This window comes from Phragmites australis, chromosome 20 (assembly GCF_958298935.1).
Source record: "Phragmites australis chromosome 20, lpPhrAust1.1, whole genome shotgun sequence".
Lineage (NCBI taxonomy): Eukaryota > Viridiplantae > Streptophyta > Magnoliopsida > Poales > Poaceae > Phragmites > Phragmites australis.
The window spans coordinates 8,871,293-8,943,381 of record NC_084940.1 but is presented as its reverse complement, the minus strand read 5'-3'; the positions used below and the strand labels follow the sequence as shown (position 1 = coordinate 8,943,381).

Genomic DNA, 72,089 nt, shown 5'->3' with positions numbered 1-72,089 from the left:
CTCTGTGCATATGATACCTGTTTGGCCGATTTCTAGATAACTAAGAGACTTAGAAGCTCTGACAATTAATTGATCTCTGCTCATTCAGAATTCTTTTAGTATGCCTTGATTATTTAATCAAGCTGATTCAATCATTTACTTTTGTTTTCAGTATACTGATTCTGTGAGTGGTAGATGATCTTGCAAAATATATCTAATTAATAATTTCTTTTGAGATAGGCTACTATAAAACTATATGTATATGATACATGTATGACCAATTTCTAGGAGGGGCATTTGCAAATACCTCCCTGGTTTTTTTATTTTTTGCAAGGATGTCACTCGAATGACGGTTTTAATGGTATTTTTGCAATTTTCTAGTGGTAAGCTTGCAATAACACCAGGAGTAGTGGTTTCTTTGCAATTGTCCCTTTCTAGAACTAGTAGACCTAATGGAACATCTTTCGGTAGCGAATGGCTATTAATTAGCCTTCTGCTAGACATATAAATATTATTGGAAATTTAAATTATTGTTGTTATTGTTAAAAAAACCTTGATCTTACTAGTGCAATTAATCACCAGTACACTAAAGAAGTCAATTTATGCCGCATTCTCTGCTGTTACTTGATCGTATATGGCCTGATCATGCTGATGCCTGTTCAGGTTAGTTGGCAGCCTTAATAAATTCTATCTCAGGCTAGTTGGCAGCCTTAGATAGATTCTATCTTTTTTAGGACGATAAGTTCTGCCAAATGAATTATGTTGTGTCGTGATTGATTTGATTACTTGAACATGTTGCTTTTTAATTGCATCCTGAGGTATTCCATCAGCAGCGTCCATAATGAATTTGTGGTTAAGGTAGTACTTGAAATCTACGAAATGTTTGGGGTAATAGGGAGTATTAGGCATACATCATTTAGTGCATCAGAGGTGCCCTATAAGCAATCTCTCATCTTATATCAATTGGTCAGGTGCATTCTTTCACCTGCTTGAAGTTGCGGATGCAGTATTTCCAAGTTTCCGGCATCATTTCATGAAGTATGACCTCAGCGAACTAGATATTACTGCAGAGTTCAGTGCAGCTGTGCATGCAACCCAGTTATCTGTCCTGGCATACAATATGAGAGCTATTCCATTTCTGTAAGGCTATTACTCAACTTGCTTCTCAATTTTCGTCTTCTCTATTGCATGCCTAGCTCGGTGTGCTTTGTTTTGAAAGTTAATCACAGAAATGAGGAAAATAAAAATTATATTATTTTATCTGAGAGAAGCTTTCCACTGATCTAAGTATGAGCCGAAGCTAGGTTTGTTCCCAGTGAAGCCTAGGACAATCGGTGTGCTTAATATTTCTGAAGTGGTGATGAATCTACACTGAGACTTGTCGTGAACTGATGATTTAGGTTTGAAACCACGCTATCTTGTTCTCAGGGGTTTAATTTCCGTTTTTGGGAATTCTGGCTACCCACTAGGACGTTGGTAACTGATTGGTTTCAGTTTCTCTTATGGATAAGCCAATTTCTTTTCCTTTGACAAGTTCAGCTGTGTCCTCAACTTGATATAGTAGCACTGGCCTCTAAATTCTTTTGAGATAGTGCACTCAGATACTCTAGCTAGAACTGACCGGTTTTAATTTTGAATCCAGAAATCTGCCGGTATTTCTGGTTACTGTTTTTACAACCCTAGTACTGGTGATCACCTTGATTATCTTTGTTGCAGATTCTGCAGGTAATATACTTGTAGTCAAGGTGGTTTCTGTGTCTCATACAAGTGCCAGGTATATGGCATACAAGTAAAACTAGCTATGTATCAATTACATATTGAAAACAGTCACTTGTGTTTTTTGCTTGTTGCAAATATCTTTTGTTATTAAACAAAATTGACAGAAGAACCTGTGACATAATTTTTGTCCTTGCTAACTTCATACTATACAATTCCCAAGTCAGATCATTCCAGTATGCAGGTACTCAATTTTCATTGTGTCATCTAATAGTGAAACGGTCAAGCAAAAGTTCCTAGTAATGTCCTATAACCGAATCAGTTTGTGCTTGTATAGCTTTGGGTCCAACCAAGCAATTGCTCTTTGAAGAACTGATGTAAAGCGGGGCATCCCCCGCCCCCCCCCCCCCCCCCAAGAACGCGTGAAGCTTGCGTGTCTTGATAGAAGCAAGAAAATGGAGAAGCACACCGCATGTTGTCACTGGTACTGCTTGCTTACCATGTATAGATTGTCTTCTCCATTGTACTGTACGTTCTTCTGTCGAAGCCGTCATGTAAATTTCTGGGGCTGTTTTCACAAAGGGATAAAGGTATACTGTCACAGAAATCACAGAAACAGCAAAAGCAAAGTGTCACAGATGTTTTCTTATGACCCGTCATTGTCAAAATAGTCACATATGGTTACTAAGGTATACATGTCTATAACATGACCGTCATCTGGGTGTGTCAAGAGGCACAAATAATTTTTTTAAATCCGCCCGTGTCTCTATGATACCTGTCTGTAACATTGTCACAAACGGTTTCTTCTAAAATCCATCTGTATCTCTTTGGTAGACACAGACAAATGAAAATAATAAACCGTATGTACTTAAAGACCATCTTCACGAAGGTGAATATATAGACGGATCATTCTAATAATCGTCCATGTCATGCAATTATTGGTCTTAAGATAGCCTTTTGGCACAAGTTTTTCAGACATAGTCGCACGTGAGTCTTCAGACAGCGGGTTGAGCTTTCTCTACGGGGACGATTTCTTTGCAACGCGAGCTTGCTCTGTTCAAATACCTAGAGGTTAGTATTTACCTTCTTAATTTAGCTCCATATTGGTAGCTAGATTCACCGAACCATTGCGTTCAAATATTTGACATTCTATTCAACTATACAGCGCAAATATTTGACATTCTATTCAGCTATACAGCGCAAGCCTCCTTTGCGCGAGCTCCCTCTGTTGGAATTTGTAAAGGTTAAAATTTACTTTCTTTAGCTCCGAATTGGTAGGTTGATAGAACCATAACTTAAAAATATTTGAGCTTGTGTTCGAGCTTCTGTTAAAAAAATACACCTGCTATCTTTTTCTAGTTCAGGACTATTATATTGACTCTAAAATTTGCACTTAAAACAATTCCTTAAGTTTAAAATTCAATAACTGTTAACTTTTGAAAATTACAAATGGCTGACCGAAGTTGGATGTATATAGAGAATCGTACTTGTGTTGTTCCTTTAATGGTATATCTGGATTTATGCGTGTTGTTGAGACAAATATGTTGAATAAGAATGACACCGAACTATTTTTTGTAGAGAGGTTGCGAAATGAGTGTCTGGTGGAGATGTACATGCCGGATGATCCATTGGTGGCCTTTAACCTTAGAAGTTCAAGCACCTAATGCAATATTGTAAACTCCTTATCACAGTCATTCGATTCCTCATACAAAAGATCCTTTGATGCCTTCTGTAACGTCTCAAAATTATCTAAATCTCTCATGTCCCTTAAAATATGCGATTCTGCATGGCGCAACATTTACTCCAGATCAAAATCAGTATCATCATTTATCATAACATCAGTGTCGCCTTTGACTACCTCATCATCACCATCCCCTTAATCAGCAGCGATATCGTCGTTTGGTTCGCTTGCACGTTGTTCACCGTGATTGGACCAACATGTGTAATCCTCAACAAAACCTCTCAAGATCAAGTGTGATTTGATTATACTTGATTTATCTCATAATTTCTGGTTCTTACTGTCAGAATATGGAAAATATATTTCCTTTGTCTTCTTAGTCAAAGCGTCTGTCTCGGTGGCTTCAATAAAAGCAGAGAGTCCTTTGATATATATTTCTCCATATTTTGGCGCATCATACATCCATGCTATGTCCATTTTTAACTTCAATCACAAAATTAGATACATAAATTAATTAATTAATAAGAAAATCATAATTAAAAAAATTAAAAAAGGGGGAAAATAGACATGTTATGATTATAATATGTCTACGCAATTGAATCAACATTGACGCAAATTTATGGCTCAAAACAATGTGATTTCATCACTCTATCCCTCTACATCTAGATCTAGATCTAGATAAAAAAAATCTCCATTCATGATAAAACCTCCTAGAGGCTAAAAAAACATCAAATTGATGCTATATTTTTGAAATATAATGCTAGAATCATGTGAATCTACACAATTGAATAAACATTGCCATAAATTTAAGCTAATTCGAGGATCTAAATAGCTAGAACCACAAGCATCTCTAGAACCTACTCAAACCCTAAATAAGCCATAAATTTAAATCTAGACTTCAAAAAGATGTTAGCTAAGGATGAGATACTCTTACCTTAGATGTCTCCTCCAAGGAATTGAAAAACAAAACATTCCCCTTTGTTTTCAAATTTTACGACCGCCTTTTGAGCTCTACTGTTCAAACAAAAGTGAGCTCGATCTGAATAGAGCTCCCCGCGGATAGGAACTATTTATGGAGATATTATCACAGACAGTTCATATAATGAACCGCCTGTGGGTTCATTTCCACATACGGTTCCTTATGTGAATCGCCTGTGATAATGGAGCTATTTTCACACTGTGGAAACAAGTTTTCACAGGCGGCCCGAAACCGCATGGGCCCCTAGCCTACTACTTAGATGGTTTGTCATATGAACCGCCAGTAAAATGAACCCTAGGTGTCTCGAAAAATAGCTTTTGTAGTAGTGTGGGTCTGGTGGAGATGAGAGTTGGCGTCACGAGATGAATGAACTGAAGCGAGAAGTAGCTGAATTAAAGATTCTGAGTTCCGATCTATCTGAGATCAAAAGATTACTGCTGAGCCAAAATGATCTGGAGACAGGAACTAGTCGAAATCCAGAAGATCATAACAGGAATTCCCAAGCTGGTGATTATATGGTTCAGGTGATCAATAACATTCCCACTACACCCACTTCTCGGTTTACATCTTTAGGATATCCAATAGGACTTGATCAGGCTGCAGTCATCCCACCTCATCTGTCGTGCTCTACTCATTTGCAATATACACTGCATCTTTGGTATCAACTGTGAAACCTTCAGGAGAGGGAAGATACCCTTGTCTTCCTCAATGCAATCTGTATGGTCTAGGGAATTCTCCAAATGGTTGTGGTAGTGTAGTGCCAAGAGGGCAAGTACAACCAATGGGAGTTCATATCTTGGGAGAGAATAGAGGGAATCCAATACACCATTATGTAGAAGCAACTCTGAAGGGACCTAGACTAGAGATTTCACTTTTTTATGGAGAAAATCCAGCTGGGTGGTTGAGGCACTGTGAGCGTGTTTTTTACCACACTGGAACCCCATATGAACAATGGGTTAATGTAGCCATCGCCCATTTCACTAGGACGGCAGAGAGCTGGTTCACTGGTCTTGGTGTTCTATGGCAATTGATTACATGGGATCAAGTGAGTAGAATGGTGCAGGATAGATTCTCAGTGATGGGGGTTCATGAATCTGTAGCTAGATTTCAAAACCTCAAACAAGAAGGAAGCGTGGCTCAGTATATAGACAAATTCGAAGAGTGTGTGGCTAGATTGAAAAGAGAACATCCATATATTTAGGAGACATTCTTTTTTAGTTGTTTTGTTGGGGGCTTGACTAATCATATACAGCATCAAGTGACTTGTCATCAACCTGGAAATCTGTTAGAGGCTTTTTGTATGCAAAACACCTAGAGCAAGCTGGTATATATAAGAAGAGTGTGCCTATTACTAGACCAGCCATGATTTCTAGCTGGCAGAACAAGCAACATTTGCTGAAAGGGAAGAACAACTAACCTGGCAAGAATCCTAGGGAAAAAAGGGGATATGCTGGTAATGTAATGAGCCATGGAGCCCTCAACACAAATGCAGAGTTAGGGGGAGAATACATGCTATGCTAATGATTGGGGAGCAAGAAAATGCCTCTTGTGAAGGTAGTGAAGATAGCACTCAGATAGACTGAAAACTGTACCAGATAGCCCAAATCTCATAGAAGCACCAGTGTTACCGACTTGGATTTGGGTGTCTGATTCGGCAAAGAAAATTTGGACACACGATAAACAATTTGGAATCTGACTTGGATTTGGGGTGTTTGATTCGGAAAAAAAAAATTAGAAATGGGTGTCCAGATAACACTGAGAAGAACCCAAGTTGATTGAAAATAGGGGAGCAAGTTATGTTGATCTCAGCTCATGTTGTCTCATGTACTGTGGGGCCTAGTATTTTCTCAATGGTAACATATCTCAATGAAAAAAGAGATGTGGCTTTGGTAGATAGTGGTAGCACCAATTCATTCCTAGATTCTGAATTTGCTAGTCAACAAAACTGCAACTAGACTAATACACCAAGCAAAAGGGTATGGCCTAGGCTTAGGTTGCCTCCGCGCGAGCCTGCACATTAGTGATGGGTGTTTCTTAATACTCGTCACTAATGACTTTTATATTAGTAACAAGTGTTTTTATTACTCATCACTAATGACCAGTGTCGTCACAACACATCACTAATGACTATGTCATTGGTAACGGCTTGTAAAGTGATCCGACACTGTTATCATTAGTGACAGATCTGATACAGGTCCCAGCCCATGGTGATATTAGTGACAAGTTCTAGTCGGCCATCACTAATGTGATGTCACTAATGTTAGTTTCTTATGTAGTGATACTTGAAGCTCTTAAATGGTGGAGACATTATTTATGGGCAGCAAAGTGATAATTAGAACTGATCAACATAGCCTCAAATACATAACATCCTAGAAGTTGATTGATGGCTTTCAACATAAATTGCTATTGAAACTGTTGGAATATGAATTTTTCTATAGAATATAAGAAAGGGAAGGAGAATGTGGTGGCAAATGCACTATCTAGAAAGACTGGTCATATGGAACCAAATGACCTAGAACTCAATGCTATATGCTGTGTGGAGCTCAATTTGGTGGAGGATATCAAACAAACTTATTTGGAGGATAAAAAATGTCAGGAAATAATGGACTAGATTCAAGACCAACCTAACAGCTGCAAATACTATACAACTAAAGTTGGACTTCTTTACTATAAGGGCATGATATATGTTGGTCCAAATAGTGACTTGAAGAACCAGCTGATAGATAGTTTCCATGCATCTATGTTTGGTGGTCATTCAGGTATGAGAGCCACTTATCACAGGATAAAGATATTGTTTTATTGGCCTCATATGAAAAAGGGGGTGGAACAATTTCTATCAGAATGCCATGTGTTCCAAGTGACCAAGGCTGAGCACATAACAAATCTAGGTTTGTTGGATCCCATAGAAACACCAAATATGGCTTGGGCACATTTGAGCATGGGTTTCATTTAATGACTTCCAAAATCAAAAGGGAAGGATATAATTATGATAGTAGTGGATAGGTTTACTAAATATGCCCATTTCATAGCTTTGATACATCCTTATACAGTACATCAAGTTGTGCAACTATTCATGGATCATATTTTCATATTGCACAGGATGCCTATTTCTATCATAACTGATAGAAACAGAATCTTTACTAGCAAATTATGTACTGAGATTTTCAAACAATGGAGGTTTCTTTTAAATTCAGTACTTCATATCATCCCTAATCTGGTGGACAGACAAAGAGGGTGAATCAGTGCATAGAGTCCTATTTGAGGAGTATGGTATTTCTAGACCCAAAGAATGGTATACATGGTTACCTACTATTGAGTGGTGGTATAACATCACCTACCACACATCACTCAAGGTATCTCCTTTCCAGGCTCTCTATGGATACCCACCCCCACAAATTGGTAAATTATCTTTGCCTTGTAGCATTTCCTGAAGAAGCTAGGAGTGGTATAACATCACCTACCACATGTCACTCTTGGTATCTCCTTCCAAGGGTCACTATGGATACCCATCCATTCGTCTGCCCCATCAGTAGGTTCAATCGGAATGGCTAGTGATTGCCCAACATCTGGTTCTTCAACCTCTTCTTCGACTACCTCATCACCCGCCTCTTCCTCCAGATACCTTCCACCCTGAATCTCCTTAACTCCCTCCTTATTCTTCCATGCACAGCAATATACATCCTATAGGTACCTTCTCCAAACCTGATTTTTCATAAGCGGGTACACCTCCCAATAGACACCCTAAAATCCTATAGTTGCCCATAATACAAATAGTCATCACTTGAACCTCATAGTCTATTTTGAAACCCCGCGTTAACCAGTCGTACAAATGGCTGACACTCTTATGCATCAGTATGGATATACCCTTCTTCATTGATTCAAACACAGACACCACTACCTCTTTTAGACCATAAAAAATGTCATTGTCCCCATAAAAATTTTTAAAACTGCCACTTTTTCTCCACTTGTAGCATGAGCTTTGCCATCTTGGAATCAATCTCTTCATCACTTAAGGTGTTTTGATCATCTTTTTCTTCGCTCTCTTCATCTTGATCTTCATCATCTTCACTTGAGCTTGACTCTTACCCTTGTCTCCTCATCTTCACCTTCATGTGTGAACATGATGCTTGCTTGCTTGCGAGGGCAAGTTTACTGGAGTCGGATGAGGTAGAAGCTTCAACCCCTATGTTTATGATCATCTCATGGGCGGTGATCTAGCCTAAAACTTGGCTTGAAGTCATCTTGCTTATGTCGTGGTTGTCATAGATGATGGAGACAATTAGCTTGTATTTTGGAAGAAGAGCTTGGAGTATTCTTCTCACCGCTTGAACATCTTCAATCTTTGTCAAACCTATCCCATTAATCTCATTGACAAGAATATTCATACGAGAGTACATGCTATTAGCATTTTCATGGGCAAGTTGTTTGATGCTATTAAGTTTAGTCACAAGAATATGATATTTCTCATTGCACATATCCTTTGTGCCTTTATGTATTTCAATGAGACTATTCCAAATATCATGTGCATTGGTGAGATAATATACTCTATTGAATACATCAACACATAAAGATGATAAAAGGATACTCTTTGCTAAAGCATCAAATTATTTCTCTGCTTTGGTGCTACGTTCTTTCATCCCCTCTTCAGTGACCCTCCAAACATCTAAACCTTTTGCTTCCAAATAACATGTCATAAGAATTTTCCATCGGGAGAAATTTGTGCTGTCAAAGTGTGGAGCACTACCAATATCCAGCCCTAACATCGGACGTCACAACTCTAGGTGGTTACGCCCCATTGAAGAGCACGAGGCTTTGAAGAGGATCAAGGACGTCCTAAGAGGGGGGCGACTTAGGACACTTAAAATTATTGGCTCCAAAATTTTATAAGATAATCCTATATCAATTTATATCTAAATATGCTTTAGGCTTATCTAGTGTGTCTACTCTACCGCTTAAGAGAATTGCAAGGTAAATTGCAAGTAAGTAAATGCGGAAACGTAAATGAGGTAGAGAGACAAACTCGGCACGAGGGATTTTTATCCCGTGGTATTGGTGGCACACAAACCACCCCTGATCCACGTTGGAGCTCCACAAAGGATATGCTCCCGGTCGCCAAGTCTCTTCCGGTCATAGCTCTTGAGATACCAAGTCACCAAGACAAGGCCTCAAGCACAATGAGTCACCAAGCCACCAAGGCGAGGTCTCACCACTAACCTTTCTTCTGGTCACTTGTACATCATCTTCACTCCAGAGCTTTAGTCACAAAGACAAGGGTCTTCACGTCCCCGTAAAATCCTCTTGTCGTCGCTCCACACCAAGTCGGAGGGTCAACAAGTTACCAGTGAGTCACAAAGACTCCAAGACGCTAGCGTACCTTTCGGTACACTTTTGGATCACTCCTTGATCCACACTCTAAGTTGCAGCACTTAGCAACTCTTCTCTCTAGGCAACCAAACTTTGTCCCAGCTGCGGTGGCTTCTTCATGTATTGGATCCATGAGACCTACCAACATATATTCTTGACAAACATGTTAGTCCATTTCTCTATTTGCTTTGTAAATTCAGTTGTTATCCCATAGAGTAAAGTCGATTGGTGTTCATCAATGCTAGATTGAATTTAAACGTGCAATGCATCATCTACTGCATGCAACTTATTCAAATATGAGGATGTGCTGCAATTGAGCCATGCAAAGCAGCATGGATTGAAACAAATGAATGTAACCTAATCTTTTTAATTCAGAACAATATTGAGTCATAGAATTTTACTACAAGGCACCACATCAATCTAGTGCATAAATAGGATTAGAACAATATTGCATGGATGATGCATCTAATAGTGCAGCCTTAATAGAATTAAAACATCAGATTAATCATACTGAACAAATTTAATATCATGGCAAAGATATATAAACAGGTAAATCATTGTCAAACAGTATCTTCTTACATCTCTTATTGTTTCTTAAATTTCTTTGTGGCTATAGCATTTCAATCAAACATTTGAAGAGCAGAGAGAGCTGAAATTATGCTTAATAGCTTAGGACTGGCCTAGCTCATTAGGAATTTATGTTTTTCACCTGCAGGTCGACACCACATAGAGTAATGTTGATTGGTGTTCATGAATGCTAGATTGAATTTATAAATCTGGATCAATTATACTTCATGTACAATTGTTATATATATTACTCTTTGGATAAATATGGCTCTTGTGTTATTTCTACCATCCTCATATATTAAGGCGGATGCTGGTATACTATTTCATACATGCACTCAACCCAATCAAGTAGCTAGGTAGATAAAATATCATGATTTTAGTTTTAATTATTGTTGGTAATGATACCGCTGATTTTTAAGACTTCTGAACCACCTACAATCATTTTTAGATACTTCTGTACTGTGCTAACCTCTTATATACTTGAGTAATATAGTTTGGGCAACATTTTTAGCTGAAAGCGCTAGAATGTTCAACCTCAATGAGTTAGAGTTTGATGAAAGTGAGAAATTGATGGTCTGTTATCTTACAACTATGCCACAGAACTAACCTTTTGTTTCATTAATCAGTCAGCTACAAATATGATATGAACCATGCTTTGTTCTGAACAGAAAATTGAACACACTGGATGGTCTGGTGTTCAAAATATTTCATGCCGAAGGGTTTTGACTTAGAAGAGAATTCATTGTAACACCGGATGGTTCGGCGATGATCTCCAGTAAACGTCGGATTATTTGTTTCAGAGAAAGAGCTTTTGTACACATCGGATGGTCCGGTGTGTACACTGAAGCTTTCACTGAAGCATTTATTCCAGAGAGGTTGCAAAATGGTTTTTGGTGGAGTTGTACTCGCCGGATGGTCCGGTGATAAGCAGTGTGAACACCAGAGGCTTCACCGGCCAAATTTTTCCAGAAAGGACACAAAATAGCTTGTCTGGTGATGTACACGCTGGAGAGTCCGGCGATGAGGAATTGGCAATGACGGAACATCTGACGTTCACGATTTGGCTGAGATGAGCTTTTTGACTGATGATTTTGATTTTGATTCATCTATAATCGAATTGGAGATACATTTGTGCTTGTCTTATGATGTTCAGGTGATGGATGCAACTTGGCGACCGACGACGGGATGATTAGGGCTAAGTGGGATACTTGGTGCCAGACAATTGAGGAGGTTGGGTAGAGTCAATGGTGATCCTTGCAATACACATGGAGGGCAAGTAGAGCGTGAGAAGATGAACGAAGATGATATGTTGACAAAGTCAAACAAAATTTGATGCTGATGCAAGTGACAAGGGAACCGAGGGATCAGGAGCAAGAGAGACTTGCCAGTAGTCAATATCGTAAGACGGAATACACGTGTTGATATCGGAGTGCTTGCTTATGGTGTAAACAAGTGGCAGTGGGTCTCTCTTTGAAAAGCGTGCAAAATGGTTTAATGGTTTGGCCTCAAAACCATAGATGAATGGAGTGCATGTGGCATTGTCGCAAAGCTTGCGTCGAGGCAAAGGTAAGTCGTGAAGGCACCACGGCAGTTCGATGGACAGAACAAAAAATAGACCAAAATATCACGATGGTATGTAGGAGTGCATTAGAAAAAAGGGGTATTCCGGGAATAAGGAAGCTTAAGAGATAAATAAGCTTACTAGACCTATAAATAGAGATGTAGGATTGTAAGAGATGGGTGAGCCAACTATTTTAGTTTGAGTGCTAGGTTTTTATAGGAGACGGAGGAGATAGCTTAGTCTATATATTAAGTGAGAGCTTTTTGTGAGTAAAATTTTTTGTAATCCATTGAAAATATGGTTGACCTTTGCAACCAATGAAGTTTATATTTCCTCCTATGTATGTGTTCATCTTCTTCTAGTTTCTCTCTATTGGCTCACTTGTTTTGATTATGAATTTTTATGTTTTCGTTGCGGCTTTCGTTTTTGGTTATTGAGCTGATATTCTTCCAACTTGTGAAGTTATTCTTCTTTTTGCTAAAGGTATAAAATTCGCATACGGAGTTGGTCTTGAATTCCCTTGCCTCTAGATTATCAATTTAGAGAGGTTATTCACCCGGTATTTTCTTCATTGGTTCTAAGGTTTCTTCCTTCAAATTGCTATCTTTTTGTTGTGATGACTCTAAAACGAGTTGTAACAAAACCTAGGACTCACTTACATCCATGAGAACTATGATTCTCTTGTGATTTTGATCACAACTTGTTTCTCTTTAGTTTTTGCTTTCGCTCGCTGTTTTGAGTCGCTTTGAGAGAGAAAATAGGAAAAGATCATCCGTTTCGAAAGAAATTAATGATACACTTACTCATCCCCTCTCTAGTCATCATTCTCGGTCAAAAAAAAATCAAGATTCCAGTTATTTCACGCAGGACGGGACAAAAATACCCTCTAACAATTTCCACTGGGGACTGAAAGTCTGAAACTGCTAAGTATTCAACAATAAATTGTTGGGGTTAAAATTGGAAAATATTTGGAATGGATAACTGTAGAAGAAGGTAGCAAGGAAATAGAAGAATTCATGCATTAATTGTCGATGAAATTCTATCACTAACACGCTTTCAAATACTGACGTAATACTGCCATGGCCTCTTTCGTGGAATCTAATGCCACGTATGATAGAATCCGATATGGTTTAAAAACTACGGAATGTTCAAAGCCGTTTGTCGATGGTTTTCACAGGAAATAAGACGTGGAGGAAAATATTTCTCCCGGAGAGAGTGGAGAGATAACGAGAATGCATTTGGATTTCCTCAAAAGAAAAAAAGAAATTAGGGAGGAACTAGAATTCAGTCGACTGAAAAACAACAACTTTATAGCTGATATATCCTGGCCGTACAATCGTCATCCGACACACCACGTCTTTTCTTCAACCTCTCACTATTTCCTTCTCTTTCTTCTCCTCCGACGTGTTCTATCTCAGCGCTGCGCCTCGCTCCCTCGCCTCGCCCGCCTCCTCTCATCTCCAGCGACATTCTTGTCACTGGATCCATACCTGTCATCACACTAATCACTCTATTTTTTTATCTCCCTTTGTGTTAACATTGCCCACCGACAATCATCTGCCACCCACAGCCCACGAAGCCCCACCTTACCGCCCGCACAGCCTTCTACCACCACCACTGATCCGACTGTCGACCCACAGCCAGCGAAGCCCCACCTTACCGTCCACGCAGCCTTCTACCACCACCACTGATCCGGTCGTCACCTTAGGCCTCCCTCTAAGCCTAGCAACCTCAGTAACTCCCGAAACCTGAAACCCCCTTCATGAACCTCACCATAGATGCGTCCATTGTAACGAGCTTCATTTTTAGTCGATTGTTCTGTAGGAAACGAGAAGAAATTAACGTTATGTTTGAGTTCATGTTTAATTCGTCCATAGCAATTTGATAATTCCATCTAGATGTTTCAATCAATCCCTGCAGGAAAACAAAAAACTAAGAACTAAGATACTCCAAAATTCCTACGAAGATCTTGCGACTAGAGGGTAGAGGCCCTCAGCCCCAGGGCTCGATCATAGCCATCCACAGTACGCATTATTTGTCGAGTTTTTTTATTTTCAGATTTTTTCAATTAAAAATTTAAATTAGATTCCTCGTGAAAAAAATTGCAAAACTAGACGTCTGCAGCCCCTTGAGATGGCGGTTACGGCTCCTTGCCGCCCTCTGAGGGGTGGTAAGGTGGCTGCCCGCCCGCCTCCCCCCTCCCCCCTCTTCTATAAAAAGGCAAAAAATGAGGTGAAATCCTCATTTTAATCTAAAAAAAAAGAAAGCTTTGAAGAGGGAGGAGAGGAGAAGAGAGGAGAGGAGAGGAAGAGAGCGCGGCGAAATCCTGCTGCATTTGATCCGTGGATTTGAAGATCACTTAACGGTAAGTTCTTCTGTACTTTTATTATTGTTAATTAGTACAATAGCACTATATGACATAGGTTTTAGACATTTATGACTTAGGGTTTAGAAAATATTGTATTTAGTAGAAAATTGTCAATTTTACTTACGATATGGTAGGATAGCAATGAAATACAGAATATTATTTGTATTATGTTAGTTTTGAATATGTAGATTGCATAGAGTAATAATTGTAGAGTAGTATTGTGTGACATAGGAATTAGCACTGTATGATAATGGTATGACCTAGGATGTAGCGTTTAAAAAATGGCAGTATACTGTGAATATTAATTCCGACATGGTAGGATAGCTATTAAATGTAGATTGTATAGAGTAATATTTGTAGGAAAGTTTGGGTAGGGGTATTATTGAAGAACCTATTGTTATGTATGAATCAATGTCGGTAAATTTTTTTATTTCCGATACTGAGAAATATAGTTTGTTGGTCTTAACATTGGTTATATTTGCGGATGTTTCCAGGAATAGCAGCTAAATTAATTTTTCAGATATATTATGGTGAGGGTGAAATTAGGTACGGTCCTAATGGTGTAGATCTGTCTGGATTTCGTCATGTCATGAAGGGTCTTAGTAAAGCTAATGAGAGGACCATTGCGGGTGTGTGTAAGTGGCTCATGCGGTTTTTCCAACTGGATCCACAGCAACATGATCTTAAGCTGAAAGTTGTCCTCAGCCGTGCTAGTCATGGATACTTTGGTGAGCTGGTTCCGATCAAAACCACATCAACTTGGAGGCAGTATATAGATATATCTCGTGAACATGGCATGCCTCTGATTTTGTTAGTTGAGGCGTACCTGAAAGATCAAACGGAGGTGAACTCTGCGGAAGCAGTAGTGGGACCAAGTGAGGCAGTGGAAGATGAATCAGACCCGGTAAATGTCGGGACCAGGGCAGATGTTGGGGATATTTCTGAGATGCAACCGATGGGTGTAGCCGATGTGGGGGAGCATATCCCTAGCATAATTGAAGAGATGGAGTTGGAGGATCAAGAGCTGGAGGAAACCGTTGCCGATGGGGATTCATCTAACGAGGAGGGTAATGCTCCAATGCCTGCACAGTGGAGAGATCATGAATTTTCAAAACTGGTGGTTAGCGAGACTGATCGGACACCGTGGCAGTATCATGAGAATGAGGTGTCTCAGTGTGCTATGTACCCTACGAAGGAGGTTGTTATTGATGCAGTTAAATTCTAGTCGTTGTCTCTTCGAAGGTAGTTCAAGGTTGTTAAATTCAGTAAAAGGGAGTATGATGTGAAGTGTTTGGTGCCTCAATGTCCTTGGCGGGTGCACGCATTCAGAGGGGAATAGACAGACTACTAGCAATGCTCAATAGTCAATGAACATAATTGTCACATTGAGGAAATAAAGTTCGCCTACCGGAACCTGTCATCTGCCTTTATTGCTAATGTTATGTACGGGGAGATTGTGGACAACCTAAGGTATGAGCCACGATCAATAATCCGTGCTATTGAGCAAAGGTTCCAGTACACAATAAACTATGTGAAGGCATGGAGGGCGAAACAGAAGGCTATTGAGATGAGTTTCGGAACATATGAAGATTCATATCACAATCTACCTCATCAATTAGCCACAATATGGGGAAGGAACCCAGGCAGTTACTATGATATCAAGCATTACTCCTCCACTGATGCGGAGTACAGCGAGAAACGAGTATTACATCGTGCTTTCTTTGCATTTGCTGCAACCATCAAAGCATTTTGGTACTATTGACACATCATTTGCCTGGATGGAATATTCCTGACTGGGAAGTACAAAGGACAGATATTATCTGCAATTGGGGTCGACGGTAACATCCAAGTCCTGCCACTGGGGTTTGCTTTCGTGGAGAGTGAGAACGGGGACAACTGATATTGGTTCCTTAAGCAGGTGAAACATGATATTATTCTTGACCGGCCAGATATGTGTCTGATTCATGATACACATGTAGGGTTGTTGCAGGCTTTGCTGGATGCAACATTGTAGTGTTCGACGGGGTGTAGTAGCACAGTGGCCCGACCTGAAGAGCAGGTGGTGCATGTGCCATATGGGTGCGAACTTCTATAGATAGTTCAAAAACAAAGAGTTAAAGCTTTTCAAAAATTTGTGCAGTCAAAACCAGCAACGGAAGTTCAATGTCCTATGGGCAAGACTGGACGAACTAACTCTGAAATAGACAGTGGAGGCTGCACCCACTGGTGATGAACTGATAGCTCTTGGACCTCTCCCAACAGATACTCTGCAGATAGTAAGGAGGTCAGGGTCAGCTATTAGGAGCTTTTCATAGTGGATACGTAATGAGCCAAATGAAAAATGGGCTTTGCTGTACGACAAATGGTGGGGCAAGGTATGGAGTAATGACAACAAATCTTGCTGAGGTTTATAACTGGGTCATGCGAGGAATGAGGTCCCTCCCACTTGTTGGAATTGTAGAAGACATTTTGCATGGGACTTATAAGTACTGTATTGATCGGTACACAGCTGCTAAAAATATATTGGAGGATAATCGTATGCTCTATGGATGGATGCTATGTGAGTATATGGAGAAGGCCACAAAGAAGGCTCACATGCATTGTGCAAATCAAGAGGGGACTACGAAGCACATGTTCAGTATCTTGTGCCAGGATAAGGATCGGAGGGGTGGAAGACGTGAGCGGCATGTGCAAGAGTGCATTCTTAGGAGTGGGACATGCATTTGTACTTGCCAGAAGCCACAATTACTCCACAAACCTTGTACACATGTCATAGCTGCGTGTGCGGAGCACAATATGCTTCCTAGGCAATATGTTTCAAAGTATTTCATGAAGGATCAAATATTGAACACCTGGAATCATGAGCTGTATGGTTACGGCATTGTTGACACTTTTACAAGTAATCCAGGGCATTCATGAATCTATGTGCCTGATTTGGAAAAGATGAAGAACGCACCTTGCCGCCGACAATCTCGCTGGATTCGCAACGATATGGATGAATCCAAGGCGGGTCCTAGACTCAAGCGATGCAGTCAGTGCAATGAAACAGGTCACACATCCAAGTATTGTCCTAAAAATACACCTGTTGTGTAGGTGAGTATTATGACGTGTTCTAGTGTGATTGTATTTAGCGTAGCTTGCTGTCTTAATTGTACTTCGCTGTCTAGCATTTGAACCTTTCATTTGTAAGTACATGTCGCAATATATTCATGTTGCATATAGTTGTAAAGTGAATTTGCATTCAATATATATTGTTCCTGTCTACATGTTGCAATGTATTAATGTACATGTCGTTCAAATGCAGATATGGCGGACCCTGCGACCCCTGAGCTTCTCGACCCTACAATGGACAAGAGGCACCGCAACTTCTTGTCCGCCGAGCACCAGACGGAGTTAGGAGTGTTCCGACCACGTGGCCCTGGAGAGCTACTTATGATCGACGATCGGTGGAAGCACAGGTACTTCGATACTTTCATACGAATTGCCATATTATTGATGTATTGCATTCCCTAGTTTATTTATATTCCTAATTGTTCAGGTTGGCAGCAGCGGGACTCCTACCTCTTTGCCGTTTGGTTAAGGCCCGATCAACAAAAACCCTGAGGCAGCGGCACGTTGTTTCTATTTTGACTGCTCGCTGATAGCAACACTGGTTGACCGATGGAGGCCGCCGACACATATGTTCCACCTCCCCTGTGGCGAGATGACCCCGACCTTCCAAGACGTAGCCTACCTCTCAGGCTTACCTTATGCGGGAGCTATGGTTGGGGTCATCGATATGGATGCTGACTGGATCAACGTCATGCATCAGCGCTTTTGCCCGATTGAGCGGACGGCCGACGCACCACCGTACGTGCCTGAGTTCTTGTCCGATGCACGAGGGCCAACGAAGAAGTGGATCCTACAGTTCAAGGTATCGTACAATACAACCTCTTATTTACTATTTGAATATCTACTTATGATCCTTGTTGGCACCTGTCATACTTGCAGCCGACGTACATGCACCCGCAGGCCAACACAAACTCAGTTTCCAGGCATTTGGAGGTCTATCTGCTTTGGCTGTTTGGGTGGGTTATGTTCACCAGTGGCCAAGGCCACCTGGTTGCGAGCACCCTTGTGTCGTACGCCAGGTTGGTAGCGGATGCTGATGGCGAGGAGGTATTGTAGTTCAGTTGGGCATCTGCTGTCCTTGCTGCGATGTATCGGGTGTTGTGCGACACGTGCACGAAGAAGGAGCCACTTGCCACTTTTGTTGGGTGCCCACTTTTTCTGCAGCTGTGGTCCTACGAGCGGTTCGCCATAGGCCGGCCAGTGGTGGATCGCTCCCCGTACCCTGAGGAATAGTACGGCGAGCCCGAGGAGGACGCGCCTACCATGCCTCGCTTTGGTGTCGTCATCGGGTACGTACTTTTTGTTAACATTTTAATTGGCACATGTTATTTCTAATGAATTCTAACGATGTTTGTTACACAGCCACACTGGGCGCATGAGCAGCCTCGCAGCGCTTATGAGTATTTTCGGTCGCAGTTCAACAGGCTGCGTCCGGACTACGTGGTCTGGCAGCCATACAGCTTCTTGGCCGTCCAAGGCCGTGCGGGTTTGGGTCTGTCGCCGTTGTGTACCCGAGACGAGGACTACTGGCTTACGAAGACACTGCTTGTCTTTGACATCTAAGTCAAGGAGTACTCACCGCACCACGTCATGCGGTAGTTTGGCCGCAACCAGGCATTACCTCTCGTCCACATTCGCATTGTTCCCGTGCACGTCCACAGGTACATATGAAGAATTAAATATTTCGTAACATTCGTCTTACTATGAATTATATTTAACATGGTTCACTTGCAGGTACACACGCAAAGGACAGCCGGTTGGCAACCTCTGGGCAGATCGCTTGGCCCCGTACGTCTCAGCATGGGCCCAAGTGCTTCAGGATGACGTGGAGGAGGCGCGTCCCTTCGACGAGCGGAGCTTCAACGACTACCTAGGGTGGTACGTTCCACGTACATGCACACGGGTCACATACACCCCAGAGTGTGTCCTGCCCCACGTTGCGTCGACTATTGGGACGAGGACGCTGCATTGGCGGTATGTGTAACTTACAAGTCAGTACTCCATACTCGAGGAACCATGACTGTAGATTTAAATTGTTTTTTCTTGTTTGTATCCACAGGCCGATATCATTTATGATATCCATAGGGACACAGCTAGTACCATGGACTGCCTCAGGTAAGGGGTGCACCTCAGTGCGTCGGATGTCGCGGGCTTCGTCAAGCGGGTTTTCAACAAGACCGTGCGGGCCTTTAAGCTTACCTCATGCCATTCCACCATAGACGTAGCTGGAGCGCCTCCCAGGTCTAGTGGGGTCCATGCAGAGTTGTCTTGGAGGCCAGATGTGCACCACCGTTCATCGATGTCGGCATCCACACGACCCCTTTTACTACGTCATGCAGGCTCGGAGCAAATAGGTACGAATTTTTAATTTGCATGGCATTGAAATATATTCATTTCTTACTGTTGCAATGATTTTTAAACAAATATTATGTGCACCTACACATGCCTCAACGCAACCACGTAGACCGAGCCCTGTGCCTCCACCCTCAGGTATTGGGCACCACTACATCCCTGTATTCAATATATTCAGCAATACATCTAATATCGTCCACAGGTTATTTCGGTGATGAGGCCGGCCCGTCTTCAGCTGCCCCGCACCCGATCCCACTAGCAACATTCGAGCCCTACTATAGCACGCCTGCCTGGCCATCTTCTGCTACACCGGCATACCACGCAGGTACAATTGTGCATTTTGTACTACTACTTTCATTTCCATATTTTCCATATGTAATATAATTATTTGTTCGTAGGCCCCTCCAGCCCACACCAGACTATGACGTCCTCCAGCGATCCCAGGTACCCAGTGCTCCACTTCGGACATAGCCCACGCAGGACTAGGCCTACCAGGCAGGTCGGTCCACCCGACCCCCTCACCTACTCCAGGGGCCACGTGAGGGTCAAACAGCGGCAGCGACAGCGGGACCATGATGGGGGGAACGGCCGACGGCAGCGAGGGAGATAGCAGTAGGATTTTACATTTGTTTTTGTAATTTACATATGCATATTCGATTCGCGATGTACTCTTACGTATTCGGACGCGTGTAATCTTTATGGTCCACGTAGCATGTCGTAACTGCATTTCTTACTCCAATGTGATGGCACGCTAGTTGTATTTCTTAATCCAGCATGACCACACGCTACTTTCTATCGTCCTCACACATGTACGGTTCAAGATAGACCTAGAAAAGTATATCTTACAAAGTTACTAATACACGAAATGAACGCTCGATAACTCTGTCGGGAGTCTAACTTTATACCACACTACTGAACTTCAACCAATAAATGACAACACATGTTCCTGGCGTAATCTGTACAAATGATATGACCGCTCAACTTTAAGCATGAAATGATAACACATGTCTCCTTGCGTAGGATTTAGACAAGAAGTGACAACACCGGACATCTTTTACCACAAAATAAATGACAACACATGTACCAATACACATGGAATCTATGTCCATCATCAATGCCACAATTTCCCCATTCTTCAAGATGGAATCCAATGCTCCTGCCACCCTCTGAGCTCTTCCACTCACTCCTTTCTTCAAGAGGGAATCTAATGCTCCTACCTTCCTCCACCATAAATAGCCGAACCTCCATACTTTGATGCACCACTCATTTCTCAGATCTCTCAAGTGCAATTTCTTCCTCAGCTTCACCAAACCCAGCAAAGAAATATTGGGGGATTTTCATCCCTCAAGGTATCGAACCACCAATGTGCTTTTTTTCTGACCGTTGCAGGCTTCGCGAGTCGCAAGAAATCTCATACACCTATGGGCTGCGCTTCTTCATATGTGCCAACTACTAATATGACAAGCCTCAACATGGAACAGTCCTCTTCACCGATTATCTTATTCTATTTGTTCAGTCCTCTTCACCGCTCTGTGATTTTATTCAATAAATTAACAATGAGCAAAATGAAGAACAGAAGCAGTGGGTCGACACGACCATGAGGTGGAGAAGGGAAGCTTACGCACGTCGGTAGTACGAGCAACAGCAAGAGGAACTTCGCCTAAAGCGGCAGGAAGAAGAGCGCATGAGGAAGGAGGTGCATGACCATACCGTGGCTTAGGCTCGGGAGGCTGAGTGGGCAAGGAAGCGGGAGAGAGCCCGCCGTGCTAAGGCGGCAGGTCCCGATGCCCTTCGAAAGGGAAAATATCCTAGATGCACTCAGTAGAGAGTATTTAATGTAACCCGACATATATTATTTTTTAAGATATATATACTACTTTATAAGATATATATACTACTTTCTGAAAAATATATATAATACTTTCTGAGAGAGAGATATATGAAGCTTTTTTTTAACTTCCGGATGTACATACTCTCCCTCTAATAAATGTTCAGAGAGGAGTATATACATCTTAAAAAATAGTAAATACTTCACAAATATATATATTATTTATAAATAAGTATATACATATTAAAAAATAGTATATACATCTTATATAGTAGTATATACTTCAGTTATAACAAAATCAATTATTGAATGAGGCGAGAGCATTTACTCAGGGAATACAGACTAGATTTTTTTTCTATATATATATACCACTCTAACTAACATGAGTATGGAAAAAAATAATTCAGGGGAGAATCTAGCATGCACTTCAGACGTAAAGGGCAAAATGTTAGTGGCAAAATTTACTGGAGGACACCGATCAATCACAATATTTGCTGCAGGACACTGAACAATAGTTCTTTTTTGCTGCTAGATAATCTGTCTAGTCGTTTTGTAGTATCGAGCAACCAAGAAAATTATGTCCACTGTCCTCCGGCAAATACCATGATTATTGATCGGTGTCCTACAACAAATTACCCCGAGTTAATTAGGTCCATATGAAAACAACGATATATTATGAGTGGTCAACTTAGCTTGTCACAATATAACCACACATGATATACCGTGTTGTAGCGAAAATTGTCCTATTAGATTATAATTGTGATTAATGATAGCATAGTTAATATTAGTATGTCTCATAGATGCAATACATTAAGAAGTTACCACAGCCGGGACAAATTAGATTGAATTGGAGAAGTCTCATAAAAATTTGCCTCACCGGATAGTCTGGTGCTCCGGGTGTTTGAACTTACCGGAGTATAGTTGTCAAATAGGAGAGAGGCCTCAAAACCTCATCACCGGAAGATCCGGTGTTTGAGCGTAGAGCTCACCGGAGCAATTCTTCCAAGAAGGTGTTGTGCTAAAGAAAGAATGTTAAGTCTCACCGGATAGTCTGGTGATCAGTGGGAGTTGCACCGGGGCATTTCCGAAGAAAAGAAGAGAAGGCTTAACCCACAGATGGTCCAACATTGAGAAGGATAAATGCACTGGACCATTATTATCAGAGAAGGATGCAACCGTTGAAAATCGAAGGTTCAATCAATCGGATGGTCCGGTGTGAATGGAATGAACACCGGACAATACATCGAATAATGAGCAGTGCAAAGAAGCAGAACAAAGTTCAACCTAACGGATGGTCCGGTGATAAGGCTGTGAAACATCAGAGCATTATTTCCAGAGAAGGTTGCATTGGCTCGGTTGGCTAAAGACAACTCACCAGATAGTCTGGTGATGAAGTGATGTGCACCCAGAAGCATACACCGAAGCAATTTACAGAAAGAAGAAGAAAAGGCTTCAATGTCTAAGGATAACTCACCGCATAGTCTGGTGATGGAGATGAAGTATACACCGGTGTGTCCGGTATTCACAGAGGCTTGAGTGGGATTCCAACAGCTAGTTTGTGAGAGTATACTCATCGGATGATCCGATGTTAGTACTACTGTTCTCACCGGATCATCCGGTGTTAATAGCTTTTCAGAGTCGTTGGGTTAACGGCTAGTGCGCTAGTTTTAGGCTATAAATACTTCTCCACTCGGTCATGTACACCTCAGAAGACATCCAAGCCACCAAAGTGCTCAAAGTGATCATTCAAGATGATTAAGCATACCATTAGAGAGTGATTAGTGCTTATAGGACTAGAGAGAGTGTTGGTAGGTGATTGCTATCTAGAGAGTAGATCAAAGAGTGATCCAACCTTGTACCAAGAGGTAAGCGGGTACCTTAGAGTCTTGGTGACTCATCGACAAGCTTATTCACCCTTCGACTTGATGTGGAGCGACGGCAAGGTGATTGTGCGGGAATGTGGAGACCCTTGCCTTGGTGGCTCAAGCTCTGAAATGTCCATGATGGCAAGAAACCGGAAGAAAGGCTAGTGGTGAGACCTTACCTTGGTGGCTTGGTGGCTCATCCGGGTGGAAACCTTATCTTTGTGACTTGGTGCCTCAAGATCCGTGACTGGGTGTCGACCGGTAGCATATCCTTTATGGAGCTCCAACGTAGACTAGGGGTGGCATTAATGCCATCGATACCACTGGAAAAAATCCCTTGTGTCGAGTTTGCTCTCTCTACCTTATTTACGTTTCCGTATTTACGTTTTCACATTTATATGCTTGCAATTTACCTTCTTAAATAGGCTCTACACCAAACTCAACCATAAGATCAAGATCAAGAGCAATCACTACAAGCTCAAGAAAAAGCACAATGGTAAGGTGGTTGTACACATGGTTAGGAGAAAGGATCGGAGGTGGAACTAACCCATTTGGGTACCCAAGGAAGTCATCACCAACATGAAGAGACTCCAATCAATTTAGGTTACAAAGAAGACTTAAATCACAAGTCAGCTTATGGATTTGGAGGCTTGGCTTACAAGATGAAGTGAAGGTTCAAACAAAACAGCCAAGTATACAAGATGGGTGCATTGATGAAGATCATGATCATCACATACCCAAATCCCCTTCCAAAGGTAAAAGAGATAATAGAGCTAGATGAGAAATCTTTTAATTGTTGTAGCTAATTTGTCTTGTCTAGGATTGCATATGCTTATTTTAATTTACTACAATGTCTAGTGTAGGTTTTCATATGGTTGGTTACTTGTGTTTATCTTTAACCCATGAGCAACATACAAGGTTTATTGGTTGTAGGTTTTTTTCATAGCACCAATTTTTATATTTGATACCTTTTATGTGCCATGATCCAATCTATATGATAAATCCCTATTGTTATCAATAACAAGTGCATATATATCTTATAAGTATTCAACGCTTGTATGCACACATTTAGGGGGAGCATATCACATAGGTTGTGATTTTGAGACTAACATGTGTTTTTAGTGACATCTTTTGCAGTCTCATGGAGCAATTAACATATCCCCGAAGGTTTGCAATACTTAAATATTTCAATTGGTATCATTGTCAAATATTTTATTCATTTAAGTTACCTCCATGCATAATATAGTTTAAACTTCCTATCTTGATATACTGTCTAGTTGTGCATATATTTCTTTCTCATCATATGTATGCATACATATAGAGGGAGTTTAGACTATATTATTTAAGTTTCATAAATTATAATCCAAGTGCTTTCATAGCCTACATTTAGTATCATTCATTTGTAGTAATATCCATATAATTTGTATCCTTTTATTGGATTATGGTTTGTGAAGCCCTCTTTCATGTGCTCTAATGTTCTTCCCTTGAGTTCAATATATGTTTATAGTTATTTTTGGAAGATTGTTGAGAAAGGGGAGAAGTTTGACGACTAAAGCAAGATGGAAGCAAGACGAATAATTTGAAAAGATTGTAGCAATAAGCACGATATCTAGGAATACCGAAGTTGACAAAAGGGGAGAAGAAAATATGCTAGGTGTCTAGATTGACAAAAGAGAAGCTCTTGCATAGGTCGTTCAAGGGAGATAGTGGTAATGAAGAAAGGGAGAGTCACAACAAAGGGGGCTAAGTGGTAAGAACATACATTCAAGTAATGTGGTAAGACTTTATGCTCTTTTATGATCTTTATATTTGGTATCATTTATTATTTTTTACTTACTTTGGTTGTGTTGTTATCAATTATAAAAAGGGAGATTGTAGCGAAAATAGCCCTATTAGGCTATGATTGTGATTTTAATGATTAATGATAACATAGTCAATGGGACTAACATATTTGTCAAGAATATATATTAATAGGTCTAATGGATGCAATATATGAAGAAGCCCCAACAGTCGGGACAAAGTTGGACTGAATTGGGAAAGTCCCAGGAAGATTTGCCTCATCGGATGGTCTGGTGCTTAATATGAACAAGGGTTCCCGATCTTCCGAAAGGTTCTGGTAACTCTCGATTTGGTGGAAACGAGACACAAGTCGATCCGGCTTCCGAACAACACGATCCGAAACCCCGCAATCGCAGCACCACGTCTCCTCTGGTTATCAACCGGCGTTGCACAGTTGACCTCGCCAAGAAGGCTAAAGTCCTTGCCTGTGAATTGAAGAACACAAGTAAGAACAAAGAAGAATGCAACCAAATTGCAGATGAATGATTAATCTCACGAGTTGGGGTCTCACAAACCGACGAAACGGCGAAACTGTTCTTGACAGAATAATCTAAGCAAAACCCGCCCTAACGAGAGCGGCGGCGGCTGATAATAAGGGTCTAAGGGTCGTCACACGCCCTGGTCACGCCCCCCTAATGGGCTCAACGACGATACACGGCCCAACGGACCAAAAACGGTGACGCAGCACCGGGACAGATTCTGGATGCTGACTTGTTTCGACGTTTCCCGTTGACTCAGAAGGAATTTGGACCTCAAACCAACGCCATTGGTTTCCTTATGAAATTATCTTTCGAACCATATGTGAATCGTCAAAAACGGAGTCCGGATGCGTCCTGGGCGTCCGTTTTACTGCTCGCTGGTCCTGGAGGTTGAGACTGATTCGGACTCGAGTTGGACTAGACCTCCTGCTGTTGTTGGACGTCCTAGCTGCTCCTCCACTCCTCCAAGCCTTCCTCTATGCGTCTCCTTGTCCTCTTCATGATTCCTAAGCAACACATAATCATTAGGTAGTAATCTATTCTCAAAATTATATAAAGAGTTGCTTAGGAACGAGCTCACCTCTAAATTTAATTGTCGTGCGCGAGCTCTTGTGATTGGACCTTGAAAGTTCAATGGAGGATCATTGTATGTATACGAGGGAGTGATGTCCTCATCATCCTCCCCCTCTTAAATTGGAGTCGTCCTCGACTCAAGCTCATCATCGGCTCCCAAGTAAGGTTTCAAATCTGCAATGTTAAAAGAAGGACTAACCCCGAACTTGGGTGGCAACTCAAGTGTATATGCATTATCATTTATTTTCTCAATTATCTTATAAGGACCAGCAGCTCTTGGCATTAATTTAGACTTACGCAGCTCTGGAAACCTATCTTTTCTTAAATGTAACCACACTAAATCACCCGGTTCAAGTTTGACTTCTTTCCTACCTTCACTACCAGCAATTCTATACTTTTCATTCATCTTTTCGATATTTATTTTAGTTGTTTCATGCAACTTACGAATAAAATCAGCACGTGCACTAGCATCACTATGTGTTCTTTCAGTGGTAGGTAAAGGCAAAAGATCAATAGGAGCGCGAGGGTTAAAACCATACACTACCTGAAAAGGACTTACCTTGGTGGTAGAATGTGTTGCCCGATTATAAGCAAACTCCACGTGGGGCAAACATTCTTCCCACATCTTCAAATTTTTCTTCAAAATAGCTCTCAACATGGTACCCAAAAGTGCGGTTCACTACCTCCGTTTGGCCATCAGTTTGTGGGTGGCAAGTAGTAGAAAACAATAGTTTTGTACCCAACTTATTCCATAGAGTGCGCCAAAAGTGACTCAAAAATTTAGCGTCGCGATCTGAAACAATAGTAGAAGGCATACCATGCAAGCGAACAATCTCTTTGAAAAAGAGGTCAGCAATATAAACGGCATCATCACTTTTATGACAAGGTATAAAATGTGCCATCTTAGAAAAACGATCCACAACAACAAAAATTCTATCCCTCCCCCTCTTAGTCCTAGGCAATCCCAAAACAAAGTCCATCGAAATATCTTCCCAAAGAATAGAAGGAACAGGAAGAGGCATATACAAACCATGTGGATTCAAGCGAGACTTAGCCTTTTGACATGTGGTACAGCGTGCCACGAACCGCTCAACATCTCTCCTCATCTTTGGCCAAAAGAAATGTGTGGCCAACATATCTTCCGTCTTCTTAGCACCAAAATGTCCCATCAATCCTCCTCCATGTGCTTCCTGCAACAACAAAAGACGAACGGAACCAACTGGAATGCATAGACGGTTAGCTCTAAACACAAATCCATCATTGATCACAAACTTGTTCCACGTACGTCCCTCTTTACAGTTCAGCAATACATCTTTAAAATCAGGATCAAGCACATATTGTTCTTTTATTGAGTCAAGTCCAAAAATTCTATAATCAAGTTGGGACAACAAAGCATATCGTCTAGACAAAGCATCAGCAATTATATTATCCTTCCCTTTCTTGTGTTTGATAACATAAGGAAAAGATTCAATAAATTCAACCCACTTAGCATGTCTACGATTCAGATTATTTTGAGAACGAAGATACTTAAGCGATTCATGATCTGAATGTATAACAAATTCTTTAGGCCACAAATAATGACGCCACGTCTCTAAAGAACGTACAAGTGCATACAATTCCTTATCATACGTAGAGTAATTAAGAACAAGGCCATGCAATTTTTCGCTAAAGTATGCAACGGGCTTACCTTCTTGCATCAAAACACCTCCAATGCCAACTCCACTAGCATCACATTCTAGCTCAAAGGTCTTACCAAAATTTAGAAGTTGCAGCAATGGCGCGTGCGTAAGCTTGTCCTTCAAAGTGTCAAAGGACTCCTCTTGTGCCTTACCCCAATGGAACACCACACCTTTCTTTGTCAACTCGTGTAAGGGGGCAGCAATGGCGCTGAAATCCTTCACAAAACGACGATAAAAACCTGCAAGTCCAAGAAAACTTCTCACCTGTTTGATGGTTTGGGGCACCGGCCAACTCTTTATGACTTCAATTTTCATCTCATCCACCTCAATTCCCTGTGGAGTAATAACATAGCCAAGAAAAGAGACTCGATCCGTGCAAAAGATGCACTTCTCAAGGTTACCAAATAAACGTGCATCACGTAAAGCATTAAAAACAGCACGTAAGTGATCCATATGTTCATCCAAAGACTTGCTATAAATCAATATATCATCAAAGTAAACCACCACAAATCGTCCAATAAAAGCTCTTAAAACCTCATTCATCAAACGCATGAAAGTGCTAGGTGCATTAGTTAAACCAAAAGGCATTACTAACCACTCATATAATCCGAATTTAGTTTTGAAAGCTGTTTTCCATTCATCTCCAAGTTTCATTCTAATTTGGTGGTAACCACTACGCAAGTCGATCTTTGTAAAAATTACAGAGCCACACAACTCATCAAGCATATCATCAAGTCTAGGAATAGGATGGCGATATCGAATAGTAATGTTATTGATGGCTCTACAATCAACACACATACGCCAAGTACCATCTTTCTTAGGAACCAAAATCACAGGAACAGCACAAGGACTAAGGCTCTCACGTACATACCCGTGGTCCAAAAGCTCTTGGACTTGCCGCTGAATTTCCTTAGTCTTCTCGGGATTGGTTCGATACGCAGCACGATTTGGCAATGTTGCTCCCGGGATCAAATCGATTTGATGCTCTATCCCTCTCATAGGTGGCAGTCCCGGGGGTATCTCAGCTGGGAAAACATCCTCATACTCCTGCAAAAGGTTAGTGGCAGCAGGAGGTATCGAACTAATAACATCATCAAGCGAATACAAAACTCGTTTGCAAACCAAGGTGTAGCAAATATCATCATTAGAAATTTCAGCAAGGTCACTTTTTAGTGCAAGCATAACACCCTTCAATTTTATGCCCTCTACTTTAGAACTAGGTGCAGACTCCTTTTTAGGTGGGTAAAGAGAATTAGCAACTTGCTGATTTTCAGATTTAGTATCACGCAAATTAGCAGCTCGCTCTTTATCAGCTTGTACAATTTCAGCAGGGGTCATAGGAACCAAAGTAATTTTCTTTCCTTTATGCATAAAAGTATATGTATTACTTCTACCATGGTGTATAGCATCATTATCAAATTCCTAAGGTCGACCCAATAAAAGTGAGCAAGCTTCCATAGGTACCACATCACAGTCAACATAATCACCATAGGAACCAATGGAAAAAGAAACTCTGCAAGTTTGTGTTACCTTAGCTTTTCCAGCATCATTAAACCACTGAAGGTTATATGGATGGGGGTTTTGGCGTGTGGTCAAGCCAAGCTTCTTGACCAAATCTGAACTCACCAAATTATTACAACTACCTCCATCGATGATGACACGTGCTCGCCGATTTTGGATGACGAAGAAAATCTGGAACAAGTTATGGCGTTGCAGCTTCTCTGGTTGTTGTACCTTTGTGCTGAGCGCCCGCTGCACAATGATGCTCCTATAGGTCGCTGTGTCATCACTGCCCAAGATTTCGTTGCTCTCCTCAACAACTGGTTCTTCTTCTTCTTCTTCCTCAATGTCAGAGGCGCTGATGTACCCATCTTCCGTTGCAATGTATGCCCGCTGACTTGGGCAATCCTTCTGCACATGACCGAATCCATGGCAGCGACGGCACTGAATGCTAGAGGTGCGTCCCGTTGATGCAACAGAGGAAGCACTCTTGGAAGGTCGCTGCAAAACAGAATTTTTACCTGAGCCTGAAAGTCGTGTAGTGACCGGATTTGGTGCCGTAGCTGCTTGTTGCTTGCTCACTGGTGAGGGAGCCCTGTAAGTGGATGGTTTGGACAGCCCCAAGGATGGTCCTGTGCGCGGCGTGTATGTGGTGCTGGTCTTGTACTTGCCCTGCTGCTCACGCCCCTGCAACTCCTTCTCTGCAAGCATAGCAAACTGAAACAACTGGTTGACATTGTTAAATTCTTTATAATCAATAATATCCTGGATTTCACGTCTCAAACCCGAATAAAATCGACAAATAGAATCTTCGTTTCCCTCTACTATGCCACAACGCATCAAGCCCTTTTGAAGCTCACCATAATAATCCTGCACAGATTTATCTCCCTGTTCTAAACGCATCAATTTCTTACGCAGGTCTCTATGATAAGATGGGGGAACAAATCTATCACGCATAGCAACCTTAAGCTCTTCCCATGTACGAGGTGTGGCACCATCTGCAGCTAAACCAGTCCACCAAATAATAGCAAAATCTTTAAACTCACTAGTGGCTTGTCTAACTCTATGTTGTTCAGGTACTTGGTGGGCACTAAATTTTTGCTCTACTGTCATCTCCCAATCAAGATATCCCTCAGCATCATAATGTCCCAAAAAAGAAGGTATAGTAAATTTAACCTTAGCATAAGGATCTTCAGGAGCTCGATTATACATACCTCGATGGTGGTGGTGATGTGGAACGCCACCCATACCTGTGGTGTTAGTGCGAAGACGACACCGTAATCTGTTTTGCAATGTCGCCGCTGGATCAACATTACCATAGTCATCATACAACTCATCACCGGTGTTGCTTCCATTCACATCTTCGTTGTGCACAGGACGGTTTTCCAAAGCATTTACCCTGTCGGTGAGCTTGGATAACCATTTGTCCACCCGCTCAACCGCGTTTGCGAGTTTCATCTCAATTATCGCTTCAGTGACAGCCTTGATGACTGTCTCCTTCATCTCCTTCTGAGCATTGTCTACAACAGCTTGTAGCTGCTCTTGGCTGACACACTCCTTGAAGTCCTTTGGCGTTTTATCTCCATCAACTGACATTGTGGAAACAAACACAACAACAAACAGTGAAGGTTATCCCTAATAATCGTACTACAAAGGTGGAGTGGTGCCTCTCAATCAAGATCAGCAAAGGTAGACACCTTACCAAGCTCTTACCAGGGTTCTTACCAGCAAAGCAAAGGATACCTGGAAGGCATGCGAGCGATTGCAGGGATGCAAACCAGTGCTGTCCAGAAGAATCTGTAGAGCTTGGAAGGCACACAAAGAGAACAAATATGTATATGTGGAACACAAATCAGAAACAGATAGTAATGCTGAATTATAGTCCCAAGTACTTGTTCTCGTTGCTGGCCTAAAGTGTTGCAAGTACCAAGTATGTGTGATAAACAAGGTGGAGAAATAAGTATGATGGATAGCAAGAGCAACAGAAACAAAGAACTAAACAGCACACGCTAACACAGCTCACTTTGCCCTTCTCTATGTGCTCCTCTAGATATTGTTCCTCTTTTGCCCCTCTCTTCTTTCTATTTTTTTGGGCTGTTGTTGTTTTTTTGGGAAAATTCGACTTTTTCTTTTTATTTTTTTGATATTTTTTTTTCACTTAGGAGCACACAAGAGGGAACCACAGAAAATTTGAGCTTAAACAAGTGAAAGACGTGGCCTGTAGAATTTTCTGAAGTTCAGCCGGAAAATGAGAAAAATATTTGGAAATTGAAAACTCAAACTTCGGAGGCGAATTTGGGAGTTCTGATTTCGCCGAACCCGAGAAAGCGGGGACGAACGGATCCGAAACGCCATTTCGATGCGAAAAACTCTGTGACTTTTCTGAAAACAGAGTTCGTACGCGAAAGTTATGCCCGATTTGAGAAACGACTCCGAATTAGAGGACAAAACGGGAAGAAAGTGGGGAAAATATGCGACGGAGGCTAGGGTTTGATGGAAACGGTGGGGAAAAACACACGAACTGGACTCTAACACGACCTAACCAGCAACAAGACCTTGACCAGGACACAAACTCAACACGACAAACTCTGAAACTGAAATATGCAAAAGCTAAAGGCGCGGAAGGGTTGTAGGACAGGAAAAAAAACGATATGGCAGTGGACTTTGGAACGAAGGCGAAAACACTCGAAACTAAGGGTAGATATGAACCTGACGGTATACCTGAAGCTCTGAATACCACTTAATATGAACAAGGGTTCCCGATCTTCCGAAAGGTTCTGGTAACTCTCGATTTGGTGGAAACGAGACACAAGTCGATCCGGCTTCCGAACAACACGATCCGAAACCCCGCAATCGCAGCACCACGTCTCCTCTGGTTATCAACCGGCGTTGCACGGTTGACCTCGCCAAGAAGGCTAAAGTCCTTGCCTGCGAATCGAAGAACACAAGCAAAACAAGGAAGAATGCAACCAAATTGCAGATGAATGATTAATCTCACGAGTTGGGGTCTCACAAACCGACGAAACGGCGAAACTGTTCTTGACAGAATAATCTAAGCAAAATCCGCCCTAACGAGAGCAGTGGCGGCTGATAATAAGGGTCTAAGGGTCGTCACACCCCCTGGTCACGCCCCCCTAATGGGCTCAACGACGATACACGGCCCAACGGACCAAAAACGGTGACGCAGAACCGGGACAGATTCTGGACGCTGACTTGTTTCGACGTTTCCCGTTGACTCAGAAGGAATTTGGACCTCAAACCAACTCCATTGGTTTCCTTATGAAATTATCTTTCGAACCATATGTGAATCGTCAAAAACGGAGTCCGGATGCGTCCTGGGCGTCCGTTTTACTGCTCGCTGGTCCTGGAGGTCGAGACTGATTCGGACTCGAGTTGGACTAGACCTCCTGCTGTTGTTGGACGTCCTAGCTGCTCCTCCACGCCTCCAAGCCTTCCTCTATGCGTCTCCTTGTCCTCTCCATGATTCCTAAGCAACACATAATCATTAGGTAGTAATCTATTCTCAAAATTATATAAAGAGTTGCTTAGGAACGAGCTCACCTCTAAATTTAATTGTCGTGCGCGAGCTCTTGTGATTGGACCTTGAAAGTTCAATGGAGGATCATTGTATGTATCCGAGGGAGTGATGTCCTCATCAGTGCTCTGGGTGTTTGATCTTACCGGAGTATATTGGTCAAATGGGAGAGAGGCCTAAAGACCTTACCGGAAGGTCTGGTGTTTGAGAAGAGTGCTCACTGGAGCAATTCTCTAATAGAAGGTGATATGCTAAAGAAAGAAGGTTAAGTCTCACTTGATAGTCCAATGATCAGTGGGAGTTGCACCAAAACATTTTCAACGAAAAGAAGAGAAGGCTCAATCCACCGGATAATCCGGTGTTGAGAAGGATGGATGCACCGGAGCATTATTACCAGAGAAGGATGCATCCCCTGAAGATCGAAGGTTCAACCCATCGGATGGTCTGGTGTAAATGGAATGAACACCGGACAATGAACAGTGTAAAGAAGCAGAACAAAGTTCAACCCAACGAATGGACCGGTAATGAAGGCTGTGAAACACCGGAGCATTATTTCCACAAAGGGTTGCATTGGTTCGATTGGCTGAAGACAACTCACTGGATTGTGCGGGAACACGAAGGCCTTTGCCTTAGTGGCTCAAGCTTTGAAATGATCACGACGACAAGGAACCAGAAGAGAGGCTAGGGTGAGACCTTGCCTTGGTGGCTTGGTAGCTCATCCGGGTGGAGGCTTTGTCTTTGTGACTTGGTGGTTCAAGAGTCGTGACCAGGTGCCGACCGTGAGCATATTCTTTGTAGAGCTCTAACATGTACTATAGGTGTCATTCATGCTATTGATACCACAGAAAAAATTTCTTGTGCTGAGTTTGTTCTCTTTATCTTATTTATGTTTTGTATTTATATTCTTGTAATTTACCTTCTTAGATAGGTTGTCAGTGTTTTTATCGGTAGAGTAGACACACTAGATAAACATAGAGTATATTTAAATAGAAATTGATATAGATTTATCTTGTGTTATTTTTAAAACCAAAATAGTTTTAAGTATTCTAATTCATCCCCTTTAAGACGTCACTTATCCCTTCACGTGTTATCTTTGCCATATTATACAATGCACCTTTGATAAAAGACAGCATAACAAAATAGCGCATATCCATCGTTGAACTAGCGAATGTACATAAAAACAGTATGTGCACGCATATCCATCGTTGAACTACGAATAATAAGAATTTACATATATATATATATTAATTAATGGACAATATGTAACAACAAAATAAATAAACACATATTGCCGTACAGGACAAAGGAAGAGAAAAGTTAACATACGTACACGAGAAACACTAAGAAAGTAGGGCATCTCCAACAATGCACATCAGTTAGCTATAAGCTTGCCTATATCAGTATTAGTCCTACATGGTGAAAAAAAAGAAGAGACAACACAATTAATTTTTGTTGTAGATATAGTTTATAAAAAAAATGAGACATAAAATGTGAACAATAAAAACACGAAGACACAATTTTATAGATAGTGTATCGGAGAAATTACCTTTATTATAATATATGATACTTATACTCTTATAAGTAGTAAGCTCTATATATGATATTCTACTGTAAGTGTGATCTTAAGAATCCAAAAGAGGTTGTTTAGAAGACATCCTAACCTCTATTGCTCTTGTGTAAAACCCTTTTTTTTTACACAATAGGAACAAAGTAAGTACGAATTCCGCTTTTGTTTGTGAATCCTTGTTTGTATCCTTTGAGCTTACGTCCATAAGTAACCATCAAAAAAATCGATCCTATGCAGTCCAGATGTGAAAAACCACTTAACAGAATCCCATTCTGATGACTCATCATTCATATCTTTAACGGATTTACTATGTTTCAATCGACTGAAATCAGAGCTTTATTTCACTCAACGTGTTATCCATCCGATTGTCCGATCATGCGGCTGTCTTTTGATCTGTAGTCTGTCAGGGATTTTTGTCTGGCATGCACCATAAAATTATATATGTCTCTACTATAGAAAAATATTTTTCACTTATGAATCAATTTTTTTATCAGCCATTAGATCTTCATCTAACAGTTACTGTTGTCGAGTGAAACATACCCTTATTTTCACTCAATTGAAAATTAGCAACTCTCTATCTTCAAACCCAACCCTACCAAACGTAAGGCTACTAGGGTAACATCAACAAGGTAACGAGTCTGATTGGCGCGCCTACGCCGCACTTATTTTTATTTTACCGTGTAGAGCACGACAAAAGAAGACTAAAAAATTAGGTTCACAAATTTTATACATTTCAATATTTATTTATGAAATTATTAATGTTAAACACATTCAATTAATTATAGAGAAAATAATAGGACTTTTATGCATGCACATAATTTTAACATGTAGGTGAAAGTAATACTAACCTAAAAAAGGTTGTTTCATATTTTTTTTGAGTTTTAGATATTTTTTTGTATTTTAGATTTTTTTCAGCTGATTTATTAATGTAACTAATATTCATTTCGATATTTTTCTAGACTTTCCAAAAAAATAAAATTACATATATATATGTATATATGTATACCTATATGTATATATACATGTACATACACAAGGCCACTGCTACAGTAGCTACAGCAACAGGGGCGTTGAGAGCTCACCGATTCCGCCACCGTTAGCAAATAGTATTGATTAGGGAACCATCTCGTGTAAAGGTTTACATGATGGTTTATGCTGCTTAGTTATGTAACGCTAATAGAAAATTGGTATTAAAAGCTAATATATGAAAAATCATGTTAATTTCACTGAAAATATATTTATTATCTTTGCCTTTAGCATAATAATGGATATGCATGGATAGTGCCAATAGGAAGAAATTTAGTCAGTCATTAATTAGATCATTATAAACTATACATAACCACTCTAGTGGTCCTTTTAAAAAAAAAAAACTACTCTAGTGGATAGCGTGACGTGTGTTGACTACTTGCAATATCGTTCTATAAAAATAACAGAGATCAGTACATATCCAAAAAAAACAATAAGCTATATATTAAAATGTAGATATGCTAATACAGATTAATCAAGGTGAATCTAATACTCTATGCTACGCCGACCGTAACACGAAAAACGTCATAAGTGTAAGAATGAATCGACAACGGATCCTCCCTTGGGAAGTGAGTAAGAGCCGTCTTGTCATCGAGTTCTCTCACGAGCATTCGCGCAAAAGCATCGTCCTAGCTAGTATCCATAGCAACAAGTACACAATATATTCTTAGCTGAAATCAGGGGTTACCGAGCTTCAGCGGTAATCGTGAATTTTTGGTACCACGGTAACCGATTAAAAATTTAAAAAATTCAGACAAAATTTATTTGGTAAAATTTAAAATTTTAAAAAAAATTGTGATTTTAGCCGTTCGGTAACCGGTCGGTTTGAACCGGTTACCGAGCGATTTTTGCGATTTATCGAGCGGTTTTTTTGAATTTTTCGTATTATCGGTAACCGCTCAGTTTTCTCGATTTATCGAGCGGTTTTCTCGATTTGCAGTGAAGTTCAACAAAAAACCTAAAAATTATCTCAATCTTGTAAAATCAATAACTAATTCATCTGAGCTCAAATCAAGTGAAACAAATTTTGTTGGTTTCCTTGTAATATGATCTACATGATAAAAGTATTTATACTCATAAAAAAGTTCAAAATTTTCTGTGAGAAATTATATTTATTAAACCAAGTTAAATGCATAGCTTACTCTTTACTAATCCAAAAATCATGAAACTAATTTTTTTAGTCTTCTTACATGATCTTATGTCTTTCCAAAATACATGAACTCACGAATTAGTTATTGTAACATGCTTGATTGTGTAAATGTGTTACGACTAGATTAATTCATAACTGATCCATCACAACTCAAAAATTAGTGAAACCACTTTCATTAGCTTATTTATACTATGATTTACGTAGAAAAAATAATAGTAGACATGAAAATATTAATTACAGTACTGTTTCTTAACATATTCACTTTATGCTTGTGAACTTTGTAAATATCATAGAGAAATTAATAAAACTCTAAATAAAGTGAAATCAATTTCAAAGATTCTCTTAAAATATGTTTTATACAAGAAAAATATGTGTTTACATGTTACACTTTTCCTTAACATGAGTTAATAACTGAGCTGCACGTTTCAATTTTTTTATTTTTTTAAACTTCCTCCCTATAGAATATGATTCAAACGACATTATTTTTTTTAAAAACAATTCACATAAGGTCTTAGAATTGTGTCTAGGTTTTTTAAGATTTTTTTGATTTTTTTATTTATTTTTATTTTCTCGAATTTTTTAATTTAAATTCGGTTACCGCTTTGTTTCTGAAACCAGATCAAACCGAGAAGGTCGATTATCGCGGTTTTTGAGCGGTTACTATCGGTTTTTAGAACCGCGACTGAAAGAGAAAAATAATGAACCGAATCCCATCCTCATCAGTCATGAGTCCTAATGTCCTATCTCTCCAAGTCCGACCGCAACCTTTGGGCTATACGACACCATGAGCAAGAACAGGGATGCCGCCGGCTTCATCCCCAATTCGGGCAAGACGACGATGAACAGTTTGTGTAATGGGGTATGGTTCCTATCCCTCTCTTCTCGTGTTGAGTTGCTGCGTCTGCTTGGCACTTTGCAGTGGTGGTCGACGACGCGACGGGACGAGGCGTTGGTGGTGGCGGTGGTGATGGTGGTGTGGCTGACAGAAGAGAGTGAGCATGCAGCGGCCAGACTGGATCTAAATATGGCTGATTCTGAAGAGATACAAGACGATGGATGGATGAATGCCTAGACGCAGCTGTTGTTGCGTGCTCACTTCTCTTTCTGTCAGGTCTCTTCGGAATAAGGCACTCTTAAATTTTATGGCAGCCGCTGCGCGAATGCACGCCATGGATTCTCGCGCCGGGCAATTTCTCTACGTTTCTTTCCTCGGCGAGCTTCTCGTTGCCACATCTCTGTGCCTTCCGATGATGGATTATTAGCAGGGCCTTCAGCCTTGGGGGAAGAGGACGCGTGATGGATTAACACCGCTCTTTGCTCGCCTTCCCAGATGTGTTTGACTTGTCGTCCTTGCAAGTTGCTACCCCCTTCTGGCCTTCTCCCTCTCCTTTAGCCTCTCTCACTCTCTGACTTATCTACTGTCCTTTTTTTCGCAAAGATCTCACAGCAAAAATTGCATCTTTTTCCCTTTTGTTTTGCTCATCTTATGTGGTGCTCTGAGTGTTGAGGTAGGTGGGAGGCAGATCTGCTTGGTTGCAAGTTGAAAGGGGGCACCTACCGGCGGCGGTGCCCTCAAGATCTGGAAATGTTTCTTCTGTGGTGAGTCGATGCTTCCCCTCGTCCTTAGCATCTGCTAAAGCGCGTGCATGCCTCCTCGTACTCGGCCTACCTGTGGTATTGTGTTTATATTGTTATTTGCCTTGTTTTGGAGTTTCCTCATGGATATATGGTTCGTCCCTAATGACGATTGGGGATTTCGCATCTTATCGCACTTGTACCAGCCATATGAGCTAGCTATGAGTTGTCTTGTGGTTAACTGGGGCTGTTTCGTTCACGCAGTTGTTTGTCTTTGGTGTTCATCAGGTAGCCGTGCATGCATGTTTCTCGTTCTTAATTTGAGGGAATCGTTGTCAATCTACGAGATAACATCTAATTGTCTTCCTAACTCGCTCGTGGCCTGGTTTTTTTCAGTCCTTCATTATATGATCTCCCATGTGGGAAATTGGGAATAGCACAGTGCAACATATGGTCGTTTTATTGTATGCAGAATAGATAACTTGGTTAACCACTGATTGGGCAAACCGTTAGGATTTCACATTAGCTGCGCAATATCACCAAACTTACAAGCTTGTATTTTTGGTTTCGGTGCTGCATGCTATATCATTCGTGATCCATTAGTTCTGCATACATCTCCCTTTCTGTAAGTTTAGAAAACTGCGGTGCTGATCCTCCTTGCTGTTGCTGCATGCATGGCAAATAGAGTTTTAATTGATGTTCAGTGGATGTTACAGAAATTTTAGCTAGCTACAAAAGATATTTAATGAATCTTAACTTGATCATGTTAAGTTGTAGTTATGAACTACACATATGGATCAATGTTTGGTTTAAATTTTAATTGCATGTCATATATATTTGGATACTACCTGACAGTGAACAAGATGTATATTTGTATGGCACTTATATATGATATTTGTTGTTAATTTTTACGTTTTCTGTTATTTATGGTTTTGCAGATTGTCTTGACAGCATATCGAGCAACTTATTATGTTGATAATGACAATGTGTGGGGCTGTGGCTCTATCTTACATTATCTGATAAAAATTAACCAGCGTTCTTATTCATTCATCTTGCTAGCTCAAGCTTTGGATCCACAGTAGACTTAAAGATTGTTTAATCCTTTGACACAACAAAGGGATTGGTTCAAGAAGATACTGGGTGCATGGCGCCTATGCTCCTGAAGGTTATTGACTGCTCACAGAATCTCAACACCAATTAAAGAGATTTTAATCTCCGTTGAAATCCAGTTGCTACATCATCTAGCTGCTTACTCATTCTTTATTTGAAAATCCGAATACAAATTGAAATATAGTTATGTTGTGGACGTGTTTATCGGGAGGACTTACCGGCGCAGGAAAGGTGCAACCAGGCCATCGAAAACTCCAAGTGGCTGAAATGACCTGGCGGCAACACCTTGAACACAAGGAGATAAGTCAAGGCTTAGAGTTCGTTTGAGTTTGTTTAGCAGATCGTCATTGTTTTTTAGTTGGTTGCTTCGTTAGTTGCTGGCACCTGAAACTATAAAGGTAACCCTAAGTGTCCAGACCTCAAACTCATCTCCTTGCTACGTTCTCTCCGCTCCTCTTTGAAACCATGCCACATCAATGGGACCTTTCATCACCAATGCTACCTGAGTGTTTATGTCTAAAGTCAGCATTCTATTGAATTCATTTAGTATGTTTCTAGCAATATGGATATATTCTTCATACCTATGGAAAGTGAAATTTTCTAACCGGGTAGTTCTATCCTTTTAGCAGGTTTGTGTTTTTAACATTTTGATAATAAACCACGCCATTTGTACTATATGATCAACATATATAGGCTGCGCCATCACCATAAGAGTATGTGGATGTACCCCTTTAAACTTTTTGGTAACTATACATGCAATGAAACTACAAATCAACAGCAAGGATGTTATTATACTTCAATAGATGAAAATATTGGCTGGTTTGTCCAAATTATGCATTTAACCATAAACATTCATTTGATATAAATAGCTAGCTATTGCATAATTAATTTCACAAGTCTGTGGAGTACTGGAGTCATTATGTTTACTTGAGCCGCTCAACCAATCTGTTTGTACATTCAAGGCAATTGAGTTCAATTTTAGTTAATTGGGTAGCCCTTCCTTTTGATTTTTAATTAATTACTGACAATGGTCTAACTAGACCCTTCCAACTCAGAGAATCATGTATGAAATATAATACACTAAAAAATTATTTAGAAACAAACTCGAAATTATTCTGAGTCCAATATGAACAATAGTTTTCAGATTATAACATGTACAACGGACATGATGAACAACATGAGGGAATCTGCGAAACAATGCAGTGATATACAAGGGTGATTTGAGGTCATTTAAAGTGTTTTTGATGGACTGTTGCCTTTGATAGTAAATTAATTACAGGCTATAGTTTATTGAATGGAACAACTTTGAAATGTCGCTATGAGATTTAGCTTAACAAACAACAATGATGCTACAAATATGCTAAAATAGTATTTTTGTTAGTAATTTATATTAGATTAATAGGAATTTAAATTATAAGATGCCATGCAAATGAAATATTAATTTATTGTCTATTCCTCGCGAAAGCAATAAACATGAGCTGTAAATTATGAGATATCGAATCAGAGAACAATGCTGTGGTATTAAATAGGATGGGAGAGCTACAATGATCAAGTGACTGAAGGGTTATGATCTAATGTGTCACTTGAGGGTGTGTACAAGTGTGGAAAGAATTTTGATAATGATATTTTGAAAGTCGTGTAAATAAGGTAAATAGTTATTATCTATACTTGTTAACATTCTTTAAAGTAAAATTTCCCACCAAAATGGCTGGTGAAGTTTTGGAAGTTTTGTTTTTTAAGACCTATAACACATCATGTGAGTGTTTTTACCCCAAAACCACGTTATGAAGCTTTAGTACTCCCTCAAATCCAAAGATAGATCATTTTAGCCACATCACTCTTCCCCAAATATAAGTCAGGTCTTCATGTTTGTGGCTCCTTTTCTTCTCTTGTTCTCGTTATACCATTTCTAGATAAATGTTGCCAATTCAATTAGTGTATTTAAGAGACAAATTTATCAAGTATGGTGAGCATTGAAGGGCAACATGGTCATTTAATATACTATTACCTTAATTCTGGAGCATAGGTTTGACATGATGACGCATATTTGGAATGAAAGGTAGTTTTAGTTTCTCAGTATGTCTTATTTGAATTACATTTCACAGTGATAGAAATTCCTAATTAAACAAAATCAAATAGTATGGTGACACAAATAAAGTATGTAGAACCTCAAGGGTTCGGTTATACATGTACATATACTTAGAGGGGCTTGAATTATTATTATTTTTTGGAAGGGGGTGTTAATTGTATGAATTGAAATTGTTTTAGAGTAATGTGCACAGATTAAAACCTCACGTATTTTTCCTGCTAAAGTTGTTGTATTTGCACATTGTAGTGGAAGAGATTAAAACTTATATAAGCTCATATGATTGCAGCCTAATTCTAAGAGTACGGGCCAATTTGGTTTACATGAGCCACTCACATGCCTATCACCTATATGCACGGGGCGCCTGAAGAGAGCAGCTCTGACTATTAATCTCTGTCCGTTCATATTTTGTTTAGTTTGACTGATTGTTCAATCAAGCTGATTCAATCATTTTTTTTATTTTATCTTTTGAGACAGGCTAATATAGAACTCTGTGCATATGATACCTGTTTGACCGATTTCTAGATAACTAACAGACTTAGAAGCTCTGACAATTAATTGATCTCTGCTCATTCAGAATTCTTTTAGTATGCCTTGATTATTTAATCAAGCTGATTCAATCATTTATTTTTGTGTTCAGTATACTGATTCTGTGAGTGGTAGATGATCTTGCAAAATATATCTAATTAATAATTTCTTTTGAGATAGGCTACTATAAAACTATATGTATATGATACATGCATGACCAATTTCTAGAAGGGGCATTTGCAAATACCTCCTTGATTTTTTATTTTTTGCAAGAATGTCACTCGAATGATAGTTTTAATACTATTTTTGTAATTTTCGAGTGACAAGCTTGCAATAACACCAGGAGTAGTGGTTTCTTTGCAATTGTCCCTTTCTAGAACTAGCAGACCTGATGGAACGTCTTTCGGTAGCGAATGGCTATTAATTAGCCTTCTGCTAGACATATAAATATTATTGGAAATTTAAATTATTGTTGTTATTGTTAAAAAAACCTTGATCTTATTAGTGCAATTAATCACTAGTACACTAAAGAAGTCAATTTATGCCGCATTCTCTGCTGTTACTTGATCGTATATGGCCTGATCATGCTGATGCCTGTTCAGGTTAGTTGGCAGCCTTAATAAATTCTATCTCAGGCTAGTTGGCAGCCTTAGATAGATTCTATCTTTTTTAGGACGATAAGTTCTGCCAAATGAATTATGTTGTGTCGTGATTCATTTGATTACTTGAACATGTTGCTTTTTAATTGCATCTTGAGTTATTCCATCAGCAGCGTCCATAATGAATTTGTGGTTAAGGTAGTACTTGAAATCTACGAAATGTTTGGGGTAATAGGGAGTATTAGGCATTCATCATTTAGTGCATCAGAGGTGCCCTATAAGCAATCTCTCATCTTATATCAATTGGTCAGGTGCATTCTTTCACCTGCTTGAAGTTGCGGATGCAGTATTTCCAAGTTTCCGGCATTATTTCATGAAGTATGACCTCAGCGAACTAGATATTACTGCAGAGTTCAGTGCAGCTGTGCATGCAACCCAGTTATCTGTCCTGGCATACAATATGAGAGCTATTCCATTTCTGTAAGGCTATTACTCGCCTTGCTTCTCAATTTTCGTCTTCTCTATTGCATGCCTAGCTCGGTGTGCTTTGTTTTGAAAGTTAATCACAGAAATGAGGAAAATAAAAATTATATTATTTTATCTGAGAGAAGCTTTCCACTGATCTAAGTATGAGCCGAGGCTAGGTTTGTTCCCAGTGAAGTGGTGATGAATCTATACTGAGACTTGTCGTGAACTGATGATTTAGGTTTGAATCCACGCTATCTTGTTCTCAGGAGTTTCATTTCCGTTTTTGGGAATTCTGGCTACCCACTAGGACGTTGGTAACTGATTGGTTTCAGTTTCTCTTGTGGATAAGCCAATTTCTTTTCCTTTGACAAGTTCAGCTGTGTCCTCAACTTGATATAGTAGCACTGGCCTCTAAATTCTTTTGAGATAGTGCACTCAGATACTCTAGCTAGAACTGACCGGTTTTAATTTTGAATCCAGAAATCTGCCGGTATTTCTGGTTACTGTCTTTACAACCCTAGTACTGGTGATCACCTTGATTATCTTTGTTGCAGATTCTGCAGGTAATATACTTGTAGTCAAGGTGGTTTCTCTGTCTCATACAATTGCCAGGTATATGGCATACAAGTAAAACTAGCTATGTATCAATTACATATTGAAAACAGTCACTTGTGTTTTTTGCTTGTTGCAAATATCTTTTGTTATTAAACAAAATTGACAGAAGAACCTGTGACATAATTTTTGTCCTTGCTAACATCATACTATACAATTCCCAAGTCAGATCATTCCAGTATGCAGGTACTCAATTTTCATTGTGTCATCTAATAGTGAAACGGTCAAGCAAAAGTTCCTAGTAATGTCCTATAACCGAATCAGTTTGTGCTTGTATAGCTTTGGGTCCAACCAAGCAATTGCTCTTTGAAGAACTGATGTAAAGCGGGGCATCCCCCCCCCCACCCCCAAGAACGCGTGAAGCTTGCGTGTCTTGATAGAAGCAAGAAAACAGAGAAGCACACCGCATGTTGTCACTGGTACTGCTTGCTTACCATGTATAGATTGTCTTCTCCATTGTACTGTACGCTCTTCTGTCGAAGCCGTCATGTAAATTTTTGGGGCTGTTTTTACAAAGGGATAAAGGTATACTGTCACATAAACAACAAAAGCAAAGTGTCACGGATGTTTTCTTATGACCCGTCATTGTCAAAATAGTCATATATGGTTACTAAGGCACAAATAATTTTTTTAAATCCGTCCGTGTCTCTATGATACCTGTCTGTAACATTGTCACAAACGGTTTCTTCTAAAATTCATATGTATCTCTTTGATAGACACAGACAAATGAAAATAATAAATCGTATGTACTTAAAGACCATCTTTACGAAGGTGAATATATAGACGGATCATTCTAATAATCGTCCATGTCCTGCAATTATTAGTCTTAAGATAGCCTTTTGGCACGAGTTTTTCAGATATAGTCGCACGTGAGTCTTCAGACAACGGGTTGAGCTTTCTCTACAGGGGCGATTTCTTTGCAACGCGAGCTTGCTCTGTTTGAATACCTAGAGGTTAGTATTTACCTTCTTAATTTAGCTCCATATTGTTAGCTAGATTCACCGAACCATTACGTTCAAATATTTGACATTCTATTCAACTATACAACGCAAATATTTGACATTCTATTTAACTATAAGCGCAAGCTTCCTTTGCGCGAGCTCCCTCTGTTGGAATTTGTAAAGGTTAAAATTTACTTTATTTAGCTCTGAATTGATAGGTTGATAGAACCATAATTTAAAAATATTTGAGCTTCTGCTGTCTTTTTCTAGTTCAGGACTATTATATTGACTCTAAAATTTGCACTTAAAACAATTCCTTAAGTTTAAAATTCAATAACTGTTAACTTTTGAAAATTACAGATGGCCGACCGAAGTTGGATGTACGTAGAGAATCGTACTTGTGATGAGTTCCTTTAATGGTATATCTGGATTCATACGTGTTGTTGAGACAGATATATTGAATAAGAATGACACCGAAGTATTTCTTGTAGAGAGGTTGCGAAATGAGTGTCTGGTGGAGATGTACATGCCGGATGATCCATTGGTGGCCTTCAACCTTAGAAGTTCAAGCACCGAATACAACATCGTAAACTACTTATCACAAGCCTTCGATTCCTCATACAAAAGATCCTTCGATGACTCCTGTAATATCTCAAAATTATCTAAATCTCTCATGTCCCTTAAAACACGCGGTTCTGCATGGCATAACATTTCCTCCAGATCAAAATCAATATCATCATTCATCATAACACCAATGTCGCCTTTGACTACCTCATCATCACCATCCCCTTGATCAGCAACGATGTCGTCGTTTGGTTCGCTTGCACGTTGTTCACCGTGATTGGATCAACATGTGTAATCCTCGACAAAACCTCTCAAGATCAAGTGTGATTTGATTATGCTTGATTAGTCCTATAATTTCTGGTTCTTGCAGTCATAATATAGATAATATATTTCCTTTGTCTTCTTAGTCAAAGCGTTTGTCTCGACGGCTTCAATAAAAGCAGAGAGTCCTTTGATGTATATTTCTCCATATCTTGGTGCATCGTACATCCATGCTCTCTCTTTAACTTCAATCACAAAATTAGATACATAAATTAATTAATTAATAAGAAAATCATAATTAAAAAAAGTTTTTTAAAAAGAGGGAAAATTAGGCATGTTATGATTATAATATGTCTACGCAATTGAATCAATATTGACGCAAATTTATGACTCAAAACAATGTGATTTCATTACTCTATCCCTCTACATCTAGATCTAGATCTAAAAAAATCTCCATTCATGATAAAACCTCCTAGAGGCTAAAAAAACATCAAATTGATGCTACATTTTGAAATATAATACTAGAATCATGTGAATCTACACAATTGAATAAACATTGCCACAAATTTAAGCTAATTCGAGGATCTAAATATCTAGAACCACGAGCATCTCTAGAACCTATTCGAACCCTAAATAACCCTTAAATCTAAATCTAGACTTCAAAAAGATGCTAGCTAGGGATGAGATACTCTTACCTTAGATGTCTCCTCCAAGGAATTGAAAAACAAAACATTCCCCTTTGTTTTCAAATTTTGTGGCCGCCTTTTGAGCTCTACTGTTCGAACAAAAGTGAGCTTGATCTGAATGGAGCTCCCCGCGGATAGGAACTATTTATGGAGATACTATCACAGATGGTTCGTATAACGAACCGCTTGTGGGTTCATTTTCACATACGGTTCCTTATGTGAACCGCCTGTGATAATGGAGCTATTTTCACAGGTGGTTCACATAAGGAACCTCCTGTGGAAACAAGTTTTAACAGACGGCCCGAAACCGCACGGGCCCCTAGCCTACTACTTAGACGGTTTGTCATATGAACCGCCAGTAAAAATGAACCCTAGGTGTCTCGAAAAATAGCTTTTGTAGTAGTGTGGGTCTGGTGGAAATGAGAGTTGGTGTCACGAGATGAATGAAATGAAACGAGAAGTAACTGAATTAAAGATTTTGAGTTCTGATCTATCGGAGATCAAAAGATTGCTGCTGAGCCAAAATGATCTGGAGACAGGAACTGGTCGAAATCCAGAAGATCATACCAGGAATTCCCAAGCTGGTGATTATATGGTTCAGGTGATCAACAGCATTCCCACTACACCCACTTCTCGGTTTACATCTTTAGGATATCCAATAGGACTTGGTCAGGCTGCAGTCATCCCACCTCATATGCCATGCTCTACTCATTTTCAATATACAATGCATCTTTGGTATCAACTGTGAGACCTTTGGGAGAGGGAAGATACCCTTGTCTTCCTCAATGCAATCCGTATGGTCTAGGGAATTCTCCAAATGGTTGTGGCAGTGTAGTGCCAAGAGGGCAAGTACAACCAATGGGAGTTCATATCTTGGGAGAGAATAGAGGGAACCCAATACACCATTATGTAGAAGAAACTTTGAAGGGACCTAGACTAGAGATTTCACTTTTTTATGGAGAAAATCTAGCTGGGTGGTTGAGGCACTGTGAGCATTTTTTTGACCACACTGGAACCCCATATGAACAATGGGTTAATGTAGCCATCGCCCATTTCACTAGGAAGGCAGAGAACTAGTTCACTGGTCTTAGTGTTCTATGGCAATTGATTACATGGGATCAAGTGAGTAGAATGGTGCAGGATAGATTCTCAATGACGGGGGTTCGTGAATCTGTAGCTAGATTTCAAAACCTCAAACAAGAAGGAAGAGTGGCTCAACATATAGACAAATTCGAAGAGTGTGTGGCTAGCTTGAAAAGAGAACATCCATATATTTAGGAGACATTCTTTTTGAATTGTTTTGTTGGGGGGTGGAATAATCATATACAGCGTCAAGTGACTTGTCATCAACCTAGAAATCTGTTAGAGGCTTTTTGTATGCAAAACACCTAGAGCAAGCTGGTATATATAAGAAGAGTGTGCCTATTACTAGACCAGCCATGATTTCTAGCTGGCAGCACAAGCAACATTTGATGAAAGGGAAGAACAACTAACCTGGCAAGAATCCTAGGGGAAAAGGGGGGAATGCTGGTAATGTAATGAGCCCTGGAGCCCTCAACACAAATGCAGAGTTAGGGGGAGAATACATGCTATGCTGATGATAGGGGAGCAAGAAAATGCCTCTTGTGAAGGTAGTGAAGATAGCATTGAGATAGATTGAAAACTGCACCAGATAGCCCAAATCTCATAGAAGAACCAGTGTTACCTAGACACGGACACGAGTGTCAGAATCCGACTCGGATTTGGGTGTCTGATTCGGCAAAGAAAAATTGGACATGCGATATACAACTCGGAATCTGACTTGGATTTGGGGTGTCTGATTCGGACAAAAAAATTAGACACGAGTGTGTGGGTAACACTGAGAAGAATCCAAGCTAATTGAAAATAGGGGAGCAAGTTATGTTGATCTCAGCTCATCTTGTCTAATGTACTGTGGGCCTAGTATTTTTCTCTCTGGTAACTTATATCAATGGAAAAAGAGATGTGGCTTTGGTAGACAGTTGTAGCACCAATTCATTCCTAGATTCTAAACTTGCTAGTCAACAAAACTGCAACTTGACTAATGCACCAAGCAAAAGGGTAACGATTGGTATGGGAGGTGAATTACAAATTAGTGGCCAAGTGGAACAACTGTCTTATATGATCCAAGTACATATTCCACAAGTTCTTTCCAGTTGCTTAATCTAGGCTACCACAATATCATATTAGGAGCAGACTGGATTTATGAGTACAGTCCAATTGGGATGGGCCTACAACAAAGGTATATGACTATTACAAAAAATGGGGAGGTGGTAAAATTTATAGATCATACTATTCCTGGACAGAAATTTCTAATTAAGGCATCCAAACTGGAGCATATGATTAACAAAGGAGTTGTAGGATGTGTCATGGTTGTGCAACAGATCAGAAGTGCAATGGAAACAAATACACAAGAATTAACCCCAAAGATGGATAGACTATTAAATAAGTTCAATGAGGTGTTTAAAGATCCTGAAGAACTGCCACCAAAGAGGGATTGTGATCATGGTATTTTATTGAAGGAAGGTGTTGATCCTCCAAACCTGAGACCCTACAAAATTCCTCATTACAAAAGGGAAGCTATGGACAATATCATGAAGCAATTGCTTGATAATCATGAGATTAGACCAAGCATTATTCCATATGCATCTCCAGTAGTGTTGGTCAAGAAAAATGATGGATCATAGAGGCTTTGTGTGGATTAAAGGAAATTGAATTCCATAACAGTCAAAAATAAATTTCACATGCCAGTAATTGAAGATTTGTTGGATTTACTTAATGGAGACAATATATTCAGCAAGATAGATATGAGATCAACCTATCATCAAATTAGAATGCAAGAGAAAGACATCATCAAAATAGCTTTTAGAACACATATATAGGGCATTATGATCAGTATATAGTCGTGCCATTTGGACTGACTAATGCACCTGCCACCTTTCAATTACTCATGAACAAGATATTTGCCCCATATATAGGATAGTTCATAGTTGTGTAATTTGATGACATTCTGATTTTTAATAGAAGTCACTACATAAGAAACAAACAAAGGAGACACTACATTAGTGATGGCGGCTCAACACGCGTCACTAATGTCCTATTAGTGACGGATCCAATAGACACGACACTAATGTCCCTTCTGATCGGGACCAGATATAGACCCGTCACTAATGAGTGATCATTAGTGACGGGTCGTAACATGACCCATCACTGATAATAATAGTGACGGGTTAAGTTGTGACCCATCACTAATGACTAGGTCATCAGTGACGGGTCGTTCTAGGCTAGTCATTAGTGACAGATCAAGTTGTAACCCCTCACTAATGATAAGGTCATCAATAACGGGTCGTACTAGGCTAGTCATTAGTGAGGGAACAAGTTGTGACCCATCACTAACAATAAGTTCATCAATGACGGGTCGTACTAGGCCAATCATTAGTGATGGGTCGTCCCAGATCAGTCATTAGTGACGGGTCAACTTGTAATCCGTCACTAATGACCAACTCTATTCACTAATGATAATATTCGTAAATATTTTTTATTTTTATTTTATTTTTCTCTTATTTTTTTCTCACCTCAGCAGCACTAGAATAGAAACTATTGTACATTTCTACTCAAGTTTGATGTGAGTTGTGGCGGCTATGAACACAAAACGCGTGTTCCGAAAATGGTGTAGAAACTTCCGGGGACGAGAACTTAATCTTCCAAGCCATTTTTGGCCTCCAAAAATTCTCCGAACCTAACAAAGTTGGGTAGAAGCAGATGTAGCTTTTTTTAGATGGCCGTAGAGTAGAAAAAAATATCAAAATTAGAGTTTGTATGCAAAAGTTATTCCTGTTTTACCGAATGCACTCTGGGTCACCTATCAAATTATAACCCTTGATAAAATTTGGAAAAATTAGTTATTAGTGATGGGTCATGGTTATGATGCATCACTAATGACCTTCGGCAAAGAAGGTTAAAAGAATAAAATATCCGGTTTCTATCACAACTATGTGATAGCAGAGGTGGTAAGGTGGCTACACACGCGAGGGGAAGGTCGCGGGTTTGATTCCCATGGAACGCAAACTTGAAAACAATGTGAAAAAAGTGTGGCTTGTGAGGCATATGGGATGAGCCTGCGTTGGGATGGCTCGGGTGAAAAAATATTTTTTGACTTCTTTCGTATCCAAAAAATACGAAAAATATTCATCGGTCATTAGTGACGGGTCAAAATTATAACCCGTCACTAATGTTCAGTCAATAGTGACGGGTCACAGTTATGACCTGTAACTAATGACTGAACATTAGTGACGGGTCATGGTTATAACCTGTCACTAATGACTTTATTAGTGATGGGTCATCACCCGTCACTAATGATTTATCATTAGTGACGCGATAAGAGTGACGAGTACGGGACCCGTCACTAATGACTTTTTTCACGTAGTGAGTGAAAAGGAGAATCTGAGGATCACTTTGGAAATACTGCAAGAAAACCACTTATTTGCAAAGAAAAGGAAGGAGTATTTGGGTTATATCATAAACAAGGAAGGAGTCTCAACTGACCCAAAGAAGATTTCTAACATTCAGCAGTGGCTTGAATCTAATGATGTAACCCAATTGCATGGATTTTGGTGCTGACAGGTTACTATAGAAGATTTGTCAATGGTTATAGTATAATATGCAGACCCTTGTTTGATTTGTTGAAGGACTCTTTCAAGTGAGGAGTGGAACAGACAACAACATTTGAACAATTGAAGCAGATCGTGACTAGATGTTCTGTGTTAGATCTACCAAAATTTTCATAACCATTTGTACTTGAGACTGATGCTAGCAATACAGGTTTGGGAGCTATGTTGATGCAAGGGGGGAAACCTATAGCCTTTTTCAACAAAACATTAGGTGTGAGAGCTAGAGCTCAATCAATATATGATGAAGAGGTTGTGGCCATACACTACCTCATAAAAGCTTATTACTGACGGATGATAACCTTCATTAGTGATGGGTAAAATCCTTATCACTCCGAACGCGTCACATTAGTAACGAGTCGGGATTTATACCCATCACTAATGACTATACATCAGTGACGGATCGAGTTTAGACCCGTCAATGATGTGTTTTTAAAAAACAAAAAAATATAAAATGTGTTACAAGCAAATATGCATTAGTTATATATACTCAGAAAACACTCTTTTTTGATCAGATATGCATTGCTTACACAAATAAGAAAAGGCAAGTGTGCTCTAACAAAAAGCAAACTACAAAGTCCTAAATTACATTAGGAGCTGGTACTTATATGAACTATAGGATTTACGGAAGACATAAGAAAATCACCCTGCTTTTAGTTGGTTTCCTCAAATAATCAGAGCTTCCAAAAATGCATGATGACATAGCAACACCACAGGTGGCCATATACCTTCTATCATTTTCATCCAAATCAAATTCGGTAGAAGGGTAATCCTCTGGCTCTCTTACAAAACCACAGAAGAGGGTTTGGTCTTTTGCATGGTATGTCTCTTCTCTTTCCTGAAGATTCTAGTGTCCTTTTATTTATGTTGAAAAAAATTTAGGATCTTGCTCTACCTGTAGAAGAAATGGACATATTTATTTCATTATTTGGTTTAGAACTTAAATATAGTGATTCACGGACCACATCTACAATGCTACAACATATGAACATTTGCATATCTAGGCATACATACGCACATCTCAAGGAAATGATGAGAAGTCCTCCATCCTAGTACACCTAGAACTCTTTCTTCCAAGATGATGAAGATCAGATTACACACTATGGTAAATTAGAAAATGATGTTTTTGTCATTCCGAAGATGGCTGCATAGTAGCTCAAGTCTAGTTGCAGTGAAGAACACAAGTCTAGCAGTTCATGACTTCAAAAAATCATAAATCAAAACACAAGTCTATAAGACTACATCATATGAACATCATATAACTACTGATCTGCGCATTTTACATCTAGGCATACAACATATGAAATTTTATACCTTTTGTGATTGTGAGTTCTGTCCTTTTGCTTCTACCACTACCAGTCGTCATGCTGCACTTCATAATCAAAAACACCGTGCCACAAGTCAGCAGCCAAGTGCAGCTGCGCGTGCCTTGCCGAGTGGTCGAGCCTTAACCTAACTTCCTAGCTAGCTGGCGGCTGCCTACTGCCACCCTGCGCCATCGGGCCACCGAGGAGCTGACTACCTACAGTGTGCTCGCCGTCGCCGACCACCACTTCATGCTCTCCTATGCCTTGTAGCCGTGGATGCGGCCACCATGGATCCGCTGCCATGGATCTGGTCATTGTGGATGCAGCCACCATGGATCCGGTCGTGGTGGTGGAGGAGCTCACCATGGATTCAGTCGTGGTGGTGGAGGAGCTCGCCATAGTGGAGGAGCTCCATGTATCCTTCACTCCATGCATCTCGCTGCCAACCTCCCTCGGTGGCCCTCCATGGATCCCGCCATTGGTGTCAATGAGGATGGGCTCAATGGCACAATGACGAGGAGAGGTAGATCCCTAACCCTTATTGCTGCTCGTGAAGGGCCAACGCTAATCCTTGGCCAGCGCCCGTGCCCCTTTTATTTGGCGGGGGAAAGGCTTTGGTGGCACCTTCCTTGGTCCGGCTCCAAAGCCCGGTGTGGCCTAGGCTTAGGTTGCCTCCGCGCGAGCCTGCACATTAGTGATGGGTGTTTCTTAATACTCGTCACTAATGACTTTTACATTAGTAACGGGTGTTTTTATTACTCATCACTAATGATCGGTGTCGTCACAACACATCACTAATGACTATGTCATTGGTAACGGCTTGTAAAGTGACCCGTCACTGTTATCATTAGTGACAGATCTGATACAGGTCCCAGTTCGGGGTGATATTAGTGACTGTTTCTAGTTGGCCGTCACTAATGTGATGTCACTAATGTTAGTTTCTTACGTAGTGATACGTGAAGCTCTTAAATGGTGGAGACATTATTTATGGGCAGCAAAGTGATAATTAGAACTGATCAACATAGCCTCAAATACATAACATCCTAGAAGCTGATTGATGGCATTCAACATAAATTGCTATTGAAACTGTTGGAATATGAATTTTTCTATAGAATATAAGAAAGGGAAGGAGAATGTAGTGGCAGATGCACTCTCTAGAAAGACTGGTCATATGGAACCAAATGACCTAGAACTCAATGCTATATGTTGTGTGGAGCTCAATTTGGTGGAGGATATCAAACAAACTTATTTGGAGGATAACAAATGTCAGGAAATAATGGACTAGATTCAAGACCAACCTAACAGCTGCAGGTACTATACAACTAAAGTTGGACTCCTTTACTATAAGGGCATGATATATGTTGGTGGAAATAGTGACTTGAAGAACCAACTGATAGATAGTTTCCATGCATCTGTGTTTGGTGGTCATTCGGGTATGAGAGCCACTTATCACGGATAAAGATATTGTTTTATTGGCTTCATATGAAAAAGGGGTGGAACAATTTCTATCAGAATGCCATGTGTTCCAAATGACCAAGGCTGAGCACATAACAAATCTAGGTTCGCTGGATCCCATAGAAACACCAAATACGGCTTGGGCACATTTGAGCATGGGTATTGAATGACTTCCAAAATCAAAAGGGAAGGATATAATTATGATAGTAGTGGATAGGTTTACTAAATATGTCCATTTCATAGCTTTGATACATCCTTATACAGTACATCAAGTTGTGCAACTATTCACGGATCATATTTTCATATTGCACGGGATGCCTATTTCTATCATAAGTGATAGAGACAGAATCTTTACTAGCAAATTATTTACTGAGATTTTCAAACAATGGAGGTTTCTTTTAAATTCAGTACTTCATATCATCCCTAATCTGGTGGACAGACAAAGATGGTGAATCAGTGCATAGAGTCCTATTTGAGGAGTATGGTATTTCTAGACCCAAAGAATGGTATACATGGTTACCTACTATTGAGTGGTGGTATAACATCACCTACCACACATCACTCAAGGTATCTCCTTTCCAGACTCTCTATGGATACCCACCCCCACAAATTGGTAAATTATCTTTGCCTTGTAACATTTCTGAAGAAGATAGGGGTGGTATAACATCACCTACCACACGTCACTCTAGGTATCTCCTTTCAAGGGTCACTATGGATACCCACCCGTTCGTCTGCCTCATCAGTAGGTTCAATCGGAATGGTTAGTGATTGCCCAACATCTAGTTCTTCAACCTCTTCTTCGACTACCTCATCACCCGCCTCTTCCTCCACATACCCTCCACCCTGAATCTCCTTAACTCCCTCCTTATTCTTCCATGCACAGCAATATACATCCTATAGGTACCTTCTCCAAACCTGGTTTTTCATAAGCGGGTACACCTCCCAGTAGACACCCTAAATCCTACAGTTGCCCATAATGCAAATAGTCATCACTTGAACCTCATAGTCTATTTTGAAACCCTGCGTTAACCAGTCGTACAAATGGCTGACACTCTTATGCATCAGTATGGATATACCCTTCTTCATTGATTCAAACACAGACAACACTACCTCTTTTAGACCATAAAAAATGTCATTGTCCCCATAAAAAGTTCTAAACTGTCACTTTTTCTCCACTTGTATCATGAGCTTTGCCACCTTGGGATCAATCTCTTCATCACTTAAGGTGCTTTGATCATCTTCTTCTTTGCTCTCTTCATCTTGATCTTCATCATCTTCACTTGAGCTTGACTCTTACTCTTGTCTCCTCATCTTCGCCTTCATGTGTGAACATGATGCTTGCTTGCTAGTGAGGGCAAGTTTACTGGAGTCGGATGAGGTAGAAGCTTCAACCCCCATGTTCATGATCATCTCATGGGCGGTGATCTTGCCTAAAACTTGGCTTGGAGACATCTTGCTCATGTCGTGGTTGTCATAGATGATGGAGACAATTAGCTTGTATTTTGGAAGAAGAGCTTGGAGTATTCTTCTCATCACTTGAACATCTTCAATCTTTGTCAAACCTAGCCCATTGATCTAATTGACAAGAATATTCATATGAGAGTACATGTCATTAGCATTTTCACGAGCAAGTTGTTTGATGCTATTAAGTTTAGTCACAAAAATATGATATTTCTCATTGTGCACATTCTTTGTGCCTTTATGTATTTTAATGAAACTATTCCAAATATCATGTGCATTGGTAAGAGAATATACTCTATTGAATGTATCAACACATAAAGATGATAAAAGGATACTCTTTGCTAAAGCATCAAATTGTTTCTCTGCTTTGGTGATACGTTCTTTCATCCCCTCTTCGGTGACCCTCCAAACATCTAGACCTTTTGCTTCCAAATAACATGTCATAAGAATTTTTCATCGGGAGAAATTTGTGCTATTAAAGTGTGGAGCACTACCAATATCCATCCCTAACATCGGACGTCACAACTCTAGGCAGTTAAGCCCAATTAAAGAGCACGAGGCTTTGATACCAATTGAAGGGGATCAAGGACGTCCTAAGAGGTGAGTGACTTAGGACACTTAAAACTATTGGCTCCAAAACTTTTATGAGATAATCCTATATTAATTTCTGCTTTAGGCTTATCTAGTGTGTCTATTCTACCGCTTAAGAGAATTGCAAGGTAAATTGCAAGTAAGTAAATGCGGAAACGTAAATGAGGTAGAGAGACAAACTAAGCACGAGGCATTTTTATCCCGTGGTATCGGTGGCATACAAACCACCCCTGGTCCACGTTGGAGCTCCACAAAGGATATGCTCCTGGTTGTCAAGTCTCTTCCGGTCACAGCTCTTGAGATACCAAGTCACAAAGACAAGGCCTTAAGCACGATGAGCCACCAAGCCACCAAGGCGAGGTCTCACCACTAACCTCTCTTCTGGTCACTTGTACGTCATCTTTACTCCAGAGCTTTAGTCACAAAGACAAGGGCCTTCACGTCCCCGCACAATCCTCTTGTCGTCGCTCCACACCAAGTCGGAGGGTCAATAAGTTACCAGCGAGTCACAAAGACTCCAAGACACCAGCGTACCTTTCGGTACACTTTTGGATCACTCCTTGATCCACACTCTAAGTTGCAGCATTTAGCAACTCTTCTCTCTAGGCCTAGAAGCACTAATATCTTGCTAATAGTGTGCTTAATTGCCTTGGATAAACATTGTATGCTCTTAAATGGCTTGGATGTCTTCTTAGGTGTACAAGGATTTCTCTGGACTCTAGCTCCTTCAAATGAATGAGTGGAAGGGTATTTATAGGCTCAACCCCACAGACTAGCCGTTATCCCAATAGCTCAAATATTCTGTGAATACCTGATGATCCGGCGTTAACAGAGGTACAAGCACCGGACCATCCGGTGTGTACATTCTTAGAAACTAGCCGTTGGAACTCCACCTAGAGTTCTTCTGAACACCGGATACTCCGGTGTATACATCCTCTTCATAACCGGACTATCCGGTGAGTTATCCTGAGCCAAACCGCGCCAAACTTCTTCTCTGCACAAAATACTTTGGTGTGCACTGTCTTTGTCACCGGACCTTCCGGTGTGTAGAACTTCTTCTTTTCTAGGTTTTTGACACACTCCGTTAAATGCCCCGGTGAAGCCTCCGGTGTGCACTTTCTTCATCACCGGATCTTCCAATGTGTAGAACTTCTTCTTTTCTGGGTTTTTCACACACTCTGTTAAATGCTTCGATGAAGCCTCCGGTGTGCACTTTCTTCATCATCGGATCATCCGGTGATGCAAACTGGCTCTAGACATAATGCTCTGGTGAGTGCAATTCTTTCAGCACTAGACCTTCCGGTGAGAACAAATCCCCTGAGACTTCTCCAATTCAACCAAACTTTGTCCCAGCTGCGGTGGCTTCAACATATATTACATCCATGAGACCTACCAACATATATTCTTAATAAACATGTTAGTCCCATTAACTATGCTATCATTAACCACCAAAATCACAGTCATGGCATAATAGGATCATTTTCACTACACAAAGACAAGGGATGCTAGAAGTTGAATGCCACACCGGATTGATTTGTACAAAGTCCTTGCCTCTCTTCACTATACCACCACTGTCACTTCTTCGCTTTGGTTGATGTTCCTTGAGTAAGTGATGAAACACATTGATTGAAGAAATTAATTGTGTCTTCCATTTCTCTATTTGCTTTGTAAATTCAGTTGTTATCCCATAGAGTAATGTGGATGGGTGTTCATCAATGCTAGATTGAATTTAAACGTGCAATGCATCATCTACTGCATGCAACTTATTCGAATATGAGGATGTGCTGCAATTGAGCCATGCATAGCAGCATGGATTGAAACAAATGAATGTAACCTAATCTGTTTAATTCAGAACAATATTGAGTCATAGAATTTTACTACAAAGCACCACATCAATCTAGTGCATAAATAGGATTAGAACAATATTGCATGGATGACGCATCTAATAGTGCAGCCTTAATAGAATTAAAACATCAGACTAATCATACTGAACAAATTTAATATCATGGCAAAGATATATAAACAGGTAAATCATTGTGAAACAGTATCTTCTTACATCTCTTATTGTTTCTTAAATTTCTTTGTGGCTATAGCATTTCAATCAAACATTTGAAGAGCAGACAGAGCTGAAATTATGCCTAATAGCTTAGGACTGGCCTAGCTCATTAGGAATTTATGTTTTTCACCTGCAGGTCGACACCACATAGAGTAATGTTGATTGGTGTTCATGAATGCTAGATTGAATTTATAAATCTGGATCAATTATACTTCATGTACAATTGTTATATATATAACTCTTTGGATAAATATGGCTCTTGTGTTATTTCTACCATCCTCATATATTAAGGCGGATGCTGGTATACTATTTCATACATGCACTCAAACCAATCAAGTAGCTAGGTAGCCAAAATATCATGATTTTAGTTTTAATTATTGTTGGTAATGATACCGCTGATTTTTAAGACTTCTGAACCACCTACAATCATTTTTAGATACTTCTGTACTGTGCTAACCTCTTACATACTTGAGTAATATAGTTTGGGCAACATTTTTAGCTGAAAGCGATAGAATGTTCAACCTCAATGAGTTAGAGTTTGATGAAAGTGAGAAATTGATGGTCTATTATCTTACAACTACGCCACAGAACTAACCTTTTGTTTCATTAATCAGTCAGCTACAAATATGATATGAACCATGCTTTGTTCCCAATAGAAAATTGAATACACTGGATGGTTCGGTGTTCAAAATATTTCATGCCGAAGGGTTTTGACTTAGAAGAGAAAATTCATTGCAACACCGGATGGTCCGGCGATGATCTGCAGTAAACTTTGGATTATTTGTTTCAAAGAAAAAGCTTTTGTACACATCGGATGGTTCGTTGTGTACACCAAAGCCTTCACTGAAGCATTTATTCCAGAGAGGTTGCAAAATGACTTTTGGTGGAGTTGTACTCGCCGGATGGTCCGGTGATGAGCAATGTGAACACCAGAGGCTTCACCGGACAAATTTTTTCAGAAAGGACACAAAATAGCTTGTCTGGTGATGTACATGTTGGATAGTCCGGCGATAAGGAATTGGCAATGACGGAACATCCGACGTTCACGATTTGGCTGAGATGAGCTTTTTGACTGATGATTTTGATTTTGATTCATCTATAATCGAATTGGAGATACATTTGTGCTTGTCTTATGATGTTCAGGTGATGGATGCAACTTGGCGACCAACAACGGGATGATTAGGGCTAAGTGGGATGCTTGGTGCTGGACAATTGAGGAGGTTGGGTAGAGTCAATGGTGATCCTTGCAATACACATGGAGGGCAAGTAGAGCGTGAGAAGATGAATGAAGATGTTCTATTGACAAAGTCAAACGAAATGAATGCTGATGCAAGTGACAAGGGAACCGAGGGATCAGGAGCAAAAGAGACTTACCAGTAGTCAATATCGTAAGACGGAGTACACGTGTTGATATCGGAGTGCTTGCTTATGGTGTAAACAAGTGGCAGTGGGTCATGCTTTGAAAAGCGTGCAAAATGGTTTAACGGTTTGGCCTTAAAACCATAGATGAATAGAGTGCATGTGGCATTGTCGCAAACCTTGCGTCGAGGCAAACGTAAGTCGTGAAGGCACCATGATCGTTCGATGAACAGAATAAAAAATAGACCAAAATATCACAGTGGTACGTAGGAGTGCATTAGAAAAAAGGGGTATTCCGGGAATAAGAAAGCTTAAGAGATAAATAACCTTCTTAGACCTATAAATAGAGAGGTAGCATTGTAAGAGATGGTTAAGCCAACTATTTTAGTTTGAGTGCTATGTTTTTATAGGAGACGGAGGAGATAGCTTAGTATATATATTAAGTGGGAGTTTTTTGTGAGCAATTTTTTTTTAATCTGCTAAAAATAGGGTTGATCTTTGCAAGCAATGAAGTTTATATTTCCTCCTATGTATGTGTTCATCTCTTTCTAGTTTCTCTCTATTGGCTCTCTTGCTTTGATTGTGAATTTTTATGTTTTCATTGCGGCTTTCGTTTTTAGTTATTGAGCTGAAATTCTTCCAACTTGTGAAGTTATTCTTCTTTTTGCTAAAGGTATAAAATTCGCATACGGAGTTGGTATTGAATTCTCTTGCCTCTAGATTATCAACTTAGAGAGGTTATTCACCATGTGTTTTCTTCGTTGGTTCTAAGGTTTCTTCATTCAAATTACTATCTTTTTTTTGCGATGACTCTAAAACGAGTTTTAACAAAACCTAGGATTCACTTACATCCATGAGAACTATGATTCTCTTATGATTTTGATCACAACTTTTTTCTCTTTAGTTTTTGCTTCTGCTCGCTGTTTTGAGTCGCTTTGAGTGAAAAAAATAAAAAAAGACCATCCGTTTCGAAAGAAATTGATGATACACTTACTCATCTCCTCTCTAGTCATCATTCTCGATCTAAAAAATCAAGATTCCAGTTATTTCAAGCAGGACAGGACAAAAATACCTTCTAACAATTTCCACTGGGGACTGAAAGTCTGAAACTGCTAAGTATTCAAAAATAAATTGTTGGGGTTAAAATTGGAAAATATTTGGAATGGATAACTGTAGAAGAAGGTAGCAAGGAAATAGAAGAATTCATGCATTAATTGTCGATGAAATTCTATCACTAACACGCTTTCAAATACTGACGTAATACTGCCATGGCCTCTTTCGTGGAATCTAATGCCACGTATGATAGAATCCGATATGGTTTAAAAACTACGGAATGTTCAAAGCCGTTTGTCGATGGTTTTCACGAGAAATAAGACGTGGAGGAAAATATTTCTCCCTGGGAGAGTAGAGAGATAACGAGAATGCATTTGGATTTCCTCAAAAGAAAAAAAGAAATTAGGGAGGAACTAGAATTCAGTCGACTGAAAAACAACAACTTTATAGCTGATATATCCTGACCGTCCAATCGTCATCCGACACCACATCTTTTCTTCAACCTCTCACTATTTCCTTCTCTTTCTTCTATGTTCTATCTCAGTGCTACGCTCGCTCCCTTACCTCGCCCACCTCCGCTCATCTCCAGCGACATTCTTGTCACTGGATCCATACCTGTCGTCACACTAATCACTCTATTTTTCGTCTCCCTTAGTGTTAACATTGCCCACCGACAATCCTCTGCGACCCACAGCCGACGAAGCCCCACCTTACCGCCCGCACAACCTTCTACCCCCACCACTGATCTGACCGTCAACCCACAGCCGGCGAAGCCCCACCTTACCGCCCGCTCAGCCTTCTATCACCACCGTTGATCCGGTTGTCGCCTTAAGCCTCCCTCTAAGCCTAGCAACCTCAGTAACTCCCCAAACCTGAAACCCCCTTCATGAACCTCGCCAGAGATGCGTCCATTGTAACGAGCTTCATTTTCAGTCGATTGTTCTGTAGGAAACGAGAAGAAATTAACGTTATGTTTGAGTTCATGTTTAATTCGTCCATAGCAATTTGCTAATTCCACCTAGATGTTTCAATCAATCCATGCAGGAAAACAAAAAGCTAAGAACTACGATACTCATAAATTCCTACGAAGATCTTGCGACTAGAGGGTAGAGGCCCTCAGCCCGAGGACTCGATCATAGCCATCCACAGTACACATTTTTTGTCGAGTTTTTTTTTTAGATTTTTTCGATTAAAAAATTAAATAAATAGATTTCTTATGAAAATAATTGTAAAATAGGCGCCTGCGGCCCCTGAGAGGACGGTTAGGCCTGCTTACCGCCCCCTGAGAGAGCGGGTGGCCTAATCGTCCCCTCAGAGGGTGGCTACAGCGTGCCCACCCGAGCCGAGGCCTTACCACCCCTGAGAGAGCGGTTACGGCTCCTTGCCGCCCTCTGAGGGGGCGGTAAGGTGGCTGCCCGCCCGCCTCCCCCCTTCCCCCTCCTCTATAAAAAAGCAAAAAATAAGGTGAAATCCTCATTTTAATCCGAAAAAAAGAAAGCTTTGAAGAGGGAGGAGAGGAGAGGAGAGGAGAGGAAGAGAGCGCGGCAAAGCCCTACTGCATTTGATCCGCGGATTTGAAGATCACTTTCCGGTAAGTTCTTCTATACTTTTATTGTTGTTAATTAGTACAGTAGCACTATATGATATAGGTTTTAGGCATTTATGACCTAGAATTTAGAAAATACTGTATTTAGTAGAAAATTGTCAATTTTACTTACGACATGGTAGGATAGCAATGAAATACAGAATATTATTTGTAGTATGTTAATTTTGAATTATGTAGATTGCATAGAGTAATAATTGTAGGGTAGTATTGTGTGACATAGGAATTAGCACTGTATAATAATGGTATGACTTAGGATGTAGCGTTTAGAAAATGGTAGTATACTATGAATATTAATTTTAACATAGTAGGATAGCTATTAAATGTAGATTGTATAGAGTAATATTTGTAGGTAAGTTTGGGTAGGGGTATTATTGAAGAACCTATTGTTACGTATGAATCGGTGTCGGTAAATTTTTTATTTTCGATACTGAGAAATATAGTTCATCGGTCTTAACATTGGTTATATTTACGGATATTTCCAGGGATGGCAGATAAATTAATTTTTCAGATATATTATGGTGAGGGTGAAATTAGGTACGGTCCTAACGGTGTAGATCTGTCTGGATTTCATCATGTCATGAAGGGTATTAGTAAAGCTAATAATAGGACCATTGCGGGTGTGTGCAAGCGACTCATGCGGTTTTTCCAACTGGATCCACAGCAACATGATCTTAAGCTGTAAGCTATCCTCAGCCGTGCTAGTCATGGATACTTTGGCGAGCTGGTTCCGATCGAAGCCATATCAACTTAGAAGCAGTATATAGATATATCTTGTGAACGTGGTCTGCCTCTGATTTTGTTAGCTGAGGCGTACCTGAAAGATCAAACGGAGGTGAATTCTACGGAAGCAGTAGCGGGACCAAGTGAGGCAGTGGAAGATGAATTAGACCCGATAAATGTCAGAACCAGGGCAGATGTTGGGGATATTCCTGAGATGCAACCGATGGGTGTAGCCGATGAGGGGGAGCATATCCCTAGCATAATTGAAGAGATGGATTTGGAGGATCAAAAGCTGGAGGAAGCCGTTGCCGATTGGGATTCATTTGACGAGGAGGGTAATGCTCCAGTGTCCGTAGAGTGGAGAGATCATGAATTTTCAAAGTTGGTGGTTAGCGAGGCTAATCGGACACCGTGGTAGTACCATGAGAACGAGTAATGCTCCAGCCGATTTATTAATGTAACTAATTCATTTCGATATTTTTCTAGAATTTTCAAAAAAGAAAATTACACACACACACACATATATATATATATATATATATATATATATATATATATATATATATATATATATATATATATATATATACACACGTACATACACAAGGCCACTGCTACAGTAGCTACAGCAGCAGGGGTGCTGAGAGCTCACCGATTCCACCACCGTTAATAGATAGTATTGATTAGGGAACCATCCGGTGTAAAGGTTTACATGATGGTTTATGCCGCTAAGTATGTAACGCTAATAGAAGATTGGTATTAAAAGCTAATATATGAAAAATCATGTTAATTTCACTGAAAATACATTTATTATCTTTGCCTTTAGCATAATAATGGATATGCATGGATAATGCCAATAGGAAGAAATTTAGTCAGTCATTAATTAGATCATTATAAACTATACATAACCACTCTAGTGGTCTTTTTTTTAAAAAAAAAAACTACTCTATGGATAGCGTGACGTGTGTTGACCACTTGCAATATCGTTCTATAAAAAATAACAGAGATCAGTACATATCAAAAAATACAATAGGCTATATATTAAAATGTAGATATACTAATACAGACTAATCAAGGTGAATCTAATACTATATGCTACGCCGACCGTAACAGAAAAACGTGATAAGTGTAAGAATGAATCGACAACGGACCCTCTCTTGGGAAGTGAGTAAGAGCCGTCTTGTCATCGAGTTCTCTCACGAGCTAGTATCCATCGCAACAAGTAGCACAATATATTCTTAGCTGAAATACAAAAATAATGAACCGAATCCCATCCTCATCAGTCATGAGTCCTAATGTCCTATCTCTCCAAGTCCGACCGCAACCTTTGGGCTATACGACACCATGAGCAAGAACAGGGATGCCGCCGGCTTCATCCCCAATTCGGGCAAGACGACGATGAACAGTTTGTGTAATGGGGTATGGTTCCTATCCCCCTCTTCTCGTGTTGAGTTGCTGCGTTTGCTTGGCACTTTGCAGTGGTGGTCGACGAAGCGACGGGACGAGGCGTTGGTGGTGGTGGTGGTGATGGTGGTGTGGCTGACAGAAGAGAGTGAGCATGCAGCGGCAGACTGGATCTAAATATGGTTGCTTCTGAAGAGATACAAGACGATGGATGGATGAATGCCTAGACGCAGCTGTTGTTGCGTGCTCACTTCTTTTTCTGTGAGCTCTCTTCGGAATAAGGCACTCTTAAATTTTATGGCAGCCGCTGCGCGAATGCACGCCATGGATTCTCGCGCCGGGCAATTTCTCTACGTTTTTTTCGGCGAGCTTCTCGTTGCCATCTCTGTGCCTTCCGATGATGGATTATTAGCAGGGCCTTCAGCCTCGGGGGAAGAGGACGCGTGATGGATTAACACCGCTCTTTGCTCGCCTTCCCAGATGTGTTTGACTTGTCGTCCTTGCTACCCCCTTCTCCCTCTCCTTTAGCCTCTCTCACTCTCACTTATCTACTGTCCTTTTTTTCGCAAAGATCTCACAGCAAAAATTGCATCTTTTTCCCTTTTGTTTTGCTCATCTTATGTGGTGCTCTGAGTGTTGTGAGGTAGGTGGGAGGCAGATCTGCTTGGTTGCAAGTTGAAAGGGGGCACCTACCGGCGGCGATGCCTTCAAGATCTGGAAATGTTTCTTCTCCGGTGAGTCGATGCTTCCCCTCGTCCTTAGCTTCTGCTAAAGAGTGCGTGCATGCCTCCTCGTACTCGGCCTACCTGTGGTATTGTGTTTATATTGTTATTTGCCTTGTTTTGGAGTTTGCTCATGGATATATGGTTCGTCCCTAATGACGATTGGGGATTTCGCATCTTATCGCACTTGTACCAGCCATATGAGCTAGCTATGAGTTGTCTTGTGGTTAACTGGCTGTTTCGTTCACGCAGTTGTTTGGCTTTGGTGTTCATCAGGTAGCCGTGCATGCATGTTTCTCGTTCTTAATTTGAGGGAATCGTTGTCGATCTACGAGATAACATCTAATTGTCTTCCTAACTTGCTCGTGGCCTGGTTTTTTTCAGTCCTTCATTATATGATCTCCCATGTGGGAAATTGGGAATAGCACAGTGCAACATATGGTCGTTTTATTGTATGCAGAATAGAGAACTTGGTTAACCACTGATTGGGCAAACCGTTAGGATTTCACACTAGCTGTGAAATATCACCAAACTTACAAGCTTGTATTTTTGGTTTCGTGATCCATTAGTTCTGCATACATCTCCCTTTCTGTATGTTTAGAAAATTGCAGTGCTGATCCTCCTTGCTGTTGCTGCATGCATGACAAATAGAGTTTTAATTGATGTTCAGTAGATGTTACAGAAATTTTACCTAGCTACAAAAGATATTTAATGAATCTTAACTTGATCATGTTAAGTTGTAGTTATGAACTACGCATATGGATAGATGTTTGGTTTAAATTTTAATTGCATGTCATATATATTTGGATACTACCTGACACTGAACAAGATGTATATTTGTATGGCACTTATATATGATATTTGTTGTTAATTTTTACGTTCTCTGAAACCACGCCACATCAATGGGACCTTCCATCACCAATGCTACCTGAGTGTTTATGTCTAAAATCAGCATTCTATTGAATTCATTTAGTATGTTTCTAGCAATATGGATATATTCTTCATACCTATGGAACGTGAAATTTTCTAACCGCGTAGTTCTATCCTTTTAGCAGGTTTGTGTTTTTAACATTTTGATAATAAACCACCATTTGTACTATATGATCAACATATATAGCCTGCGCCATCACCATAAGAGTATGTGGATGTACCCCTTGGAACTTATTGGTAACTATACATGCAATGAAATTACAAATCAACAGCAAGGATGTTATTATACTTCAATAGATGAAAATATTGGATGGTTTGTCCAAATTATGCATTTAACCATAAACATTCATTCGATATAAATAGCTAGCTATTGCATAATTAATTTCCCAAGTCTGTGGAGTCATTATGTTTACTTGAGCCGCTCAACCAATCTGTTTGTACAATCAAGGCAATTGAGTTCAATTTTAGTTAATTGGGTAGCCCTTCCTTTTGATTTTTAATTAATTACTGAAAATAGTCTAACTAGACCCTTCCAACTAATAAATCTTGAACATGGATGCTAATTTGAGCAAACGAGCATTGTAACTAAACTTTGCTATTCAAACGGCTTGTGGAATTTATGTCGCTAAAGAGCATATAAAGATCAATCATTTCGATATGTACTTTTCCTAGCACATGAACTCAGAGAATCATGTATGAAATATAATACACTAAAAATTATTTAGAAACAAACTTGAAATTATTCTGAGTCCAATATGAACAATAGTTTTCAGATTATAACATGTACAACGGACATGATGAACAACATGAGGGAATCTGCGAAACAACGCAGTGATATACAAGGGTGATTTGAGGTCATTTTAAGTGTTTTTGACGGACTGTTGCCTTTGATAGTAAATTAAATATTACAGGCTATAGTTTATTGAATGGAACAATTTTGGAATGTAGCTATGAGATTTAGCTTAACAAACAACAATGATGCTACAAATATGTTAAAATAGTATTTTTGTTAGTAATTTATATAGATTAATAGGAATTTAAATTATAAGATGCCACGCAAATGAAATATTAATTTATTGTCTATTCCTCGCGAAAGCAATAAACACGAGCTGTAAATTATGAGATATCGAATCAGAGAACAATGCTGTGGTATTAAATAGGATGGGAGAGCTACAATGATCAAGTGACAGAAGGGTTATGATCTAATGTGTCACTTGAGGGTGTGTACAAGTGTGGAAAGAATTTTGATAAAGATATTTTGAAAGTCGTGTAAATAAGGTAAATAGTTATTATCTATACTTGTTAACATTCTTTAAAGTAAAATTTCCCACCAAAATGGCCGGTGAAGTTTTGGAAGTTTTGTTTTTTAAGACAACACATCATGTTAGTGTTTTTACCCCAAAACCACATTATGAAGCTTTAGTACTCCCTCAAATCCAAAGATAGATCATTTTAGCCACATCACTCTTCCCCAAATATAAGTCAGGTCTTCATGTTTGTGGCTCCTTTTCTTCTCTTGTTCTCGTTATACCATTTCTAGATAAATGTTGTCAATTCAATTAGTGTATTTAAGAGACAAATTTATCAAGTATGGTGAGCATTGAAGGGCAACATGGTCATTTAATATACTATTACCTTAATTCTGGAGCATAGGTTTGACATGATGACGCATATTTGGAATGAAAGGTAGTTTTAGTTTCTCAGTATGTCTTATTTGAATTACATTTCAGAGTGATAGAAATTCCTAATTAAACAAAATCGAATAGTATGGTGACACAAATAAAGTAAGTAGAACCTCAAAGGTTCGGTTATACATGTACATATACTTAGAGGGGCTTGAATTATTATTATTTTTTGGAAGGGGGTGTTAATTGTATGAATTGAAATTGTTTTAGAGTTTAATGTGCACAGATTAAAACCTCACGTATTTTTCCTGCTAAAGTTGTTGTATTTGCACAATGTAGTGGAAGAGATTAAAACTTACATAAGCTCATATGATTGCAGCCTAATTCTAAGAGTACGGGTCAATTTGGTTTACATGAGCCACTCACATGCCTATCACCTATATGCACGGGGCGCCTGAAGAGAGCAGCTCTGACTATTAATCTCTGTCCGTTCATATTTTGTTTAGTTTGACTGATTGTTCATCAAGCTGATTCAATCATTTTTTTATTTTATCTTTTGAGATAGGCTACTATAGAACTCTGTGCATATGATACCTGTTTGACCGATTTCTAGATAACTAACAGACTTAGAAGCTCTGACAATTAATTGATCTCTGCTCATTCAGAATTCTTTTAGTACGACTTGATTATTTAATCAAGCTGATTCAATGTTTTTTCTTTTGTTTTCAGTATACTGATTCTGTGAGTGGTAGATGATCTTGCAAAATATATCTAATTAATAATTTCTTTTGAGATAGGCTACTATAAAACTATATGTGTATGATATATGTATGACCAATTTCTAGAACTAGCAGACCTGATGGAACGTCTTTCGGTAGCGAATGGCTATTAATTAGCCTTCTGCTAGACATATAAATATTATTGGAAATTTAAATTATTGTTGTTATTGTTAAAAAAACCTTGATCTTATTAGTGCAATTAATCACTAGTACACTAAAGAAGTCAATTTATGCCGCATTCTCTGCTGTTACTTGATGGTATATGGCCTGATCATGCTGATGCCTGTTCAGGTTAGTTGGCAGCCTTAATAAATTCTATCTCAGGCTAGTTGGCAGCCTTAGATAGATTCTATCTTTTTTAGGACGATAAGTTCTGCCAAATGAATTATGTTGTGTCGTGATTGATTTGATTACTTGAACATGTTGCTTTTTAATTGCATCCTGAGTTATTCCATCAGCAGCGTCTATAATGAATTTGTGGTTAAGGTAGTACTTGAAATCTACGAAATGTTTGGGGTAATAGGGAGTATTAGGCATTCATCATTTAGTGCATCAGAGGTGTCCTATAAGCAATCTCTCATCTTATATCAATGTGTCAGGTGCATTCTTTCACCTGCTTGAAGTTGCGGATGCAGTATTTCCAAGTCTCCGGCATCATTTCATGAAGTATGACCTCAGCGAACTAGATATTACTGCAGAGTTCAGTGCAGCTGTGCATGCAACCCAGTTATCTGTCCTGGCATACAATATGAGAGCTATTCCATTTCTGTAAGGCTATTACTCGCCTTGCTTCTCAATTTTCGTCTTCTCTATTGCATGCATAGCTCGGTGTGCTTTGTTTTGAAAGTTAATCACAGAAATGAGGAAAATAAAAATTATATTATTTTATCTGAGAGAAACTTTCCACTGATCTAAGTATGAGCCGAAGCTAGGTTTGTTCCCAGTGAAGCCTAGGACAATCCGTGTGCTTAATATTTCTGAAGTGGTGATGAATCTATACTGAGACTTGTCGTGAACTGATGATTTAGGTTTGAAACCACACTATCTTGTTCTCAGGGGTTTCATTCCGTTTTTGGGAATTCTGGCTACCCACTAGGACATTGGTAACTGATTGGTTTCAGTTTCTCTGGTGGATAAGCCAATTTCTTTTCCTTTGACAAGTTCAGCTGTGTCCTCAACTTGATATAGTAGCACTGGCCTCTAAATTCTTTTGAGATAGTGCACTCAGATACTCTAGCTAGAACTGACCGGTTTTAATTTTGAATCCAGAAATCCGCCGGTATTTCTGGTTACAGTTTTTACAACCCTAGTACTGGTGATCACCTTGATTATCTTTGTTCCAGATTCTGCAGGTAATGTACTTGTAGTCAAGGTGGTTTCTGTGTCTCATACAAGTGCCAGGTATATGGCATACAAGTGAAACTAGCTATGTATAAATTACATATTGAAAACAGTCACTTGTGTTTTTTGCTTGTTGCAAATATCTTTTATTATTAAACAAAATTGACAGAAGAACCTGTGACATATTTTTTGTCCTTGCTATCTTCATACTATACAATTCCCAAGTCAGATCATTCCAGTATGCAGGTACTCAATTTTCATTATGTCATCTAATAGTGAAACGGTCAAGCAAAAGTTCCTAGTAATGTCCTATAACCGAATCAGTTTGTGCTTGTATAGCTTTGGTTCCAACCAAGCAATTGCTCTTTGAAGAACTGAGGTAGCGCGGGCCATCGACCCCCCCCCCCCCCCCCAAAGAACGCGTGAAGCTTGCGTGCCTTGATTGAAGCAAGAAAACAGATTCACAACCTGGCTCAAAATGGAGGAAAAGAGGAGCACACCGCACGTTGTCACTGGTACTGCTTGCTTACCATGTATAGATTGTCTTCTCCATTGTACTGTACGTTCTTCTGTCGAAGCCGTCATGTAAATTTTTGGGGCTGTTTACAAAGGGATAAAGGTATACTGTCACAGAAACAACAAAAGCAACAAAAGCAGGAGTGTCACGGATGGTTTCTTATAAACATCGCTGTCAAAATAGTCACATGGGTTGTTAAGGTATACGTGTCTATAATATGACCATCATCTAGGTGTATCAAGAGGCACAAATAATTTTTTAAATCCACATGTGTCTCTACGATACCCGTCTGTAACATTGTCACAGATGGTTTCTTCTAAAATTCGTCTGTATCTCTTTGGTAGATACAGACAAATGAAAATAATAAACCGTCTATACTTAAAGATCATCTTCACGAAGGTGAATATATAAATGGATCATTCTAATAATTGTCCGTGTTCTGTAATTATTGGTTTTAAGATAGAGCCTTTTGGCACGAGTTTTTTAGACAGACTCGTGCGTGAGTCTTCAGACAGTGGGTTGAGCTTTCTCTACGGTGGTGATTTTTTTGGAACGCGAGCTTGCTCTATTCGAATATCTAGAGGTTAGTATTTACCTTCCTAATTTAGCTTCAAATTGGTAGCTAGATTCACCAAACCATTGCGTTCAAATATTTGCATTCTATTCGACTATACAGTGTAAGCTTCCTTTGTGCAAGCTCCCTCTATTGGAATTTATAAAGGTTAAAGTTTACTTTCTTTAGCTCCGAATTGGTAGGTTGATAGAACCATAGTTTAAAAATATTTGAGCTTGTGTTTAAGCTTCTATTATAAATACACCTACTGTCTTGTTCCAGTTCAGTTTTATTATATTGACTCTAAAATTTGCACTTAAAACAATTCCTTAAGTTTAAAATTCAATAACTGTTAACTTTTGAAAATTACAGATGACCGACCGAAGTTTGATGTATGTAGAGAATTGTACTTGTGATGAGTTCCTCTAATGCCATATCTCGATTCATGCGTGTTGTTGAGACAGATATGTTGAATAAGAATGAGAAATTTATGTCTTATCCTTACATTGATTGCATAAATGAGAAAAAATTTCTAATAAAGACGCGTCACTAATGTCCCTTCTGATCAGTACCAGATATAGACATATCACTAATGAGTGGTCATTAGTGATAGGTCGTAACATGACCTGTCACTGATGATAATAGTGACGGGTTAAGTTGTGACCCGTCACTGATGACTAGATCATCAATGACGGATGACGGGTTAAGTTGTGACCCGTCACTGATGACTAGATCATCAATGACGGATGACGGGTTAAGTTGTGACCCGTCACTGATGACTAGATCATCAATGACGGATGACGGGTTAAGTTGTGACCCGTCATTGATGACTAGATCATCAATGACGGATTAAGTTGTGACCCGCCACTAATGATAAAGTCATCAATGACGAGTCGTTCTAGGTTAATCACTAGTGATGAATCAAGTTATGACCCATCACTAATAATTTACTTATTAGTGACAGGTCGTCCCAGGACAGTTATTAGTGACAGGTCAACTTGTAATCCAGTCACTAATGACGGTATTCGCAAATATTTTTTATTTTTATTTTATTTTTTCTTATTTTTTCTCACCACAATAGCACTAGAATAGGACTATTTGTACATTTATGCTCAAGTTTGAGGTAAGGTGTGCTATGGACATAAACACGTGTTCCGAAAATGATGCAGAAATTTTTGGGGACTAGAACTCATCTTCCAAGCCATTTTTGGCCTCGAAATTTTTTTCGAACCTAACAAAGTTGGGGAGAAGCAAGATGTTCGTAGAGTAAAAAAATAACGAAATCAGAGTCCGTATGCAAAAATTATGCCTGTTTTACCGAATTTACTCCAGGTCACCTACCAAATTATAATCCTCGATAAAATTTGGTAAAATTAGTCATCAGTGAGGGTCATGCTTATGACGTGTCACTAATGACCTTTGGCAAAGAAGATTAAAAGGATAAAATATCCGATTTCTACCACTATTACGTGATAGCAGAGGTGGTAAGGTGGCTACACACGCGAGGAGAAGGTCGTGGGTTCGATTTCCATAGAGCACAAACTTGAAAATAATGTGAAAAAATGTGGCTTGTGAGGCATATGGGATGGACCTACGTTGGGATAGCTCGGGTGAAAAAATATTTTTTGACTTTTTTTTATAAAAAATACGAAAAATGTTCATCGGTCATTAGTGACGACGGGTCAAAATTACAACCCATCATTAATATTCGATCAATAGTAACGGGTCACGGTTACGACCTGTAACTAATGACTGAACATTAGTGATGGGTCATCATCC

The 72,089-nt window shown here is 39.8% G+C and overlaps 3 long non-coding RNA genes across 4 annotated transcripts in view; all 3 read left to right on the top strand.

The window, feature by feature from the left end:
- Positions 1–2,226, top strand: part of LOC133901147 (uncharacterized) — a 6,442-nt gene extending 4,216 nt beyond the window's left edge. For both annotated transcript variants that reach the window (XR_009906660.1, XR_009906661.1), the window contains one exon: positions 951–2,226. This is a non-coding gene — a long non-coding RNA (uncharacterized LOC133901147). The remainder of the gene's footprint in view (positions 1–950) is intronic.
- A 35,208-nt stretch (positions 2,227–37,434) lies between these two features.
- On the top strand, positions 37,435–45,618 carry LOC133902164 (uncharacterized). Its single transcript, XR_009906840.1, has 4 exons — positions 37,435–44,113; positions 44,552–44,647; positions 44,996–45,054; positions 45,127–45,618. It is a non-coding gene; the product is annotated as an uncharacterized LOC133902164 (long non-coding RNA).
- Positions 45,619–63,573: 17,955 nt separating this feature from the next.
- Positions 63,574–69,991, top strand: LOC133901901 (uncharacterized). The gene is made up of 2 exons (XR_009906790.1): positions 63,574–64,577; positions 68,499–69,991. It is a non-coding gene; the product is annotated as an uncharacterized LOC133901901 (long non-coding RNA).
- Positions 69,992–72,089: the final 2,098 nt, after the last annotated feature.